Raw genomic sequence first — 67,220 nt, 5'->3', positions numbered from 1 at the left:
ATAAAGGGTGATGGAGAAAATTTGTTGGATCGCTCATTCTTGAGAAGAAAACCCACTTTGTGAAAGTGAGAGTACAATAAAAAGCCAAGAGAGAAAATACAATTGCAAGAAAAGTATTTCTTGTTCTTCTAACATTGAGTTGAGATTTTTGTAAAAAATTTCAACACAATATTTTGTTCAATTTGTTCGCGGATTTCATTGATCAAAGAGTTGATAGCAAGGATCAGTCTCGGTGTGGATACGCATAGAGTCTTCGCACTATCGAAGAAATTTTGAAACGAGACTCTTTTCACCAGGTATGTCTTAGATCTGATCTATTGACTTGTAAATAAATTTTAAACATAAAAAAATCTGCCTAGGATTGTTATTGTCTTCCGCTTCGTGTTACGGACACCTATAAGTAATCCTTCAGTGGTATCAGAGCCGTGGTTTATTGTGTCTAAAAGTTATTTACGAAATATTTTAATATTATATTTGAAGCGTTCAAACCATAATACATGTGTCTTGTGCTATAGTCAAATTGTTCGAATGCATATGGATTGATATTATTTTATTGTGAATAAAATACATATACATATAAGTTAAACTATTGAGATAGTTCGTAACTTACATTTAAAATTTTGTATTAGATACGATGGTAATCTATAATAGGTTATTGGATTCTACTGTTATTTTAATTGTTATTAATTCATGAGATGTTAATTATAATAATATTCTGACATGAATTCTTTTTATGTGATATATAAGATAAACATGTTAGAAGATGTTGAATTTCGTTTTTATGTCATGTGCTTGTTCATTACATAATTCTGAATTATTTATTACATGTGATGTAAATTAATTTAGGACTAAGCGTGTAGACAACTTGAACTAAATTCACACGCTATAAAAGATTTGATCTTCATGTTATTAAAAGTTATTTTAGTAACAATTCCCTCTTACTAAAATTTGAGTTCTTAAATAATAAAATATAAGATATTTTATTATGGAGCTATCCATCAAGGTAAACAATTTTACTTATTTCTTGTTTATAAGGAGCGGTCTGACTACCAGGAGACTTATAGTTTTAGAATATGTTAAAATTATTTATTGCATTAGATGTATGGATTGAAAGAATTATTCAATGTTACACTAGACGCCTGGACCACCCGAGGGAGTATAAAATTTAATAAGTTCTTTGTTATCATGATGGTTGAACTCAACTATGCCAATAGGATCAACCTGACTATCAGGGGACTATTTGACATAGAGCTATTTAAGGAAATTGTATGTGGATACAATTGGTAAGAGTATCTACCTTTAAAATATATGTGAGAAATGACTTGACTTCCAAGGGGCTCATACATATTGTTAAAGGATTCCTTTACTCCACTAATAGAAATAAAGATTTCGTAAACTATAATGAGGGCAAATAGTTTAAAATAATTAGTGTAAATATCATTTAGATAAAAGTCCATGTCTTTATGATATATGCAAATATGTTCTTATATTATTGCCTTTTCTTTTCTATATTTTAAATTTTTCAATATGTCTGTTATATCATTGCACGAAATACTTGAGACCAACAAGTTGGTAGGACCAAACTTTGATGACTGGTATAGAAATTTGAGAATTGTTCTCATGCATGAAAAGCTCATTGATGTGATGGATAAGCCTGCAAAGATAATCCCACCAGAGAATGATGTTCAAGGCACCAAGGTTTATCAGAAATACTTGGAAGAATGCCTTGCTATTAAACACATCATTCTCGCTTCTATGAGTTCTGAACTCCAGAGGAAACATCAGAATATGGATCCAACTGCAATCATTGAATATCTTAAAAAGATGATTGATACACAGTTGGACATTGAAAACTCTCCAGTTGGACCCCTTGTCAATCATATGATCGTTCTTACTGAAGAACATGAGAAGTTGGGGTACAAGCTTGGTAAAGAGCTTTCTGAAGATTTGATCTTGCAACCAGTATATGATGCTGAATATTTTCACTGTAAGAAGAAATGACATTGGAAGAGAAACTGCAAGGAGTATCTTGCAACACTAAAGGACAAGAAACAAGGTGAGACATTAATGAAAAATGTTTTCAAGGTTTCTTTAGCTACTACTAATTCTTCACTGTGGGTATTTGATACTGGCAGTGGTTATAACATCTGTAATATGTTGCAATGGTTCAAGGTAAGTAGGAGGCTAAAGAAAGGAGAAGTTAATCTACAAGTTAGAAATGGTGCAAAAGTTGCGGCCGTAACTGTAGGATCAATTTCTTTAATAATGCCTACGGGCAAAGTACTTATGTTGGATGATTGTTATTATGTTCCTAAATTTGTTTCGAACATAATTTCAGCTTCTATGTTAGACAAACGTGGTTTTCGCATAAATATAGGCAATGGTATTTGCTCTATTTATTATAGTGATAATTTATATGTGAATGACTATCTCCAACATGACGTTTATGTCTTACCTAATGTGAATGCTAATTCGATTATGCATGTTTCAAGTCTTAAGAGGAAAAGAGATGATCATGTAAATCAAACATACCTTTGGCATTGTAGGCTTGGTCATATTGGAGAGAAAAGAATTAACAAGTTGTACAAGGAAGGGTACCTTGACAAGTATGATTTTGAATCATATCCAACTTGTGAATCTTGTCTCAAAGGAAAAATGACCAAATCTTCATTTACTGGAAGTGGAGAAAGAGCTTCTGAATTATTGGGACCAATTCATACAGATGTTTGTGAGCCTATGAAAATTCAAGCTAGAGGTGGATATTCTTACTTCATCACCTTCACTGATGATATGTCAAGATATGGATTTGTGTATCTTATGAAACACAAGTTTGAATCTTTTGAAATGTTCAAAAGGTTCTGTAGTGAAGTTGAGAAGCAGACTGGTAAAAGTATCAAAGTACTAAGGTCTGATAGAGGTGGAGAATATCTTAGTGAAGATTTTACCAGATATCTCAAAGAGAATGGGATTCTCTCACAGTGGACACCTCCAGGAACACCACAACACAATGGTGTGTCTGAAAGGAGAAATCGAACCTTATTAGATATGGTGAGATTTATGATGGGGTTCACTGATCTTCCAATAAATTTATGGGGATATGCTTTGGAAGCAGCAACATACTTACTTAATAAAGTTCCCACTAAGTCAGTCTCTACAACACCATATGAGATATGGAAATGATGTAAGCCTAACCTTAAACATATTAAAGTTTGGGGTTGTCCAGCTTATGTTAAGAGACTATAGTCTGATAAACTTGACTCAAGATCAGATAAGTGTAGGTTCATTGGGTATCCCCAAGGAAACAATGGGATATTATTTCTATCACCCTTCTGACCATAAAGTGTTTGTGGCCAGATGAGCAACCTCTTTGGAAAGGGAATTTCTTTTAGAAGGAAATTATAATGGAGAAATAGAACTTGATAAAGTTCAAGAAACTAATGAATCAACACAATATAAAGATCATGTGACCCAAGTTGAAGAACCTTTATTGGATGTTTTGAAGTTGCCAAGGAAGTTACCATATTCAACGGTTGAAGTTCAAGAACTAACTGAAGTTCAAGAACAGGTTAATGAATCAGTTCTAAACCAAATTGAACAACAACCAAATCCAGCACAAGGTGAAGAGGTTGTACAAGTACCTCTTAGAAGGTCTACACGAGAACGGCATGTACCAACTAGATTAAATTTATTGGTACAAGATGATGTATCAAATGAGGTTGATCATAATGATGATGACCCTAAGACCTATGAAGAGGCTATACAAAGTTCTGATTATGAGAAATGGCAAAAGGCCATGGAATCCGAAATGGAATCTATGAAGGAAAATAAAGTATGGACTTTAGTTGAACCTTCAAAGGATATAAAACCTATAGGTTGTAAATGGGTTTTTAAGAAAAAGATTGGAGCAGACGGAAAGGTGGAGACCTATAAAGCCCGTCTTGTTGCCAAGGGATATCGTCAGAAAGAAGGAGTCGACTATGACGAGACTTTCTCTCCCGTGGCAATGCTCAAATCAATTCGGATTTTGCTTGCTATAGCAGCATACTATGATTATGAAATATGGCAAATGGATATGAAAACAGCTTTCCTTAATGGTGAGCTAGAAGAGGATGTGTACATGACACAACCTGAAGGTTTCACATCTCCATCTGAGCATAATAAAATTTGTAAGCTACAAAGAACCATTTATGGATTAAAGCAAGCTTCTCGAAGTTGGAATATTCGATTTAAAAAGACAATTGAAAAGTTCAATTTTGTTAGATGCGAAGAAGAACCTTGTGTGTACAAAAAGGTTAGTGGGAGCACAATTATATTCTTAGTGTTGTATGTTGATGATATATTGCTCATAGGGAATGATATACCGGCATTGCAAAGTACCAAGATTTGGCTATCTGAGCAGTTCTCCATGAAAGACTTGGGAGAAGCAGCTTATATATTAGGAATAAAGATCTATAGAGATAGATCTAAGAAGCTGCTTGGACTTTCCCAGTCTTTGTACATTGATCCCATCTTAAAGAGGTATAATATGAAAAATTCCAAAAGAGGTTATCTACCGATAGGCACTGGAATTACTCTCAGTAGGGAGGATTGTCCTAAAACACCTGAAGAGAGAGAACGCATGAGTAGGATCTCATACGCTAGTGTAGTGGGAGCTATCATGTATACCATGACATGTACACGTCGTGATGTGGCTTATGCACTTGGAGTGACTAGCCGCTATCAGGCAAATCCTGGTGAGGAACATTGGAAGGTGGTGAAGACCATTCTTAAGTACTTAAGAAGGACTAAAGACCAATTCCTCATCTATGGAGATTCTGAGTTGAAACTTGAAAGTTATACTGATGCAAGTTGCTCTTCAGATAGAGATGATAGCAAATCTATTTCTGGTTATGTATTCACCTTAAATGGTGGTGCAATGAGTTGGAAAAGTTCCACACAAGCTACAGTAGTTGATTCAGTGACTGAAGCAGAATATATAGCAGCTAGTGAAGCTGCTAAGGAAGCTGTATGGATGAAAAAGTTCTTAACTGAACTTGGTGTGGTTCCTTCAATAGAAGGTGTGGTTCCACTGTTGTGTGACAATACTGGAGCCATTGCTCAAGCAAAAGAACCAAGATCACACCAAAAGTCCAAACACGTTCTGCGAAGGTATCACTTGATAAGAGAGATCACTGAACGTGGAGACGTCGAGATTCAAAAGGTTGATAGAAAAGAAAATGTTGCAGACCCATTCACTAAAGCTCTTGGCACAAAGGAGTTTGACAAGCACAAGTGGAAATTGGGAATGAAGTACAAGAGCGATTGGCTCTAGTGCAAGTGGGAGATTGTTAGGGATATAGTATATATGCCCTAGATCCAATATCATATTTGATGATTTGAACATATTTTTGTGAACGTTATTTGATATAAAAATATATGGCATTCTTTTATCATAGTTATTATCAATTGTTTGATTAATTTGATAAGGTCCTTGATTAAATTTTGAGATTTGTCATCGTGATAGAGATCATGATAATGAGAGCAAAGTCTCTTATAATTTAATCCAAATTTGTTCTTGATCGTAGGATTATTAATTTGGACATTAGTAATCCGGTTAGATCAATATTTATGTAATCGTCTTTATGGGATAAAGATTAGTTGATCTCATTAACTAAATTACATAGATAGATGATGCATATAGAGATATGATCATTGAACCGACTCATTTGATAATTCCTAATGGTTAGAATTACCATAAACTGTCAATAGGATATTCTCTTGAAGGATGTGATGTAAAAGTTTCCTTTGACCTGAGATCGTCATAGTAATTGACAAGCTATTTATTGTGCTTTGATACCAGACACCTATGGCCCTAGGCGATAGTTGAAAGGATATTGGGTATGATTAAATGCTTGTAGAATTAGTGATTGATCAAGATGGAATCTGTCAACTCTTGGTAATGAGTTTAAGCTCCATGTTGTCAAGAATTCTAAACGACCAAATTAAGACCTTGGCCAGGGCAATTGAATGAAAAGAAGAAAAAAGTTTCTTAGGTCATTCAATGGTCGATTATATTTGACATGAACACATAGTTGGTCGCCTATTAGGATTTGACAGTTGAACCATATCCTAGGGTGATCCAGAGCTATAAGGACAGAAGGAATTACTACATTATTCTTCTACTGATTCTTGAGAGTAAATTGTATACTTCATGCTATCCGGTTGTTAAGGAGTGTTGCTAGACGCCACGCTTGATTAGTATATTGATGTGGTCAATTTACTACCGGTTTAGTATTGAACCTATGTGGTTGCACACTAACGAGTGTTCCGATCTTTGCTAAAGGACTAATTACTTTATTATTTGTTAATTAAATTAAAGAATTTAATTAGTCAAATAAATTTAGTTAATTAGTCCAAATGAAATATTAATTATACTTTTTGCTAGCACAGAAGATATAATTAATATTGTGAACAAGTTGAATTTTTTTATTTGGAATAGAAAATTAAATTATCTCTTGGTCAAAATATATATGTGATATATATAGTTACTATTTATTTATTTATATGGGATGTATATAATATATTAATGATGAAGACTTACTTGTAAAAACCAATTTAGGATTGGATTGCCAAAGAACGTTGTGAGCTCGCTTCAATCTCATTAAGAATGGGATTGATATTCCTTTTTAATATAATGCATTAAATGATACTTCAATTCCAATTGGAATTGGATTTGAAATCGGCAGTCATGATGCCAATTAGATGGAATTACGAATTTCCATATAAAATATTCCATGAAGTTTATTTTTGAAATAAACTTTTACTCTAAGTAAATCATTACCTCAACCAAATAGGAAAAGGGTTTGTAGGTGATGCTATATAAAGGGTGATGGAGAAAATTTGCTGGATCACTCATTCTTGAGAAGAAAATCCACTTTGTGAAAGTGAGAGTGCAATACAAAGCCAAGAGAGAAAATACAATTGCAAGAAAAGTGTTTCTTGTTCTTCTAACATTGAGTTGAGATTTTTCTGAAAAATTTCAACACAATATTTTGTTCAATTTGTTCGCGGGTTTCATTGATCAAAGAGTTGATAGCAAGGATCAGTCTCGGTGTGGATACGCATAGAGTCTTCGCACTATCGAAGAAATTTTGAAACAAGACTCTCTTCACCAGGTACGTCTTAGATCTGATCTATTGACTTGTAAATAAATTTTAAACATAAAAAGATCTGCCTAGGATTGTTATTGTCTTCCACTGCGTGTTACGAACACCTATAAGCAATCCTTCATCATCAGTATACTAAAGAAACCATTAGTCCCATTCCCATACTAAAAAAACCAGCAAGAGCAGTAACGTTCCAATCTCTAACATGTTGGTTGAGCACGATTAACAGTCCTAAAATGAATACCCAAACTAGCTTAACATTCTATATTACAAACAAATTTAGTGAGCAAGATCATCTGAATGATGACAATACTACAAAATCCTCAGCGAAAATCAGAAATATTGAGCTCGACGCTATAGCTCACCATTTAAGTGAAACAGGAAGAATGTTAATGGACGTAAAAACTCAATAGCCTGTACAGTAATCCAAACCTCAATCAATTGTACAACTTCAGCCAACTAGATTAGAGCATACTCAAAACAACTCAGAACTAACACTTCAGTGAAATTATTGTTCAGCAACTTGCCTAGATCAAGCAACATATATCGAAATGCAACAAGAACCTTAAACTAAAAATCTATCACACACTACTCTAAGCTCAAGTATATTTGACACTTCTCCATTTCATTCTTGTGGATAAAAAGTCTCATTCATCTCAGGTACGAAGATGAAGAAGATTGTTTCTTTAAACCCTAGCCTTTCTGCAAAAAATCTCTCAAAAATCTCAGACCCCCCCACCAAGAAAAGAAACCTTACCTTATATAGACCCTTAGATTTCTTGAACCTTCTCCCTAAAACTAAATTCGAAATTCCTTTTCAATCCCTTTTTGTGAACGATTTTGGGGACAAATGGAGGGCAAGGATTGATTTTCATCTATCCACGACCCCTATTCATCCAGCAAATCGATCGAGAGGCTAAAAACGCACAAAAATCTGGAAGGAATCTTCTTATTGTCAGAGGCCGTTACACCATGTGGCAAGAGGAGAGAAGTGGTGGAGCACGTGATGTGAGTTTCAGTTCATTCGCCTGAATTTTGGCGAGTTTGGGAATGATTTTGGGTGAAGAAGACAATGAATAGTACCGACGCCGTTTGAGTCTCTAGGTTTATGGTTGGGAAAGGTTATAGTTAGGATTTTATATGGTAGTGGAGAGGAATAGGGACCGTTGGATCTAATTGGATCAAGGGTTGAGATTTGAAAAGGGATTGGGGCGGGTTTTGGCTGGGGCGAGGGCAGGTAAGGGCTGGCCCAATGTGGAATTATGAGAGGGGTCTTGGGCTAAAGGCTGTCCGAAATTTGGGCCAAGTAGGGTGGGCTCAAAAATTGGGCTCCCTTTCTTTCTCTTCTTCTTGATCTTTAGCCTTACTAAATTTAATTAAAAATTCTCAAATAAAGTCTAATTTGTAGAATTACATTAATTGTTTATTTTTAATATAAGAATAACTAATTAACTTAAAGCTAATGAAAGGAAATTACTTAAAGATAAAATGTAATAATAACCAATATTTTGAATTTTTATTTAATAATGCAACGAATTAACAACTTAAATCTAAAATGCAAGTATCAACCTAAAAAAATGCAATGTATAAAATTTGACATTTTTAAGGTATTTCCAATGATTTATTTTAAATTTTAAATATGCCCTAAAATGTAACTAAATACAAACAATTACCAAATAATTACTATAAATTCATAAACACTCAAAAGAAAAGTCCATTTGTGACTTTTGTAGGAATATTATTATTCGGGTAAAAATCACGTGCTCACAGCTGCCCCTCTTTGCTCAGGAACACGAAGGGTTTTCGGACAAAGATAAAGTGAGCAAATATGAGCGATTTTTGCCCGTTTTGGATACTCCATGGGAAGCATTTTGAAAAGTTTGACCGAACCTTGCTTCTGAGGCTGCCTACATATACTTGGCTATAAGGAAATCAGGTCAGTGTAGTTCTGGATGTTTTGGGAGAATGAGTTGGAGAATCGAGTGAGATACCGTTCCGTCGAGGTTTCGGTCCGCGGTCCTGTTATTACCTCAAAAATGAAAAAGACTAACTAGGTCTGTCAACTATGAGTTACAAGATTCTTATCTATAAATCTTCTGAAGCTTGATCTTGAGTCTTGAATGGTTCTTCATGTAGACTTTAGATTTGAACCTTGGCGCTTGTTAGCTGCATGTGCTAGCTCATTCTTCTTCAGCTTTTCGGATCAAGACCGGACATGTAGTGCTTGTGACCTCAGCCATGTCTTGAGTAGCTCACATCTTTCATCTACTTCTGCATTTGGATTCACCCCTTGTTTTTCTCTTCTTCTTTTTTTTTTTAATTTTTTTTATATGATGGATTGTGACTAACTTCTGTTGATCATTTCAGACTGTTGACTCGCATTCTTGTCACGAACATCTGCTACTTCTAACTTAAATTGAATTCAGGAATGACTTCCCTTGTTCTCCAGATGGGCGCTTGATTGCCAAAACTCGAACTGTATTCCCTTGTTCTCCAGGTGGGCGCCTGATGCAAAACTTGAATTGTATTCCCTTGTTCTCCAGGTGGGCTCCTGATTGCCAAAACTTAAACTGTATTCCCTTGTTCTCCAGGTGGGCGCCTGATTACCAAAACTTGAACTGTATTCCCTTGTTCTCCAAGTGGGTGCCTGATTGCCAAAACTTGAACTGTATTCCCTTGTTCTCCAGGCGGGCGTCTGATTACCAAAATTTGAACTGTATTCCCTTGTTCTCCAGGTGGGCGCCTGATTGCTAAAACTTGAATTGTATTCCCTCGTTCTCCAAGTGGGAGCCTGATTACCAAAACTTGAATTGTATTCCCTTGTTCTCCAGGTGGGCGCCTGATTACCAAAACCTGAATTGTATTCCCTTATTCTCCAAGATGGCGCCTGATTGCCAAAACTTGAATTGTATTCTCTTGCTCTCCAAGCGGGTGCTTGATTGCAAAAACTTGAACTGTATTCCCTTGTTCTCCAGGTGGGCACCTGATTGCTAAAACTTGAACTGTATTCCCTTGTTCTTCAGGTGGACGCCTGATTGCCAAAACTTGAACTGTATTCCTTTGTTCTCCAGGCAGGCGCCTGATTGCAAAACTTGAATTTTATTCTCTTATCCAGGTGGATGCCTGATTGCTAAAACTTGAACTATATTCCCTTGTTCTCTAGGTGGGTGCTTGATTGCTGACAACCTGAATTGTATTCCCTTGTTCTCCAGGTGGGCGCCTGATTACAACAAAACAGACAAACAAAGAAACTTTTTCTGTCCCAGTTTGGTATCTAGGCACATCTGTGAATGTTAATCGAATCATGTTACCCAAAATCTCTAAGAATTTAAACTAAATCCCATTATCCAGGAGGGTCCTGTTCAAATTGAATCTTATCTTAAGAGTGAACTTTAAGGCCAACTTATATTTCCCCGAGGTAGAGCTTATGCTAGATCTTGTTACCCATGAATGTCTTGAAATTTAACCAAGCCCCATTGTCCAGGAGGGTCCTGAGAACTTTAAATTAAATCTCATTATCCAGGTGGTTCCTGAAGATTTACGGTCGAACCTGTCCGGTACATGCTTTCCTCACGGGGGGTTCCTCCGGAACAAATGAAATTTCCTGCCCCTGTTTCAATCAAAGAAAACTTTATCAGTTTGAAAAACGTGGTGGTTAGTCTACGGCATTCTTGCTGAAGGTGGCCTTTCCACTGTCGTGCTTCGTTCTAACTAACTGCTTTGAACTGGCCAAGAATTGTTTGACTTTCTAGCTAAATCTCACCCATGGGACCTTGAATGACCCGTGTGACCTGCACTCACCGGCTGTTTTACATTTCTGTCCTTCCCCTGTATTTCCCACAAAATTCACAAACCACTCGATCCCTTGAACTTTCACTAACACTTTATTTTCCATTTTTGCATCGCGCTATTTCTGGTATGTTTTGGCCACACATTGCTTTGTGCAATTTGAAAGTTGGTAATAAGCTTTGAAATCCTTTCTTTCTTGCTTAAACAAGGCTGATATGGGAAAAGCCTTAGATAAATAAACCCAAAAGAAATGAAATTCAATGACTTCGAGAGTTAGAAATAAAGAAAAAGACTTGAAACAGGATGACTGTTTGAGGGAGAAAAGGAAGGAGACGTATCTGAGTGAGGCAGCTGGCGCCACTGATCATGACATGCATTTCGGATTATTCAGCCCAGCCCGTTTAGCAAATCACCTTTCAGTTGTCACACTTTATGCCTCGGGATCTCCATAACTCAATCTCTTCGCCAAGTCATTGACCTTATTTGGCTTGCGGTGCCCTGAAGGGTTTTCACCAACAAACCTCTCTCATTTGTTCATCTCTCAACTCATTGTCGCCTTACGGTGCCCGTGAAGGTTTTTACCAATAAGACTCTCTCATTTTGATTTCTCTATTCTTTCCGTCGCCCTAGGGTGCCCGTAAAGGTTTTCACCAATAGGACTCTCTCATTTATTCATTTTCCCTTGTGCACCACGGAGTGTTGCCCCTGATGCGAATCATACCTCTATATCGCTCGACTTGGAACTCTCAAATATTGGTCGGAAGGTCTTTCTTTAGACCGTAATGTGGGCTTTTGGATGGGGTCAGAAAGAAAGGATAAAGGCTCAAAACAACTTGAGTGGGTTCACAATTACAACTTTTGGAATCAGATCTTTTACATAACCACAACTTCTACCCCAGTTTCTTTGCCTGGGGGCTTTTGAATTTTTATTTTGATGGGACCGAACCGTGAGGCTGCCTACGTATCCTTAAAAGGAATCAGGTCGAACGTAGTTCATGTCATATGAATTGCTTTGTTTTTGTTACTTTTCTCTTTTCTTTTTCTTTCTCTCTTTTTTTCTTTTCTTTTTCTTTCTCTCTTTTTTTCTTTTCTTTTCTTTTTTTTGTTCTTTTCCATTTTTTCTTTATCTTTTTCTCTTCTTTTTCCTCTTTTCTTGTTTATTTACCTTTTGGTGTCCGTATTTATGAACTTTGCTACTGATTCCAAAAGAGGGGTATGAAAGAAAATAAATAACGCTCAAAGGGTTAATTATAAATCCATATCTACACATTTGCCTTCTATATTTGTTAAATACAAAGCACCATTGGACAACACTCTCGTTACGATGAACGACCCCTGCCAATTTGGGGCGAACTTGCCTTTTGCTTCAGCTTGATATGAAAGGATGCGTTTCAATACTTGCTGACCCACTTCAAATTTTTGGGGACGCACTTTTTTGTTGTATGCTCTTGCCATTCTCTTTTGATACAACTGGCCATGACACACTGTTGCCAGTCTTTTCTCGTCAATCAGACTTAATTGCTCCAAACGGGTTTTGACCCACTCATCATCATCAATTTCGGCTTCAGTAACAATCCGAAGAGATGGAATTTCAACTTCTGCGGGTAACACTGCTTCAGTACCATATACCAACAAATAAGGAGTCGCACCTACTAAAGTGCGAACAGTAGTGCGATAACCTAGCAAAGCAAAAGGCAACTTCTCATGCCATTAACTGGAACCTTGTACCATTTTATGAAGTATCTTTTTTATGTTCTTGTTGGCCACCTCGACAGCTCCATTTGCCTTGGGGCGATACGGAGTGGACTTCCGATGCATAATCTTGAATTGTTGGCATACTTCTTTCATCAAATGTCTGTTAAGATTAGCACCATTATCTATAATGATTACCTTTGGGATTCCAAACTAACAAATGATATTTGAATGAACAAAATCGACCACTGCCTTCTTGGTCACAGATTTGAAAGTCTTAGCTTCAACCCACTCAGTGAAATAATCGATTGCCACCAGAATGAACCTATGCCCATTTGATGCCGCTGGCTCAATTGGTCCAATGATATCCATGCCCCAAGCAACAAAGGGCCAAAACGGACATTGTATACAACTCAGATGGCGGAGAATGGATCAAGTCTCCGTGTACCTAGCATTGATGACACTTGCGCACAAAGCTGATGCAATCTCATTCCATGGTGAGCCAGTAATACCCTGCTCGAAAAATTTTCTTTGCCAGAACATACCCACTCATATGTGGCCCGCAAACTCCGGAATGTACTTTGGTCATGATAGTCGTGGCTTGCTTAGCATCTATGCACCTCAACAGCCCAAGATTTGGAGTTCTTTTGTACAAATTCCCTTGCTCAAGAAAAATAGACTAGCCAAATGTCGAATTGTTCTCTTTTGATCACATGTGGCTTGTATCGGATATACCCCTATCCTGATGTACTCCCTGATATCATGGAACCCCGGTTCACCATCAAGTTCTTCCTCAACCACATTATAGTAGGCTTGCTGATCACGAACTTGAATATGTAGAGGGTCGACATAAGCTTTGTTCGCATGGTGCAACATTGACGCCAAGGTAGCCAAAGCATCGGCAACCTCATTATGGATCCTTGGAATGTACCTGAATTCTATTGATCGAAACCATTGACAAAGATCATGCAAACATTGTCGATACAGTATGAGCTTTAAATCCCGAGTCTCCCATTCTCCTTGAATCTGGTATACAAAAGATCCGAGTCTCCCAAGACCAAGACTTCATGAACTCTCATATCTACAGCCAACCTCAATTCCAAAATGCATGCCTCGTACTCAGCCATATTGTTGGTACAATAGAAACGAAGCTGGGCCATAACAGGGTAGTGATATCCTGTTTCAGAAATAAGCACGACCCCTATTCCGACACCTTTCATGTTAGCGACTCCATCAAAGAAAAGTTTCCAACCTGGTTTTTCAACCTGATCCACCTCGTCAATATGCATTACCTCTTCATCCGGAAAATATGTTCTTAACGGTTCATACTCTTCATCCACTGAATTCTTGGCCAAATGACCGGCCAATGCTTGGGCTTTCATCGCGGTCCGAGTCACATAGATAATGTCAAACTCTATGAGCAAAATCTTCCACTTTGCAAGTCTTCCTGTGGTCATAGTCTTCTAAAAAATATGCTTTAGATGGTCCAGACGAGAAATGAGGTAAGTAGTGTAGGACGACAGATAATGCTTCAACTTTTGTGCCACCTAAGTCAGGGCGCAACATGTCCTTTCAAGGGGAGTATACTTAATCTCATATGATGTGAACTTTTTGCTGAGATAATAGATGGCTTGCTCTTTTCTGCCGGTGATGTCATGTTGACCTAGTATGCAACCGAACAAATTGTCTAGGACTGTCAAATAAAGAATTAAAGGCCTCCTGGGTACCGGCGAGACCAACACAGGTGGGTTTGACAAGTACCCTTTGATCTTATCAAATGCCTCCTGGCACTCATCAGTCCATTTGACTGTAGCATCCTTCTTCAGCAACTTAAAGATGGGCTCACAAGTTGTCGTCAGTTGAGCAATAAACCTTCTGATGTAGTTCAATTGCCCGAGCAAGCTCATCACCTCAGTCTTGTTCCTTGGAGGTGGCAATTCTTGGATAGCTTTGATCTTTGACGAATCCAACTCAATGCCTCGACGACTAACTATGAATCCCAACAGTTTTCCAGATGGAACACCAAATGCACACTTGGCAAGGTTGAGCTTAAGATTATACCTACGGAGCCTTTGGAAAAACTTCCTCAAATCTTTGACATGGTCGGCCTATTGCTTTGACTTTATGATCACATCATCCACATAAACCTCAATCTCCTTGTGTATCATGTCATTGAACATAGTAGTCATTTCCCTCATATAAGTTGCCCCAGTGTTTTTCAAACCAAATGGCATTACCCGATAACAATAAGTTCCCCACGGTGTGATGAATATTGTCTTTTCTGCATCCTCCCCATCCATCAAACTCTGGTGGTATCCCGCATAGCAATCCACAAAAGGACCGATCTCATGTTTGGCACAGTTGTCAATCAAAATGTGGATATTTGGCAATGGAAAATTATCCTTTGGACTTGCTTTGTTGATATCACGATAATCAACGCACACCCTGGTCTTGTCGTCCTTCTTTGGCACATGCACAACATTAGCTAACCAAGTGGGGTATCGCGTGACTTGAATGACCTTTGCATTCAAATGCTTTGTGATTTCCTCTTTGATCTTCATACTCATATCAGTTTTTAACTTTCTTAACTTTTGCTTGATGGGAGGGAATGCCGAGTCAGTGGGCAATTTGTGAACCACCAAGTCAGTACTTAGACCCGGCATGTCGTCATATGACCATGCAAAAATGTCTTTATATTCAAACAGTTCTTTGAATATTTCCTCCCTGATTTGTGGTTCCAAGTGTACACTTATATTGGTTTTCCTGATATTATCTGGATCTCCTAAATTGATTGCTTCAGTTTCATTCAAATTAGGCTTGGGTTTCTCTTCAAAGTGACTTAGCTCTTTACTAATTTCCTCAAGTGCTTCCTCTTCATCATATTCTATCATCATCACACTCTATTTCTTGGATTATTATTTTAGAATTAGATTGGCTTTTAAGACTTGACTGAAGATTCCTCATGCATGTCATGTTATTGAAACCAGCATAAAAAGAATTGTACAAAGAAAGAAGAGAAAATGACACTATTATGAGTAATGGAAAAGGAAAATTGCATTTCATTAAAATAAAGGATAGAAAGGTTTGTACATCAAAATAGACAGAAAATAAAAATTTGAATTACAATCCTAGAATAATCTAGATAAATTGAAAGGAAAATAAAGCAAACTACCAAAACTCCTTTCGGGTAAGGAGAGGAGTGGCATCCCAATTGTTAATCTTCACTTTTGGCCCAACAAACTACACATCCATTTTGCTGGAACCTTCCCCAGTTTCTACCATGTTCACCTCATCAAATAGACTCTGGAACCTTTTAACAAATTCCTCATCAAAATCAACCACAGGCTTTGGCATTGTTGTCACTGGACGCTTCACGGCCCTTGCCTTGATGAAAGACCTGGAGAGACGTGGGAGTGGCTTAGGGAGTGACCATGCCTTCTTTTTCAGCTTTCGAGCCTTCTTCACATCATCCCTTGTAGGCTTGAACCCCAGACCAAATGTGCCCAGATTTTCATGCAAGGATACTGGCTGCACGATACCTTGCAGAGATGTACCCAGACCCTTGCCCGGCATAAAACCATTTTTCAACATCTCGATTGCTACCATGATGATTGCAGACGCTAACTTTGGACCCGAGATGTATTCCCCTTCCAGAACCTTTTCAACTGACATCGTCTCAGACACTTGATAGACCCACGGCCCCTTATCCTCTTTAGCCTCAATAAACGGGATGGAGGTATCATTGAAAGCACATAAATTCTCATAGCCATGCACGGCAATTTCTTGTCTATCCCATTTGAACTTCACCTTCTGGTGTAAAGAAGACGGGAACCGCCTTGGCAACATGTATCCAAGGCCTACCCAATAGCAAATTGTAAGAAACAGCCACATCCAGTACCTAGAACTCCATAGTGAATTCAACTGGCCCTATTGTCAACTCGAGCATGAAGTTGCCGATAGAGTCTTTTCTCCCTCCGTCAAAACCTCGAACGCATATGTTGTTCTTGCGAATCCTCTCATCATCAACTTTTAACTTTTTCAGAGTAGAGAGAGGGCAGATGTTTGCACTGGAACCATTGTCCACTAACACCCTTGTGACCATAGACTCTTCGCATTTCATTGTGAGATAGAGGGCTCGATTGTGTTCCGTACCCTCCAGAGGCAAATCATCATCAGAGAATGTGATCCGGTTAGACTCAAATATCTTATTGGCAATCTTCTCCAGATAGTTCACTGTGATTTTGTTGGGGACATGAGCTTCGTTCAGAATCTTCATCAGGGCCCGACGATGCTCATCTGAATGAATCAACAATGATAATAGGGAAATCTAAGCAGGAGTCTTTCTCAGTTGTTCTATGATGGAGTAATCTTGTACCTTCATTTTTCTCAAAAACTCATCCGCTTCTTCTTCAGTGACCGGTTTTTTCACTAGAATTGGATTGTCTCTGAGTGTTTTAGCTTTCCTTAACTCTTCCAGGGCAAAGCATCTCCTCGAACGAGTTAATCCCTGGGCCTTGTTAACTTCCTCTTTCTCTTCCTTCCCCTTATAGGTCACTATCACTCACTCATAGTTCTATAGGACAGTCTTAGTGTCAACTACCGGCAGCTGGGTCACAGGTTTGATAATGATAGGGTCCGTGCGAGCACCTTCCACAATTATGACTGGTTTACTTGCGACCCCCGGTACGATCACCTTTGGCTTTCATGCTTTGTTGCAACATCACTTGGGGACCTCTTAACTACCATAACTGGCTTATCATTTGGCATGCTCAACTTGTCCACCGATCCTTCAGCTATCAAAGATGTTGCTTTTGTGACAACCGGGTCTTTGACCAACTTACTTTCACTAAACTTGATCATCATGACAAATTGTGAGGGCTTCTTGGGCTTCCCATCTTTGTGCACTATCTCAATCATGTGTGTTTCAGCATGGGCCGACAATGGGTTCTGATTGATGTTGGGTGCTTCTGGGCTCTGGACGATAATCTAGTTCGTATCAATGAGTTCTTGGATGGCGTTCTTCAAGTGCCAACACTTTTCTGTGTCGTGCCCCAGAGTATCATAACAGCACGCATATCTAAGAGAATAATCTAGGCTCTTTGGAAGGGGTTTGGCAGTTTTGACTCAATTGGCCTCAGGACATCCAGCTGTCTCAACCTTTGAAATAGGCTGGTATAAGATTCCCCAAGTGGGGTGAAAGTTTTCTTCCGCTGCAACCTTTCATTCCTGAATTCTGGCTTGGCTCGAAAATTTGGACCAGTAGGGTTTTGGTATGTTTGTGGTGGTGGGTAAGGGTTTCGTAGAGCTGGTGCACACCATTGTGGGTGAGGAGGGGGTTGAGCATATGACTGTGCATGATGGACATGATATTGGGGTGGCCTGACTGAGTATTGAGGCTCTAGTGGTGGGAAGTAGTGTTGGGGTGGACTATATGGAGTTGGGGTATAGGCTTGAAACTGGGGTCGAGGTTGGGTGTAGTGGGTAGGAGAATCCCCTGGTCCGTGCCATGATCCTGAAACGACCATAGCGACATCCTCTTTCTTCTTTTTCCCAAGCACGCCTCCGGTGCCATTCTGGATTGCCTGCATAGTTGCTTTAATGGCAGAGTAGCTCATGATCTTGCTTGACTTGAGCCCTTCCTCTACCATCCCTCCCATTTTTACTACTTCATTGAAAGACTTACCTATGGCTGAGATTAGATGACCAAAGTAAGTAGGCTCCAAGGCCTGAAGAAAGTATTCCACCATTTTGTTTTCCTCCATTGGAGGGTTAACCCTTGCTGCCTGTTCTCTCCAGCGAAAATTGTGTTCCTTGAAACTTTCACTAGGCTTCTTCTCAATCTTAGTCAAAGACAAACGATCTGGAACAATCTTGATATTGTATTGAAAATGACGAGCGAATGCTTGGGACAAATCATCCTAGGTATACCATCTGCTGTGATCCTGGCGAGTGTACCACTCCAATGCCGCACAACTTAGACTCTAGCTAAAGTATGCCATTAACAACTCATCATTTCTACCAGCTCCTCTCATTTTACTGCAGAATCCCCTTAGGTGGGCCACGGGGTCTCCGTGCCCGTCATACAAATCAAATTTGGGCATTTTGAACTCACCAGGTAGCTGTACATCAGGGAAAAAACATAGATCTTTGTAGGCTACACTTACTTGACCTCCCAACCCTTGCATGTTTCTGAGCGATTGTTCCAAGCTTCTCACCTTCTTAAACATCTCCTCCTATTCTGGGTTTTAGGTGGTTTCTCAGTCTCAACAGGGAGGTCGAAACTAGGAGTGTATGAGTAATGGTCTGGGGCCTTGAAAGTAGGCTATGGGGGATAGTACTGATTATTTTAGCTCTGGAATAATGACTCACTGGAAGATCGATGGAGTGTAGCTGGTAGAGGTGCTACAAAAACAGGGGTAACTGGTGGAGGGGGGTATGGGGTTATTTTGGCTGGTGGAGCTTGTATGGTTTGGGAAGTGGTGCCATGATAGTGGTGGTAAGGGGTGAAGTTTGGTGCATGATGTGGGGATAAATCTGTAGTGGGAGGTTCTTGGGACTGAACTAGCGGTGGGATGAAATCAGGGTTGGCGGGGTATGATAGTTGGGGATGCCCTTTAATCCATGCCTGGACATCTCTGCCATCTGGTGTTTCAACTTATGTAACTCCTCTTTCAAACCAACCTCAGACTCTTCCATCTCTCTCGGTGGATCAATAATACTTGCGTCCAATTCTTGTCCAGCCATGATCAACTTATTTTTAGACCTGGTGTTGTACGGATGGGTTGCCACAATGCCAAACAAACTAACCACCTTCCTATACTCAATGACAACAACGAACTTGTTAGTTTTAAAGATTTAACAGATAGGCAACCGCACATTTGGGATGCAATGCACCTAGATAGTTAAAGTTTCTATCATATATTTGAACGGCTGCATGCTTCATCCGGGCTTTTAACTAACTCTTTGCATTTTGTGCTTTCTCTTCTCTCTCTTTTCTCTTTTCACTCCAAACCCTTTTAAATCACTATTGCCCTTTTTCCACGTGTTTTTGCTGCCTCCTTTTTATGTTGCACTAGTTTTTTCTCTCTTGTTTTGCCATTATTTCTTTCCACTCGATTTTCTTTCTCTCTTCTTTTTCCTTCTTTTTTTTTCTTTTTCATTTTATGGTTATGATCGAATCCTATGGGGATTGCCTACGTATCATGGCACTGCATGAATCAGATCATTACGTAGTTTAGGAGATAAATGCAAAATAAAAGAAGATACATTTTTTGGGTTTTCAAATTTTCATAAAATAAAACAAAAACATCCTGATTATGACGACTTCTCCTACAGAATTAAACATAAAAACTAGCAGACTCGAAAGGTGGACTAACAGACTCCAAAAGAAAAAATGAAATACAGACTCGAAAGTGGACTAACGAACTCCAAAAGAAACTGAAAATACAGACTCGAACAATAAAATCAGAAATACATGAGTGCCTCAACTGCTGCTCCAGGGTCCCGCGGGACATCAATCGGTCTCGCCGCGGGCCTATGCGCCATATCTTCTTAGAGGCGAAATAGGTCATCCATGATCTGCCAGACAAAAATCATAACTGAAGCGAAGAACATGGACCTGGTCATGTCCTCGCATTCGTTGCACTTTATCACAATGTAGTCCGCAATCCTCCTAACCCTCTCCCTGATAATACCCTTCTCTTGTAGCAACTATCTGATATGCTGAGATCTGGCCCCCAAAACTTGTTCGGTTGTCTGATTTTGCTCTTGAAGCTGCTGCAGGTCTTTCTCTAGCTGCGGCATCAGGGCATAGCAATGTTCTCTTTCTGCTTTGAAATCTCTTGCCTACTTGGTCATTTCGTTCTCAAGGACATTGACCCTTTTCTTCAGACCCATGATTCCTTTGTCGTACTTTTTCTTCAGCTGTCGAACAAAATTCGCCCGCCCATCTGCATTCTTAGCTAACTTTGCTCGAGCCTGTGCTAGTTCAGCTTCAGTCTTTCCCAAGTCAAATCCGTAGTCACCTACCTTCTGCCTAAGGTTGTCTATAAGTTTCTTATCTTTCTCACTCCTGGCGGGGTTCTCAGTGGCTATCTTTATCTCTTAGATTTGGGCTCGGAGGGCATCATTTTCTTTGGCTAGCCTTTTCTTTTCACCCTCATCCGCAGCGGCTTGCAAACCATTCTCAAATTGAAGATCTTTGACTTGCTTTTCCAGCTTGCTTATGGTGGCCCTATACTCATTTTCTTTGGCCAACCAGTCCCATTATTCTTGTGAAGCTTCGACAAATTCTTGAAGATGGGGTTTTTTGGCTGGTCTTCCAAACTCAACACTTCTTTTATACCAAGCAAGTTAACCAGACGAGACTTCACCCTTGGATAGATCAAGCACTCGGGTGTTTGTTGTCATGTACTGGCATTCACTCCAGATCTGGCGAACCGCCACTTCATGAAATTGGCCATCAAAATGGATCTTGACTGCATGAGTGCTAAGGTCTTCATCCTTTGGAATTATTTGGCATCTTCCCAGCTGTCTCAAAACCCGGTACGGGGCATAAGGATGGATACTTCTGAGACCCATCAGGAGGAAGTGGGGACTGGTGGCAGGCATGTATATAATTTCATCAACAGGAAGCCAACCCAACGTCCACTCTATTTTATCAGCATATATGGAACGGAGGTAGGATATCCAATCTGCGACCCCTTCCGGCATCTTGAACCTGTTGACCCTTGTATAAAACTCCTCTATGCAATTTTTCCTTGTCGACCCATAGTTCATGTACTGAGGGCGATGACATAAATGCTCAATCATCTATATTTGTAGCAACAGATTGCACCCTTCAAAATAATCTACTCCATCTTTGTAGGCTGTGAGGGCTCGAAATATTTCAGACACTATCATAGGTGCGAGGGTGCTTTTAGCGTTAGTAATCAAAGTGTTGACAACTCCGGCTACCCGCAAATCAATATTCTCGTCCTTCTTGGGAAACACTAGAAGACCCAGAATTGCTACCATAAAGGCGAAACATCTATGCTCTTCCCATTTTGATCGATTCCCTTTACTGCAGATTCTGCTTTCCAGATTTTCAAACCGTCCTACATGTCCGTACCGCTGGTATATGAAGCTTAGAGTGGAAAACCCCGCTGCCAAATCTGCATACTGGACCCCCATGCTTATTTTCAACAAATCCAGAAACTTGTGAGGGGTAACGACCCTTGAAGCGACCAAGTACTTGTGTCTTTGACCCTCGATACTCCCGGCATATCCCGCTATCTCCTACAAAGTGGATGTAAGTTCAAAGTCCGAAAAATGCAGAACATTGTGAGCTGGATCCCAGAATCTTACTAGTGCTTTGATTATATCTCCCATGGTCCTGGTCTTTAGTAAACCGGTGAGCCCCCCAAGTAATGGTTGACTGTATCTCGTCCTTGCCCACCTAAATATTCTTACCATATGTGTAGTTCCAACGGAATCTTGGTCATGACCTTCATTGGCAAATTTTAACTCGTGCTCATTCTGCACATTTAGATTAGGGTGATTGGTTTACACTCAAAGTGAATCTCATTTGAAAAACTGACAAAAAGGGTTATTTTTTGCAAAAATCAAGAAATCATGGCTACTTTTGCAAATACGGCCCTTAAGCTCTTTGAAATGGAAGTTTTTAGGGTTGTGTTCGCTAGGTGGCCAAATATTTGACAAAAACATAGTCAGCGGCTATTTTTGCAAAAACAGCCTTCCGGTGTCCCATTGGGACATTCAGCTATTTAGACAAGAACGGCGTCACCCACTTTATTTATGACAAAATGACGGCGCTTCATATCACGCCTCCTTTTACACCCCGAGAGGTATATAAAGGAGTTTTTTCACTTTAAGTGACATTATTCGAAATGGGATTATTTTATTTAATTTCTCAGAGTCGCCACTTGGAATATTTATTGGTGTCCCAAGTCACTGGTTTATTTTAAATCCCAAATCGAGGAAATTTCGACTTTCCTTTTGAAGTATGGGAACCAGAAATTCTGAATAAGGAATTTTGTTAACCCGAGGGAAGGTGTTAAGCACCCCCGGATTCCGTGTTCTAGCACGGTCGCTTAAACTATCACAATTGGCCTATTATCTGATTTTAATACATGTTTTAGCCTATGGTACATTTTTAACTTATTAGCCGCTTTTAATTAATTTTAGGAAGATTCAACGTTATTTAAAATACGCCTTGAACCACGCCACATGAAATGCACCCGCGGTCCACGATACATTCTACTTAACGTTGTTGAGAGCTGGAGTTGGGTCACATGAAATGCACACACGAGTTTAAGGAAATTAATTTAAATAGCGCGCCCAAAGCAACTACGCACTTTCAAGTTAATGACAAGATTTGCGAGGGCCATGAAAAATTCAACTAATGGCGCACCTCGATTTCTAAAGAGTTAAAATTAACTAAATGTGGGCCATGGGTCATTTAATGAAAATGGCACACCTCAAATTATTAAAGGAAAAGCATTTCAACTAAATGAACTACAGCTATTCATGTTTAAAACTAATTAGGTACCACAACTACGTCACGAGAACCGTATCCGTAATTGCGATGATCATATTGCATGCCTAAAGCAAAATACAAATGCTCATTAATATTAACAGCCTAGGCATACTCCGAACAATCGAAACAGTAGGATAATTACAACACAAATAAAAGAAAATTGAGTGACAATAAAATGCTGACTTCTTTAATTTACCCCATTTTTCCACAATCCAACAAACACACTTTAAGGCAGAAACAAACAAATGGCTTATAACTGGACATTCATCAAATGCTATCACGTTATAAATGAACCAAGCACCAATAAGTACATCAGGGGAGTTAATTAAACTAAGGAATACAGTAATACCAAATTAGGAAAGGAAAGAGAAATGGACCCCAATTCACTATAAATACAGCAAATGAATAAGTAAATAAGTAACAGAGAGGGGGGAAATGTACCTGTTCCAGCGAATATCTCCTTGATAGAAGTAGAAATAGTCAGCCACTACTTTACATTTGACTCCCAAAATTCCGATGAGAACCAGCGGATCTCACGCAGTGATTTCGGGTTCTTCAGCAAATGCATTTGACTACACAGCTCCAAATGCAGTACACAACTCCAGTCATTTCCTTTTTCCGGCAGAAATTAATCAAATAAAGTATGAAATTAAAAACAAATGAAGCTCCATAGCAATAGAACAGCAACGAGAAACTGTGTAATGACAACGCAAATCAACGGACAACGAGCGGCAATTCCACGGCTCCAAAACAGCTTTTTATATATGAAAATTTCTGGACAGCAGTAGTAAGACTTTAAAATAGTCAAATAAAGGCCGAAAATAACTTCAAATGGGTGTTCAGCTACTAATTGCAGGAGAAACAACCGCAAACAGCTCCGACTTCTATTTGTAAGGAAGATCAACAACAATAGCAACTAGAGCACAAATCCATAGCTCTGAACCAGATAACCTAGCAGATTCGACAACTTCAACAGTAATGAGACTTCAACAAGTCCGAAACATCGACGGGCAGAAACTCGAACCCCGATGACACAATATACTTTGGACTCGACCTTTTCGAATTCCTTTTTAAATTCAGCTGAAGGAAACAACCATTTACCGATTTTTTGTGACTGTTTGGGGTTAATTTTAATGGCTGCTTTGACTGGTTTTGAGGTGGAGACAAAGAAACAAGGGGGATTAGGGTGTGTAAGGGTTGAAGAAGATAAAGACGTGACTGGGGGGTCTCTCTGGTTGTTGATTTGTGAAGAAGAAGACGAACGGGAGGGTCTCTTTTTCAAAAAGCTGCGTTGATTCTCTCATCTCCCCTTTTTAGTGTATTAGGCGTTACCTAATATAGGTCTAGGTTTAATGTGTTTTTTTGTGTATTTTGACAATTAGTCCCTAGGTCTTTTTATGTTAAGTCCTTAGGGCCTTTTTATTTATTTTCTGTTCCAAAGAAGAGTCTAGAAAGGTTCCTAGGATTAACTTAATGGGTATTGGATATTAAGCTTAAGGAATGGGCTAGAAACTTGGGCATTTATGACTAGCTATGTTTAAAATTAGCTTAATTAACTAAAAGTCTATCCATATAGCAATATTATCAAAAATATTAATTAAGCCTTCTTAAGTAAAAATAATTATTAAAATAAAGACTAATCGTTAAAACAAAATCTATTTTTTGGTATTTTTAGAGATTAAAAAAGACTACAAAACATTAATGAAACTATTTTTTTGTAATTTTCATTTTCTTGTAATAAAATAAAGTGAGAGAGTTAAAATAACGCTATTAGGCCTAAATTAAATATTTACATACTAAAATATAAAAAATCTTGGGGAGGGTCAAAAATCACATGTCTATAGTTGCCCCTCTTTGACTGGAAACGCGAAGAGTTTTCAGACAAAGAACGACTAGACAGGTTTTTTGACCTGACCCTTATTTGGAGAGACTAAAGCTAAGAGAAAAGGGGAATGTGACCGAGCCCTGGTATCTGAATTGCCTACATATCCTTGGCTATAAAGGAATCAGGCCACGTGTAGTTCAGAAGTGAGTGAGATGATGGAGTGTGCCGAGGTTGAGAGCCAGTCGAGGTGCCGTTTCGCTGAGGTTCCGGTCTGCGGTCCCGTTATTACATCAAAATAAAAAATGAAAAAGACCAACTAAGCCTATCAGTTACGAGTTACAAGATTCATATCTATGAGTCTTCTGAAGCTTGATTTTGAGTATTGGTTGGTTCTTCATGCGGACCCTAATCTGAATTTTGATGCTTGTCAGCCGTAGGTATTGGTTCAATCTTCTTCAACTTTTCAAACCAAGACGGGACATGCAGAGCTTGTGACCTCAGCCTTGTCTTGAGCAGCTCACATCTTTCATTAACTTCTGCATTTGGATTCACTTCTTGTCTTTCTTTTTGTTGTTGTTGTTGTTGTTGTTGTTGTTGTTGTTTTTATTCTGGATTGTGACTAACTTCTGTTGATCATCTTGGAATGCTGACTCACATTCTTGATACGAGCTTCTTTTGTTGCTGACCTGAATTGCATTCTAAATTGAATTCCCCTTTTTTCCAGGTGGGCGCCTGATTGCTGAACTTGAACCGTCTTCTCTTGTTACTTGACACTGTTTTCCCTTGCACCTTGAACCATTTTCCCTTGAAACTTGAACTGTCTTCCTTCGAAACTGCTTTCCCTTAAAACTTGAGTTGTCTTCCCTTGTTCTCCAGGTGGGCGCCTGATTACAATAAAACAGACAAAACAAAAGAAATTTTTTCTGCCCTAGTTTGGACTAGGAAGATTTGTGAGTTGTTACAAAATTGTAAACCACGTGTACTATTGATGCAATGATGAGAGTAAACTAAAGAATAGACTATGAAAACTATAAACTAAGCTTGACTAAAGTAAAGACTAACCCTATTCTCCAGGCGGGGCCCCCTGATTTCAGGAAAACTAAACATTGATAATCTTAAGAAAACTAAAAATTGACCCTTTTTTTTCAAATCCAGATTTCCTTTTTTTCAAATTATCCTAGGAGAAAATTCGTCAGACTAGGTTTTCTATCTTAGGAGAAAGATTCATCAAACTAAGACGTTTATCCTAGGAGAAAATTCATCAGACTAGGTCTTTTTTTATCTCTTTTTTTCTTTATTTTTTTGGTATCTTAGGAGAAAGATTCATCAGACTAAGATTTCTTTCCTAGGAGAAAGTTCATCAGACTAGGTTCTCTATCTTAGGAGAAAGATTCATCAAACTAAGATTTTGATCCTAAGAGAAAATTCATCAGACTAGGTTTTCTATCTTAGGAGAAAGATTCATCAGACTAAGATTTAGATTGGGAGGAAAATCCATCAGACTAGGACTTTTTATCCTAGGAGGAAAAATGTGAAGATCAATGGCAAGAATTTATGCACAATAGTAAGTCAAATAAAGGCAAACATTTGAGAAACTTCCTTTTGTCGGCTCTTCTCGATTTTCCTTTTTCTTCTCTTTTTTTTTTGTTGTTTTTGTTTTTTTTCCATTTTTTTTCTTTTTGAATCACTTTCCTTGCACCGCTTTGTTCCCGTTTCATACAAAGAAAAATTTGTCAGTTTTGAAAATGGTGGTCGGTTTGTGGCCTTGAATCTTGGGCGGCTTGGCTTCTGCTCAATCAACTTCAGTCGGTCTCAAAAGACTTTTGTTCTACACCAACTTTGATTGTTTCACACCAGTACCATTTATATTTGCAGCTCCAACAGCCTTATCCCAATTGGAGATCTTTGTTTAGGTGACCTTTTCCGATATCTTGAATGACTTCCTGCTTTTGAGCAATTTGTCTGTCAGAGAGACTCACCATTTATCTTTGCTTGCACTAAGTAGGCTGACAAGAGTCTTCTGGGGAAGACTTTGCATGAAACCTCAAGTCATGTTGAAAGTAACAACTGAGTGTGCTGGCCAAATTTACTTTGTGCAACTGAAAAGCTGGTAGCAGATTTTGAAGTCTTTTCTTGCTTGTTTTGACAAGGACCGACTCAGAGTAAATGATACAATGATGCAAAGAAATAAGTATCAACAAGAAATGCCCATGTCGGAAGGACAGAAGGAGGAGTTCTTTTTTTTTCAATAACTAGCCTTAATGATCATGACATGCATTTTAGACTCAACGGCCTGATCTATCAAACTAATCCAATATTCCTTTTTAACATTCTTATGACCTTTAAAGTCGGCCTTGTTTATGTCAATTCTTTGCATCAGCTTCACGACTCGCTTTTGAGTAGTGGTGCCCCGAGGGATTTTCACTAACAAGTCTCTCTCATTTATTTATCTCTTCTTACCATTGTCTTACAATGCCCGTAAAGGTTTTCACTAGTAAGACTCTCTCATTCATTTTTTCGTTTTCTTTTTTTTTCACTTTTCTTGTGTGAGCATCTTGATAGTGTTCTATGTCGCGTGACAACCGTTGCTCATTGCATGCTCCTCTTGGCATTTTTGAAGGCATATCAGGAGGTCTTTATTTGAAAGTTTTTGGATAGTTGGACAGAAGGGTCGGCATGAAGGCTTAAAGTAGACTCAAAATGTGGTATATAAAGGAGTTTTTTCACTTTAAGTGACATTATTCAAAATGAGATTATTTTATTTAATTTCTCAGAGTTGCCACTTGGAATATTTATTAGTGTCCCAAGTCACCAGTTTATTTTAAATCCCAAATCGAGGAAATTTCGACTTTCCTTTTGAAGTATGTGAACCAGAAATTTTGAATAAGGAATTCTGTTAACCCGAGGGAAGGTATTAGGCACCCCTAGATTTCGTATTCTAGCGCGGTCGCTTAAACTATCACAATTGGCCTATTATCTGATTTTAATACATGTTTTAGCCTATGGTACATTTTTAACTTATTAGCCGCTTTTAATTAATTTTAGGAAGATTCAACGTTATTTAAAACACGCCTTGAACCACGCCACATGGAATGCACCTGCGGTCCATGACACATTCTATTTAACGTTGTTGAGAACTGGAGTTGGGTCACATGAAATGCACACCCGAGTTTAAGGAAATTAATTTAAATAGCGCGCCCAAAGCAACTACGCACTTTCAAGTTAATGACAAGATTTGCGAGGGCCATGGAAAATTCAATTAATGGCGCACCTCGATTTCTAAAGAGTTAAAATTAACTAAATGAGGGCCATGAGTTATTTAATGAAATGGCACACCTCAAATTATTAAAGAAAAAGCATTTCAACTAAATGAACTACAGAACAATCGAAACAGTAGGATAATTACAACACAAATAAAAGGAAATTGAGTGACAATAAAATGCTGACTTCTTTAATTTACCCCATTTTTCCATAATCCAACAAACACACTTTATGGCTGAAACAAACAAATGGCTTATAACTGGACATTCATCAAATTCTATCACATAATAAACGAACCAAGCACCAATAAGTACATCAGGTAAATTAATTAAACTAAGGAATACAATAGTACCAAATTAGGAAAGGAAAGAGAAATGGACCCCAATTCATCATAAATACAGAAAATGAATAAGTAAATAAGTAACAGAGAGGGGGAAATGTACCTGTTCCAGCGAATATCTCCTTGATAGCAGTAGAAATAGTCAGCCACTACTCTATATTTGACTCCAAAAATTTCGATGAGAACCAGCAAATCTCACGCAGTGATTTCGGGTTCTTCAGCAAATACATTTGACTACACAGCTCCAAATGCAGTACACAACTCCAGTCATTTCCTTTTTCCGGCAGAAATTAATCAAATAAAGTATGGAATTAAAAACAAATGAAGCTCCATAGCAATAGAACAACAACGAGAAACTGTGTAATGACAACGCAAATCAACGGACAACGAGCGGCAATTCCACGGCTCCAAAACAACTTTTTATATATGAAAATTTCTGGACAGCAGTAGTAAGACTTTAAAATAGCCAAATAAAGGCCGAAAATAACTTCAAATGGGTGTTCAGCTACTAATTGAAGGAGAAACAACCACAAACAACTCCGAGTTCTATTTATAAGGAAGATCAACAGCAATAGCAACTAGAGCACAAATCCACAGCTCTGAACCAGATAACCCAGCAGATTCGACAACTTCAACAGTAATGAGACTTCAACACGTCCGAAACATCTACGGGTAGAAACTCGAACCCCGACGACACAATAGACTTTGGACTCGACCTTTTCGAATTCCTTTTTAAATTCAGCTGAAGGAAACAACCATTTACCGATTTTTGGTGACTGTTTGGGGTTAATTTTAATGGCTGATTTGACTGATTTTGGGGTGGAGACGAAAAACAAGGGGGATTAGGGTATGTAAGGGTTGAAGAAGATGAAGACATGACCCGGGGGCTCTAGTTGTTGATTTGTGAAGAAGAAGAAGACGAACGGGAGGGTCTCTTTTTCAAAAAGTTGCGCTGATTCTCTCATCTGCCCTTTTTAGTGTATTAGGCATTACCTAATATAGGCCTAGGTCTATGTTATTTCTTGTATTTTTGCTAATTAGTCCCTAGGTCTTTTTGTGTTAAGTCCTTGGGGTCTTTTTATTTATTTTTTTGTTCCAAAGAAGAGTCTAGAAGGGTCCCTAGGTTTGGCTTAATGGGTATTGGGTATTGGGACAAGAATTGAGCTCTAAACTTGGGCCTTTATGACTAGCTATGTTTAAAATTAGCCTAATTTAACTAAAAGTCTATCCATATAGCAATATTATCAAAAATATTAATTAGTCCTACTTAAGTAAAAATAATTATTAAAATAAAGACTGACCGTTAAAACAAAACTATTTTTTGGTATTTTTAGAGATTAAAATACTATTTTTTGTAGGGCTTTTGAAAGCCGATACACAAACTTTGAATTTTCTCATTTGAACACTGTGAGCACGTGATTTTTGTTTTCGCGACATTCACCCCAAAAGAAACAAAAATAATAGCAATTGGTCTTGCTGTATAATTTTTGGATTTTTACATGGCATGTTGTTAATTATTTATGATTTTTGCCCATTTTTTATTAAAACAAAATACAAAAAATGTGTGTCATGTGTAGTTTGAACCGTAACCCGGTTATTAAATGGAAAATCATAAATATGCATTTTTTGTCCTGATTGTTGCCTTGTTTGATTTTACCTACTTTTAATATTTTAATATGCGTGTAATAATTACATTAAGTGTTAATGGTGTTTAATTTTTATTTAATTAGGTTTTGTGTTTAAGAAAAATTAGAAATAAAAGGAAAGGGAGCAATTTGTTTTAAATAAATTTGGGCTGGTTCCCCATTTCAAAATGTGAGGCCCAAACGAGCAGCCCAAGCCACCAGTCCAAACAGCCAATCTCCAGGCCACAAAACGACGTAGTTTGACACCAAAACTACGTCGTTTCAATGCCAATCCATCTCGACCATCAAACCAAACTGATCCAACGGTCCAGATCTCTCACCCATAACCCCATTACCCAACCCGTTACCCGAACCAACCCTGACCCTTACTAAGCCAAACGACACTGTTTCATTTAAGCCTTCAGATCCAAGTTGTTGATCTCGATTGATCCAACGGCTGAGATCAAGCCATCCACCCCATATATAAGCTTTCCACTCATACCCCACCCCCTTTCCGAATACCCCTCCTTCGTCCTCATCCTTTCCAACAAACCCAAAACCCCGGAACCCTAGCCGCCCCTTTTCCCCTCACCATTAATCCCGGCGGCATGGACGCCGGTGACCCCCACTTTAACACCATAGATGCACCTCACCACCCTGAACCCAAATCCATCAACCATTTAGCTCGAATCCCCTCCCACCTTCTCGAATCTTCATTTGAAGATTCGAGTCGGACCTCGACTTACCCCGATCTACCCCAGTTTCACACCAGACAGTCCCCGGACCTCCCTCGTGACCAAACCATGCTTGGTTTGGTCCGAATCTAACCAGGGAAACTTAGATCCCAAATCTACCCTTAGGAACCCTAGAAGTCCTGATGCTTGGTCTGTGGCCGTTTGAACTAAATGATTAGGGTCTAATGGACCTTAATCGAAGTGTTCTCAGTAGAGAACACTTCGATTAAAGTCCATTCAGCCCCAAGAAGGATCGATTCAAATCCGAACTAGGGTTTGCTGATTTTTCAAGATTTCAGGTATTTGTGTCTTCCCTTTTATCAGTTCATGAGTTTTGCTGTAGTTAAACGTTTGTTTATTGCCCCAAAATGTTTAGTTGATTTTATTTTTGAATTGTTTGTCGACTGTGTCCTGCCCACCTTGCCTGAACCTCTGTATATGGTCAAAGTCTTTCTTCATTCACTGATAATGTGTGTGTTTTGTAAACTGCATATTTGTTTGAATTTGTAATTGGTCATTTAATTAGTTCCCAAGGTCATTTCTGTATTGACATTACAACCCGAACCCCTTGTTCAATACTGTTAGATTTCTGATCATGGTCTTTGATTGTATAATTAGCATAGTCGATTCGATATGTGTCGTCGAATAGTTTTAGCTGTTTAAATGATAACAATTTGATCTGTTCTTGCTGAATATTGTTTGAATCAAAATTGAGAATCGACTATAGCTACTTATTAAGGATTTGGTTTGCAACCACAGTCCGAATTGGTGGCATGTGCATTTGTGCACAACATGTGTATAAAGGCCCTTTTTAGATTAAAATAGTTTTACAGCATATGCTGTCAGATTATATTCTTGCTGCCCCTGTCTGCTTTTAGTTTAATAAAATGTTAAAGGGGACTGTCAGGGAATATCATGGGAGGAGTTTGTTAATTTTAAAAGATGAGTGGAAAAACCACAGACCACATGGGAGGGGACCTGAATGTGTTTAACAGACTGTAAAGGGTTGATTGCTAGGCTATAAAAAACAGGCAGAACTTCCATTAGAAGGACGGGGAATTTTGGAAAAGAAAAACACAGACAGATTTTAGACTAGAAAATTTAGACTGTGCCAGGAGATTGATTTTTAGAAGGCATAGATACAGAGAGATATCACAGAATAGGCATATACAGATATATACACAATAGAGAAAAACATACAAAAAATCAGAAACTGTTTCTTCCTACTGTTGTTTGGGTTTCATTTGTTCAATCTGTTCAATCAATCCTGATTTCTTCCAAGTCTCGACTAAGTCTATTGTTTGGTTTGCATTATTTGTTCTCCTGGACTTGGTTTTGTCTTGGAGCATTGTTTCTACTGCACTGTGTGCTGCTGTTGTGTTGTTACTACTTATTCTATCGGCTATAGTTGCACCTTGCTCTGGGATTTGTCCTGTTGTTATCTGCTATTACTGCTGCTGCATTTGTTGCCATTGTTACTCTGCTGACTTCCCTTCTTCTTCAACTGTAAACACTTCCAGGTACACACTTCTGAAACCATGTGTCGTTAAAAGCTTGAAGTTTTGAAGCAGAAATAAAGAAATGAATGTTGTTTACTTCACAATGCTTGTGTTCAAAATATAGCCATAGTTTGAATAATAAGTTGGCCTGCATTTGTTTAACTTCAAACTGCAATTGCTCTGTATGAATTAACATACATTCTGATTGAGATGAACTATTAGATAGCATTGTTTGTTAGATCAGACGTATTTTAATGCATATAACCATTGGGTCTTGATTTAGTTATGACATTATAACATAGAATCATGACAAACATCTGTATGTATTTTGTCTAGACCTCTGAACTGTCAAATCTGTTGTATTTGGTTCCATTTGACTTCAGGATAAATGTATCCCAAACAAATTCTCATGTGGTTACGTTAACAGTTTGGCCATGTACGCCAACTCTCTTGTTAGACTACTTGTTCCGATATAGGTTCGATATGGGCTTCGATATAGATTCACTGTTTCGAAATAATGTGATGACTTTTGAGGAAAACTAATAGGTATTTTTGAGTTCAATTAGTAGTAAGTTTTCCTAATAAACAGCCGATTTCATTAATCAAGCCCAAATAAGCAAGTTTTAAAATTCAAAATTGAAGGTCGTTTAATGTAAGTTTAGTATATGTTATTAGTTTGCTTGCAATCTCCCTTAGCAAATTAACAAGCGTATCCACTCGTTGAAGACAAGGCATGAGGTAACTCTCACCTCGCAAACAACCAATCAGGTAATCAAACAAAATTCGGATTCGGCAAACATAGTAAAGATTTAGCATGTAGTTGCTTAAAAAAGTAAATTTGGTATCTTCTTTCTTTTATTTTTTAGAGACAAACGTAATAGAAATGTAGTCACTTTAGGACGTCCTTTTCTTTAAAGTAATGAGACGAGCCTCGTCAAATAAAGATACACATTGCGGAGCCCTCAATAATTGATCCTAATAAACACATAGGTTTTGGGATGGACTGTCTAGAAAAGTTCACTCCTTCCCCAAAGATAATAACGCGTTAGGCTCTTTAGGCGCGACTTAATTAAATTACATTCTTAAATTCGGGTGCACATTGATGTGACCCAAATCAAAATCTCAACAGGAGTCAAGATGTGTTAACAACTACGGGTGCATTGATTGCGACGTGGTTCAAGATGCATTTTCACGACATTGATATTCTATAAAAAATGGTAATAATGAAAGCGGTCTAAACTTAATAAAAACACATAAGTCACAACATGTATTTAAATCAGATATTTAGCCATTATAACAATTTAAGCGACCGTGCTAGAACCACGGGATTCGAGGGTGCCTAACACCTTCCCTCGGGTCAAAAGAATTCCTTACTTAGAATTTCTGGTTCGCAGACTTCATTTGGAAAAGTCGAAAATTTCCTTGATTTGGGATTCAAGATAAACCAGTGACTTGGGACACCAAAAATCAAACCTTTCCCAAGTGGCGACTCTGAATTAAATAAATAATCTCATTTCGAATATTGTCACTTAAATTGGAAAAACTCCCTCGCGCATTTTTACCCTTCGGGGCCGGGCGCGGAAAAAGGTGGTGTGACAGCTCTGGCGACTCTGCTGGGGAAATTAGCGAACCCAGAACGTTGTTGAGGGTTCAGAATTCGAGCTTAGAATAATTGTTATATTTTGGCTTTATTATCTGATCTTTACTACATGTTTGGGCATAACGTGCTAAATGTTGTCTTTTACCGCTTTGATATTATCTGAACTGTATATAAATTGTGTCGAAACCCTTCTCTTCTTACCTCCGGGGAGAAGCTCGCTGGTCGAGACTCCCTATTCTGTTAGTGTCAATACCTGAAATAAGAAAGAGGCCGGACAAGTTACAAAGCCGGACGATCTCGCGGGTCCCCGGTACGTAGCCCCCTCCTCGACTCGAGTTGTCCGCTCGGGTACACAGTCTAGAACATATACCCAGGTTATAAACCTAGTATGACGAAACTTCATGCCGGATCCCTAGTAGGAACATTTATTTGCATCATGTTGCATTTGACATAGGGGACTCAACACAGGGGTTGGGTCCGTCTAGGACAGGCAACCTGAAATGAAAAGACCATCCTGCTGCATCCCGTTTGTTTTGCGCATTTATTTGCTTCGGACCTGCATGTTGACCGGTTTCTAAAAAGGGAAAAATAGCAGCGTAGGGAGATAATTACTTATTTTGGAAAAATAAAACCAATGTCCAAGTAGTGTCAAAACCTCGCCGGAATTTTTTCTAAAAAAAAACACAAAAAGAATAAAAACAAAATTTGTCTTCTAGTTTGATTTATTTAAAAATATATATAAAAAATCCTTTTAATCACTTTCAAAATAAAAAAAAAGAAAGAATTTATTTAAGAGTAAAAAGAAAAAAATGGAAAATTCATAATTCAAAAAAATGTGTTGTTTCCTTCGTAGTATCTCTTTTATAAGTTCAGACTAATAGTCCAAGTGCTTCCTTAAAAGATTTTCGAAATTTCAAAAAAAATGAAAAGAAGTTAAAATTCAAAGAAAAAATATTTTTAGTCATCGTCTCTTTTCAAAAATAATAAAAAACATATATAAAAAAAAGAAAAAATCTAGATTAAAAAAATAATAATATATTTTCTCCTTTCCTTTGTAAGTAGTTTATTAGAAAAAAGGGTTAGTTTATTACCTCTACGCCCGATCGACCGAACTACGCCGGTTTGATTCTCACACGGTGTGAGATACGTAGGCAACTCTCATCGGGTCCAACCTCCCATTTTGCAAAAAAATCTCTTAAAAAAAAGATCTAGATAATTTTTAAATTTTGAGTCTAATAAAGGTTTTTTTTTAATAATCACCCTAAATAAATGTGCAGGATGAGCACAATGCAAAATGAACACTTTTCGATAATGACTAAAATCCCTGTCAAGTTGCGGCTATGGTGGAATGATCTAGGTGTTGAAGGACAAGATGAAGTCAAGAAATATCTGAAAGGTCTCGTGGGTTTATTGGAAATCCAGCCTCGGGGAGATATCATAAGAGCTTTGGTTACCTACTGGGACCCGGCACACAATGTTTTCCACTTCTCCGATTTCGAACTCACCCCGACTCTGGAAGAAATGGCTGGGTACATCGGAAATGCTGAACTTCCTTTAAGGCAAAAATACCTGGTCGCCCTAAGAGCTGTCACGGTACATCGATTTCTGGACTCACTGAAAATACCCAGGATGGTCCGCAATTCAGATTTGGCCACCGGTTTTTGTAATCCATGCTTTATATACGACAGGTATGGTCATATAGGAGGATTCAACAATCCGATTAACAAGCTATGCAGCAAAGGTAGTCGTCAGAAGTGGGACAAGCACAGACGGGTGGCTTTCATGATAACATTCTTAGGCCTCCTAGTATTTCCAAGGAAAGATGGGAATATTGATCTGAAAATATCCGGGGTAGTCAGCACTTTGCTCACTCAAAACGATAGCACTCTCGCGCCTATGGTAGTATCTAATATTTTTCGAGCTCTCACAACTTGCAAATCAGGGGGGAATTTCTTCGAAGGTTGTAACTTGCTGCTACAAATGTGGATGACTAAACATCTCTGCCATCGCTCCGAGCTCTTGAGCCATGGTTCTTCAGAGAAAACTTGCATAGAAGAATTTTACACAAGAACCAAAGAGATCAGTCTGCCCAAAGGAGTTATGGCATGGACCTCATTCTTTCAAGCTCTTACCGCCAGCCAAATACAGTGGACACTGGGATGGCTGCCTGTTGATGAGGTCATATATATGCCAGCAACTGAAACTCATTTCCTGCTGATGGGACTTAAGAGAATTCAACCTTACGCGCCCTGCCGAGTCTTGAGACAGTTCGGAAGATACCAGATGATACCATACGAGGAGGATCTTAGTGTTCAAACGATTGAGATAAGTCCTAACGGACAATTTCCGGAAGCAAAAATCCGCCAGATATGGAATGAATGTCAATATTTGAAATCAGATACTTGTGTGCGGGATCGAGCCAAAGGTGAAACAGCGCCAGGTTACCTTGCGTGGTATATAAGGGAACTCGAGCATGAAAGGCTGGCTAAGAGACCCCACATCCAGAATTTTGCCGAATCGTCACAAAGGCAGTGGGATTGGTTAGCAAAAGAAAGAAGCTATGCGCCGAAATCAGCAGTTTAAAGCAACAAGTGGAAAGCCTGAAATATGAGCACAACGTGCAAGTTGCTACCGATATGGGAGGGCGGAACAGGTTGATTCAGGAAAATGCTCAGAGCCCAGATCAAATAGATAAGGATGGATGCGGATAAACAACCAAGGAGTCAATCCGACGGGCAGTTGATAAAAAGGCTAAAAAGTGAAGTCAGGTATTGGCAAGAGGGTTTAGAGAAATCTGAAACTGTCATAGCAGAGCTCAGGGCATAGTGGGATACAAGAGCAGATAAACATCGCCGATACTTGAATCAATTGAAAGGCGACCACGAGAAAACTGTTGCTAAAATGAAGAGAGAAATGGCTATACTTGAGATCAAAGCAGTTAATCAGGCCGAGGATTTCAGAGTTGAGAGCAGATACTGGTATGACTTGTTAGCCCAGATGAAGTTAGAAGTACGACGATTGAAGAATCAGCATATACATGATTCCCAGGTATTCAAGATGTGTAGCGATCAGGTAAAATGCCTACTCGTAGAGAAGAAGCAAACCAGAGATAGGATCAAGGCCATTGCCCATGCCATCACTAGGCGATGTCTACGATGTGAGAACATGACCAGCGTTACCGTCCTCTCGGCAGTGATGGGTTATGTCAAGCAGACCATGCATGAGCTGGAGCAACTTAAGAGGGATCTCACACCTAGGACCGCGACAAGGCCGAACGATGCCCCGCGGGCACCAATTTTCAAAACCATAATGTACTCATAAGTCGAGTCTGTATCTTAGCATCTTTTGCCTGTTTTTTCCATCATGGTGTTTTAGTCTATTTGAGTCTAGGTTTATATTTTTTTCAAAGTTTGCTTTTTCTTTTGCAAAATGTAGTTTGATAGACCGTTTCAACAATAAAGGGTGTGTTTCTTTTACACTCATTTGTGTATTTGAACTATGTAATGATCTGATTCACGTGGCATCGTGATACGTAGGCAATCCTCATCGGATCCGGTCGCAGTTTAACCAAAGAGAAAAATTGAAAAAAAAGGGAAAATAATAAAAGGAAAGCCTAAAAGAATGCCGGAATGACACATGCTTTCGTCGCAAACATGTAGGAATCCATTTAACTGTATAGGTGCATCATGCCCCAACATGAGATTGCCTATCCGTTATTTGATTCGAATTAACCGTTCGTTTGTCGTTGAGTTCCTTCCAGGCTTTTGGAAAGGTGGTTGGTTTGGTGAAAGTCTGGCCTCGCACTCATATTTCACGAGATCGAAAGGGAGTGTTCAATTACCTATTGTTAAGGCAGGAGGCAGTGCTCACACTTACTTCACAAGGTCAAAAGGAAGTGTAGAAATGTCTTCAGAGATTCCGTTGCCAACAATCCCTGTTTCCGAGGAAAGTTCTATCTCGGGCCGTCCTCACGCCCGAATCCGCAACTGCGGAGGAAAATAGAATCTTGCGGCTCCGCATGCTGGAAATGCTTGATGACTGGAATAATGGAAAAGAGCCACCAAGCATCGTCCCTGGATTTCCTGAGTTATTCTCCAGGACAAGCGGGACTTCTAATGTCCCCATAAGTTATCCTGCTACCCCATTCGAATACCCAGCCATTTCAGCCTTCTCTGCTGGATCGCCCTCTGAGTCTCATCCTCGAGTGTCAACGACGGATGTAAACACAAATATCTTTATTGCATCACCTTGCCCAATCACGGCACAACCTGCTGCATACAAGCCGACTTTTGACTCGTCCTCGTTTACATTCCAAGCCCCATCTTTCTCAATGGAACCAACTAGGTTTGCCACCAGCACTAATCCTCCACAGCCTCAGTGCGAGCTTGCACCTGGGCAGGATCAGAACCCCAGAATTGCTGAACAAAATGAGATGGCCAAAAGAATGAGAAGCCTTGAACAGAGTTTGAAGAACATGCAAGGTTTGAGCGGACAAAAAAGCGTCTCTTACGCCGACCTATGCATGTTCCCTCACGTGCACCTACCAGTGGGTTTCAAGACCCCAAAGTTTGAGAAGTACGACGGGCACGGTGACCCCATTGCTCACCTCAAGAAATATTGCAACCAATTAAGGGGAGCCGGCGGAAAAGAGGAATTGCTAATGGCATATTTCGGGGAAAGTCTGGTAGGAATAGCCTCGGAATGGTACATGGACCAGTACATGTCCCGATGGCATGTCTGGGATGATCTCGCTAGAGATTTTGTCCCAGTATAACATCGACATCGCACCAGACCGAAATTCTCTGTCGAACTTGAAGAAGAAACCTTCAGAAAGCTTCAGAGAGTATGCTATTAAGTGGCGCGAGCAGGCTTCGAGGGTGAAGCCTCCCATGGATGAGGTGGAAATGGTCACTACTTTTCTCCAGGCTCAAGAGTCTGACTATTTCCAAAACATGATGTCAGCCATGGGAAAGCCGTTCGTAGAAGCGATTAAGATTGGAGAGATGGTGGAGAATGGGCTAAAAATGGGTAGGATTTTGAGTCAAGAAGCCATAAGGGCAACCTCCCAAGCCGTCCAAAGCGGGTCTGGAGGAATGGCAAGAGGGAAGAAAAAAGAGGAAACGGTTATGGCAGCATCGGAAGCAAGGGAATATCGTAATCCCAGGCCCCGTTTTCCAGAGAGGACTCCACAACACTACTACCCCCACCAAAACATGACATATGCTCCTCAACCATACATGGTTATGAACACTCAGCCTTATGTCCATCCGCCACAACAAGCCAACCGAGGCCAAGCTCCACCTCCCAGAAATCAGCCTCCATACCGCAACCACTATAACCCACAGCCTCCGCAAAATAATTTCCGTCCTCAGGAACCACCTAGAAGGCGGACTTTCACGCCTATAGGTGAGCCATACTCTACTTTGTTCCCAAAGCTAGTCCAGTGGGGTTTCCTGCAGCCAGTCCCTCAGACAAGGCACAACCCGACATCACCTTCTTACAAAGCCGGTGTCAGATGCGCCTATCATTCAGGGGCCTAGGGGCACGATACAAATGACTACTGGTCATTGAGAAGAGTGGTCGAGAATTTAATAGAGCAAGGGAAAATAGTGCTGAGGGACGAGGATGTCCCAAATATGACTAACAATCCATTACATGCTCACAATAATGGGCCGTTGATCGGAATGATTTGCGAAGACAAAGAATTTGACCCTGCTTTGAAAGCTATAATCGCCATTGTCGACGCAGGGAAAAAGCCTGAAACAACCCAGAAACCAGAAAAAGGGGAAAAGGCCAGTACTGTAAAGTGCGAGCCCGAAAAGAAGGTAGAGAAGAAGGCGGTGCCTGTGAAGAATGGAGTTCTTTACATCCCACGAGGTCGAGCAGAGAAGCAGCAGAGCTTCGAGGTCAAAAGGGCAAAATCTATGTACGTACCGAAAGGCGCCTATGTGGTCCGGGGGACGATTCAATCACCTCGGCTGAATGAGCCAGTGGTTATCGGACGCGTGCCACAAAAGCCGATGACCAACCCGTCCACTGTGCCGTGGAATTATCAAAGGACGTTGGTAACGTACAAAGGTAAAGAAGTCACAGGGGAACTTCCGGAAAGTACTTTCATTGGAAGGTATTCAAGCACCCAAGAGCTGAACAACGCCACACGGAGACGCTTCCCGCCAAAGAAGCCCATAAGCATCGAAGAAGCAGAATTTTTCTTCCAACAAATGAAAATGCCAGACTATGAAGTAATAGATCAACTGCGCAAGTGCCCTGAGCAAGTGTCCATGTTATCTCTGCTAATGAGGTCAACCGAGCATCAAAAGATCTTACTCAAGACCCTGAATGAAGCATACGTCCCAGCTGAAACCTCGGTTGAACAACTGGAACAGATGACGGAGAGGTTCTTTGCCATCAACCAAGTCTCTTTCAGCAAGAACGATTTACCCCCAGAGGGAGCGGCACACAACAAAGCCTTGCATCTAACAGTTAAATGCGAAGGCTACTACGTCAAACGGGTGATGTTGGATGAGGGTTCAGGTGTTGACATTTGTCCGCTCTCCACACTACAGAGAATGGAAATTGGGTCCGGAAGAATCTGCCCCAATAATGTCTGCGTGAGGGCTTTTGACGGCATCAAGAGAGACACCCTTGGAGAAATAGACTTGATATTGACCATAGGGCCAGTGGAGTTTGAGGTAACTTTCCAAGTGCTTGACATGGACACGTCCTACAATTTCCTCCTCGGCAGGCCCTGGATTCATGTGGCGGGAGCTGTGCCTTCCACTCTTCATCAGATGGTGAAGTTTGAGTACGAAGACCGAGAGATCGTGGTCCATGGAGAAGACGAGAATGCTATTTATCGGGACCCATCCATCCCATATCTCGAACCAAGAGAAGGGAGCGAACACACGGTCTATCAAGCTTTCGATATTGTGTTAGCAGAGCAGCATGAAGAGGGAAAACCTTGCCCCCAACCTTTCTTGTCTAACGCATCGGTTATGGTGGCTAAAGAGATGATCCGGCACAGATTCAGGCCAGGAAAAGGGCTCAGACGAACATTGCAGGGAATAACGGAACCCATCACCCTGCCTTCCGCCAAAAAACTTTTTGGGATAGGTTTTCAACTGACCCCAGAAGATGAAGAATGGGCAAGGAAAAGGAAGAATAAGGGGTGGAAATTGCCTCGTCCACTGCCGACTTTATATGAAACTTTCGTCGGACCAAGATATACTGAAGAAGAAGACGACGAGGTTTTCACGGCTGAGGAAATCGAGGAGATATGTGGGGCAATGAGAGAAATGCTCTACGAGGCTCACATGGTTCAACTAGGAGAAGGCACCAGCACCGCCGAAATACTATATATGGGGCAAAACGCCAAACTCCGAAACTGGGAGGCCACGCCATTCTCGACTAGACGGAAGTCCGGGTAGACTTGTCCTGCCACCTTTCCTACATCACAAGTTATCTCCAGGATATAACTTGGATGTTTTCTTCTTTTAATTGTTGTTTTGAATTCCTGAGTTTGTAAACATTGTTGTCTTCCAAATTTCAAGAAGAAAAAAATAAAAAAATAAAAAAAAATCATCATGGTTTTCCCATTTTTCCTTTGTTCTGATTTTGTTATTTTTCCTTTATCTTTTCTTTCAGTTATAATAATGCGGCTTTAAATATGACATGCTCGCGGACTTCATGCCCAGATCACAGTGAGTTATTTAATTGTGAAATAATGAACCAAGAACCAGAATATGATGAAGAAGAGGCTTTTAGGGAAATAAACCGAGAGTTGGAACATTTTGAGAATAAACCTAAGCCAAATCTGAATGACACCGAACCGGTTAATTTAGGAACTCTTGAAGAAATCTGGGAAACCAAAATAAGCATTCACACGGACAAGAAAACGCGAGACGCGATAATTCAACTTCTTTTTGAATTCAAAGATGTGTTTGCTTGGTCATACGATGACATGCCGGGATTAGGTGTTGATCTAGTGGTTCATAAATTGCCAATTCACCCTGATTGTCCTCCAGTTCAACAAAAGCAGCGAAAGTTCAAAACTGAGGTCAGTGACAAGATCAAAGAGGAGATCACCAAACAACTGAAAACGGGAGTGATTCGGGTAGTCCAGTATACAACATGGTTGGAAAATGTGGTTCCAGTACCGAAAAAAGACGGGAAGACTCGGGTATGTGTAGATTACCGAGATTTGAATATAGCAAGTCCCAAAGATAATTTCCCACTGCCCAACATCCACATCCTTGTTGATAATTGCGCCAAACACGAGATACAGTGTTTCGTAGATTGTTACGCTGGGTATCATCAGGTATTGATGGATGAAGAAGACGCTGAGAAAATTGCCTTTACCACGCCTTGGGGCACCTATTGTTATCGGGTCATGCCATTTGGTCTGAAGAATGCTGGGGCTACTTACATGAGGGCCATGACTGCCATTTTTCATGACATGATGCATCAGGAAATAGAGGTGTACGTGGACGACGTGATAGTCAAGTCTAGGACGCAGGAAAATCACATCCAAGTCTTGAGGAAGTTCTTCGAGAGACTTAGGAAGTACGACTTGTAGCTAAACCCAGCCAAATGTGCTTTCGGAGTCCCATCGGGAAAGCTTTTGGGCTTCATAGTAAGCGGGAGAGGTATCGAATTAGATCCAACGAAGATAAAATCTATCAGAGATCTACCTCCTCCAAGAACGAAGAAAGACGTGATGAGTTTGTTGGGCAGGTTAAACTATATCAGTCGATTCATTGCCCAGCTGACGAGCACGTGTGAGCCCATATTCAAGCTTTTGAGGAAAGACGCGGCGATCGAATGGACGGCCGAATGTCAAGAAGCTTTTGACAAAATTAAAGAGTATCTTTCAAATCCCCTGATTTTGGTCCCACCAGAGCCAGAGACACCACTGTTCTTGTACCTAACGGTCTTGGAGAATTCTTTCGGTTGCGTCCTCGGACGACATGACATAACCGGAAAGAAAGAGCAAGCAATCTACTACTTGAGCAAGAAGTTCACCGGATACGAGGCCAAGTATACTCTGTTGGAAAGAACGTGTTGCGCTTTAACGTGGGTGGCTCAGAAACTGAGACATTATCTCCAAGCTCACACTACTTTCCTCATAAGCAGGCTGGATCCTTTGAAGTATATATTTCAGAAACCAATGCCTACTGGAAGACTGGCCAAGTGGCAAATCTTATTTACTGAATTCGACATAGTCTATGTCACTCGCACGGCAATGAAAACCCAGGCGCTAGCAGATCATTTGGCTGAAAATCCGGTCGATGAGGAATACCAGCCATTGAGCACCTACTTTCCAGATGAAGAAATAAATACTGTAGAAGTGGTCTCGGAGAATGCTCATATTTGGAAGATGTTCTTTGATGGAGCCGTAAACGCCAAAGGTGTAGGGATTGGGGCAATTTTGATCTCGCCCTCCGGTTAGCATTATCCAGCCACAGCTAGACTACGTTTCTTTTGCACAAATAATACAGCTGAGTATGAAGCCTGCATCATGGGCATGCATATGGCGATCGATCAGGATGTCGAAGACTTACTAATCATGGGAGATTCTGACCTGATTATCCGGCAAGCCTAAGGTGAATGGGAAACTCGGGATGTCAAGCTTATTCCTTACCGACAGCACGTGGAGGACCTCAGCCAGCATTTTAAATCAATAGAGTTCAAGTATGTCCCGCGGTGTCACAATGAACTAGCAGATGCACTTGCTACTTTGGCTTCAATGCTACCTTACCCAGGCAACGCCCACGTCGATCCCTTGGAAATCCAAATCAGGGAGAGGCACGGTTACTGTAACGTAATCGAGGCAGAATCAAGTATACAGCCATGGTACCATGATATCAAGAGGTTCTTGAAGACACAAGAATACCCCGAGCATGCTACTGGAGATCAAAAGAGAACCATTAGGCGGCATGCAAGTGGTTTCTTTTTGAGCGGTGAATTGTTGTACAAAAGGACCCCGGACCTCAACCTACTAAGATGTGTTGACGCCGAGGAGGCAAGAAAGATCATGCACGAAGTACACGCAGGAGTGTGCGGACCCCACATTAACGGGTACGTCTTGGCAAAGAAAATCCTTCGAGCAGGTTATTATTGGATAACCATGGAAAAGGACTGCTTTAGTTTTGTTCGGAAGTGTCACCAGTGTCAGGTGCACGGTGATTTGATTTATGCACCTTGGCCATTTGTCGCCTGGGGCATGGACGTCATTGGTCCGATCAAGCCGAAAGCCTCAAATGGACATAGATTTATACTGGTTGCCATCGACTACTTCACAAAATGGGTAGAGTCTGTAACTCTCAAGTCGGTCACCAAAAAAGCTGTAGTGGATTTTGTACATTCAAATCTTATTTGTTGTTTCGGTATTCCTGCAACTATCATCACAGATAACTCAGCAAACCTGAACAGTCACTTGATGGGAGATGTATGCGAGCAATTCAAAATAACGCATAGGAATTCTACTCTTTATTGGCCAAAGGCCAATGGCGCTATAGAAGCAGCAAACAAAAACATTAAGAAGATTTTGAGGAAAACGATCCAAAGTTCCCGACAGTGGCATGAGCAGTTGCCATTTGCATTGTTGGGGTATCGCACTACGGTACGCACGTCAGTAGGAGCAACTCCTTATCTTTTGGTTTATGGGACCAAGGCTGTAATACCGGCAGAGGTAGAAATTCCTTCACTTCGAACCATTGTCGAAGCAGAAATCGAAGACAGCGAGTGGGTCAAGACTCGATTAGAGCAATTGACTTTGATCGATGAGAAGCGAATGGCCGCGGTTTGTCACGGACAGTTGTACCAACGAAGAATGGCCCGTGCTTACAACAAGAAAGTCCGACCCAGGAATTTCGAAGTAGGTCAGCTGGTACTGAGGCGTATTCTGCCACATCACCAGGAAGCAAAAGGGAAATTTGCTCCAAATTGGAAAGGCCCATACATCATAAGGAAGATATTGCCGAGAGGAGCATTGTATCTAGGTGATATCGAAGGAATTGACCCCGAAACAGCAGTAAATGCAGATGCAGTCAAGAGATACTACGTCTGAATGACACCCCATCGGTCCTGACACATTTGAAATGCTGAAGATTTTATTCCCACTATCAACTCTCTCTACAAGCCTTTGAGCCGGTTACATTTAAAAAAAACAAATAAAACAAAACATTGATTGAGGCCTGAACTACGTTTGACTTGATTCCGAAAGGATACGTAGGCAGCCTCTCCCTGAGGTTCAGTCACACCAACAATAAAATCTCATTTACCCTGAAATTGAAACCGGGGCACGTCAAGCGGTTTAGAAGTTAGTATTATTTACTTTTCTTTGCCAAGCACAAGCCTTTCAGATCAATTACCAAAGGTAACGGGATGCCAAAAAGCGCCACGAATGAAGACGGGTACACTGTAAATAGAGAGAAATAAAATGAGAGCGTCTCGTCGGTGAAAACCTCCGGGCACCGCGAGGCGACGAGAGTAGAGAAATCAAAAAGAGAGAGCTTGTGTAGTAAAAACTCGTAAAGAGTGCTATCAAGCGACAGCAAGGAGGGAAACGAGAGAGGTCAACTAGCGAAAACCCGCAAAGGGCGCTGTTGGCCGAAAAGATGACTCCACCCCAGGAAGTCTCGGCAAAGTTCCACCGGTTTGAAACACAAACCCATTTTGGTTCGAGAGGAAATGCAAGTTCATTGAAGGTCAGGCGTCCAGTCCAAAGAGCATGTCATGTCCATTTAAAGTCAGCATTGTTTTCCTCAGATAAGTCTTTTCGTCCCGAAAGGGACACTTCTTTTCTGAAGTTTGCTTTCTCCTTTCTTTGCTTTTCTTCGAATCCCTTTCATTTTTAACCTTGAGTTCCAGATATACCGGAAAGGATAGGTGGCAGGTTTGGTTTCACGAAATTCCATTTTGAAGGAAAATACCTCATTTCGGTTGCACGTTTGTCCGAACCTGATGAATCCTGATGTTCGACTACATTTTTAAAAAAAAAGGAGAAAAATTTCCCCAGCAAGTCCGCCTTGTAAAAATCCCCACAGAACTTCCCTTGTACAAATCCCCACAGAACTTCCCTTTGTACAATTCCCCCACAGCGCCATCCTTTTGTAAAATTCCCCAGCGAGCTTTCCCAACAAATCCCGGCAAGTCCGCTTTGCAACAAATCCCCGGCAAGACCGCCTTGTACAAATCCCCACAGAGTCTACCCATTAAAATCCCCATTGAAAATCCCCGAGCAAAACGGGACCAAAAAGAGCCTTACGAGGCAAATCATCCCAGAATCTGGAAATACAAGCCTGAGCAGTCTAAAGGGTTTCGCCGTTTGAATCCAATCAATGGTAGGACTCCTCAACAGAAATAAGGACGCGACAAGGCAACTGGAACAATCAAGGTCACCGAACCAACCGCCATTTCCGAACTAACAATTGTTCTTTGTTTGAGAAGTTGAAACATGTATAATCCAAGACAACCGTGCAAGAAGCAGGTGTCACCCAAAGAAGAAGGTACATGGATACAAGAAACAGTTTAGCAATAAGGAATCCACTCGAAAGGTAAGTTTCCACAAGATTCCCTTTTATCTTCTACTAAACTGAGAAAATTCAAAAAAAAAGAGGTCAGTTAGTATCCTCGAACTTTGTCCCCAGCCAGTCAGCATTAGGGTTTTAAACCCTAAACTGAACTTTTTTCCTTTAGTCAGCATTAGGGTTCTAAACCCTAAACTGAACTTTTTCCTTTAGTCAGCATTAGGGTTTTAAACCCTAAACTGAACACTCTTTCCTTTAGTCAGCATTAGGGTTTTAAACCCTAAACTGAACTTTTTCCTTTAGTCAGCATTAGGGTTTTAAACCCTAAACTGAACTCTTTTCCTTTAGTCAGTATTAGGGTTTTAAACCCTAAACTGAATTTTTCCATTCAGTCAGCATTAGGGTTTTAAACCCTAAACTGAACTTTTTCCTTTATTCAGCATTAGGGTTTTAAACCCTAAACTAAATTTTTCCATTCAGTCAGTACTAGGGTTTTAAACCCTAAACTGAACTTTTTCCTTTAATCAGCATTAGGGTTTTAAACCCTAAACTGAACTCTTTCCTTTAGTTAGCATTAGGGTTTTAAACCCTAAACTGAACTTTTTCCATTCAGTCAGCATTAGGGTTTTAAACCCTAAACTGAATTTTTCCATTCAGTCAGCATTAGGGTTTTAAACCCTAAACTGAACTTTTTCCTTTAATCAGCATTAGGGTTTTAAACCATAAACTGAACTTTTCCATTCAGTCAGCATTAGGGTTTTAAACCCTAAACTGAACTTTTTCCATTCAGTCAGCATTAGGGTTTTAAACCCTAAACTGAACTTTTTCCTTTAGTCAGCATTAGGGTTTTAAACCCTAAACTGAACTTTTTCCATTCAGTCAGCATAAGGGTTTAAACCCTAAACTAAACTTTTTCCATTCAGTCAGCATTAGGGTTTTAAACCCTAAACTGAACTTTTTCCTTTAGTCAACATTAGGGTTTTAAACCCTAAACTGAACTTCTTCCATTTAGTCAGCATTAGGGTTTTAAACCCTAAACTGAACTCTTTCCTTCAGCCAACATTAGGGTTTTAAACCCTAAACTGAACTTTTCCTTTAGTCAGCATTAGGGTTTTAAACACTAAACTGAACTCTTTCCTTTAGTCAGCAATAAGGATTTTAAACCCTAAACTGAACTTTTCCTTTAGTCAACATTAGGGTTTTAAACCCTAAACTGAACTTTTCCCTTTAGTCAGCATTAGGGTTTTAAACCCTAAACTGAACTTCTTCCATTTAGTCAGCATTAGGGTTTTTAAACCCTAAACTGAACTTTTCTAATTAGTCAGCATTAGAGTTTTAAACCCTATACTGAACTTTTCCTTTAGTCAGCATTAGGGTTTTAAACCCTAAACTGAACTTTTCCCTTCAGTCAGCATTAGGGTTTTAAACCCTAAACTGAACTTCTTCCATTTAGTCAGCATTAGGGTTTTAAACCCTAAACTGAACTTTTTCCTTTAGTCAGCATTAGGGTTTTAAACCCTAAACTGAACTTCTTCCATTTAGTCAGCATTAGGGTTTTAAACCCTAAACTGAACTCTTTCCTTCAGTCAGCATTAGGGTTTTAAACCCTAAACTGAACTTTTTCTTTAGTCAGCATTAGGGTTTTAAACCCTAAACTTAACTTTTTCTTTTAGTCAGCATTAGGGTTTTAAACCCTAAACTGAACTTCTTCCATTTAGTCAGCATTAGGGTTTTAAACCCTAAACTGAACTCTTTCCTTCAGTCATCATTAGGGTTTTAAACCCTTAAACTGAACTCTTTTCCTTTAGTCAGTATTAGGGTTTTAAACCTTAAACTGAGCTCTTTTCCTTTAGTCAGCATTAGGGTTTTAAACCCTAAACTGAACTTTTTCCTTTAGTTAGCATTAGGGTTTTAAACCCTAAACTGAACTTTTCCTTTAGTCAGCATTAGGGTTTTAAACCCTAAACTGAAATCTTTTCCATTTCAGTCAGCATTAGGGTTTTAAACCCTAAACTGAACTTTTCCATTCAGTCAGCATTAGGGTTTTAAACCCTAAACTGAACTTTTTCCATTCAGTCAGCATTAGGGTTTTAAACCCTAAACTGAACTTTTTCCTTTAGTCAGCATTAGGGATTTAAACCCTAAACTGAACTTTTTCCATTCAGTCAGCATTAGAGTTTTAAACCCTAAACTGAACTTTTTCCTTTAATCAGCATTAGGGTTTTAAACCCTAAACTAAACTTTTTTCGTTCATTCAGCATTAGGGTTTTAAACCCTAAACTGAACTCTTTTCCTTTAGTCAGCATTAGGGTTTTAAACCCTAAACTGAACTCTTTTCTTCAGTCAGCATTAGGGTTTTAAACCCTAAACTGAACTCTTTTCCTTTAGTCAGCATTAGGGTTTTAAACCCTAAACTGAACTCTTTTCCTTTAGTCAGCATTAGGGTTTTAAACCCTAAACTGAACTTTTCCTTTAGTCAGCATTAGGGTTTTAAACCCTAAACTGAACTCTTTTCCTTTAGTCAGCATTAGGGTTTTAAACCCTAAACTGAACTCTTCCATTTAGTCAGCATTAGGGTTTTAAACCTTAAACTGAACTTTTTCCTTCAGTCAGCATTAAGGTTTTAAACCCCAAACTGAACTTTTCCTTTAGTCAGCATTAGAGTTTTAAACCCTAAACTGAAATTTTCCCTTCAGTCAGCATTAGGGTTTTAAACCCTAAACTGAACTTCTTCCATTTAATCAGCATTAGGGTTTTAAACCCTAAACTGAACTCTTTCCTTTAGTCATCATTAGGGTTTTAAACCCTAAACTGAACTCTTTCCTTCAGTCAGCATTAGGGTTTTAAACCCTAAACTGAACTTTTCCTTTAGTCAGCATTTGGGTTTTAAACCCTAAACTGAATTTTTTCTTTTAGTCAGCATTAGGGTTTTAAACCCTAAACTGAACTTCTTCTATTCAGTCAGCATTAGGGTTTTAAACCCTAAACTGAACTCTTTCCTTCAGTCAGCATTAGGGTTTTAAACCCTAAACTGAACCTTTTCCTTTAATCAGTATTAGGGTTTTAAACCCTAAACTGAACCTTTTCCATTCAGTCAGCATTAGGGTTTTAAACCCTAAACTGAACTCTTTCCTTCAGTCAGCATTAGGGTTTTAAACCCTAAACTGAACTTTTCCTTTAGTCAGCATTAGGGTTTTAAACCCTAAACTGAACTCTTTCCTTCAGTCAGCATTAGGGTTTTAAACCCTAAACTGAACCTTTTCCTTTAATCAGTATTAGGGTTTTAAACCCTAAACTGAACTTTTCCCTTTAATCAGGATTAGGGTTTTAAACCCTAAACTGAACTTTTTCTTAATCGGCATTAGGGCCCCGACCCTAAACTGAACTTTTCCCCAGTTGGTCGGCATTAGGGTTTCAACTCTAAACTGAACTTCTCCCCAGCTAGTCAACATTAGTGCTCCAACCCTGAACTGAACTATTTCCATTCCGCCAGCATTAGGGCTCCAACCCTTAACTGAGCATTTGTCTGTCAGCCAGCATTAGGGCTCCAACCCTGAACTGAACATTTTTACCTTATGGCAATATTAGGGATCCAATTCCGGAGTTGCATTTTGTAGTTCAATCCTTTCATCAACTCTATAAACTTCCTAGCAACTAACTCACGAAATTTTCCTAGTAGAACTGGGGCAGAAAATTTCGCTCGTTTGTTTTTCCTCGCAGGTCTGACCTATAGCCACACGGGTCGAAACGACCCACGAGATGAGTCTCAACTCAGAATCAAAGAAGAAAAAGATGAAAAGAAGATGAGTCGAGTTATTCGGAAAGGCGAGGGACGGATCGTTCAAAGGTTTGATCAAGGTCGCGAATTCTACCAACCCCGTCTTACCCAGTACCGGAAATAAATAGGCACCTACAACTTGCAAGCATCAAGAGTCCGATCGAAGTCTTCAAGCAGAATCGGCTAAGACCCAGGATCAAGTCGCAAAAGAATCATAGATAGGAATCTTGTAACTAGCGGTTGGTATGCATACGTAGTTAGTTCAGTTTCAATTTTCCTTTATTTGTAATAAGGGAGTCAGTAAGCAGCAATGGCAACAGCAGTAACGGCAAGCATTGCAGTCCTATGGTAGTCCCAGCTACCCAAAGTTTCTCGAACTACATTGACCTGATTCCTGTTTAGCCCAGGATATGTAGGAAATCTTCGAAGCAAAGATTCGGTCAAATTGTTCAAATCTTTCAAAAAAAAATGTGCTTCACACAGAATAGTCCAATAGGCAAAAAAAAATCGCTCATATCCACTCACTTTTCTTTGCACGAAAACTCTTCGTGTTTCCGAACAAAGAGGGGCAGCTGTGAGCACGTGATTTTTGTTTTCGCGACATTCACCCCAAAAGAAACAAAAATAATAGCAATTGGTCTTGCTGTACAATTTTTGGATTTTTACATGGCATGTTGTTAATTATTTATGATTTTTGCCCATTTTTTATTAAAACAAAATACAAAAAATGTGTGTCATGTGTAGTTTGAACCGTAACCCGGTTATTAAATGGAAAATCATAAAATATGCATTTTTTGTCCTGATTGTTGCCTTGTTTGATTTTACCTACTTTTAATATTTTAATATGCATGTAATAATTACATTAAGTGTTAATGGTGTTTAATTTTTATTTAATTAGGTTTTGTGTTTAAGAAAAATTAGAAATAAAAGGAAAGGGTGCAATTTATTTTAAATAAATTTGGGCTGGTTCCCCATTTCAAAATCTGAGGCCCAAACGAGCAGCCCAAGCTACCAGTCCAAACAGCCAATCTCCAGGCCACAAAACGACGTAGTTTGACACCAAAACTACGTCGTTTCAATGCCAATCCATCTCGACCATCAAACCAAACTGATCCAACGGTCCAGATCTCTCACCCGTAACCCCATTACCCGACCCGTTACCCGAACCAACCCTGACCCTTACTAAGCCAAACGACACCGTTTCATTTAAGCCTTCAGATCCAAGTCGTTGATCTCGATTGATCCAACGGCTGAGATCAAGCCATCCACCCCATATATAAGCTTTCCACTCATACCCCACCCCCTATCCGAATACCCCTCCTTCGTCCTCATCCTTTCCAACAAACCCAAAACCCCGGAACCCTAGCCGCCCCCTTTCCGCTCACCATTAATCCCGGCGGCATGGACGCCGGTGACCCCCACTTTAACACCATAGATGCACCTCACCACCCTGAACCCAATCCATCAACCATTTAGCTCGAATCCCCTCCCACCTTCTCGAATCTTCATTTGAAGATTTGAGTCGGACCTCGACTTACCCCGATCTACCCCAGTTTCACACCAGACAGTCCTCGGACCTCCCTCGTGACCAAACCATGCTTGGTTTGGTCCGAATCTAACCAGGGAAACTTAGATCCCAAATCTACCCTTAGGAACCCTAGAAGTCCTGATGCTTGGTCTGTGGCCGTTTGAACTAAATGATTAGGGTCTAATGGACCTTAATCGAAGTGTTCTCAGTAGAGAACACTTCGATTAAAGTCCATTCAGCCCCAAGAAGGATCGATTCAAATCCGAACTAGGGTTTGCTGATTTTTCAAGATTTCAGGTATTTGTGTCTTCCCTTTTATCAGTTCATGAGTTTTGCTGTAGTTAAACGTTTGTTTATTGCCCCAAAATGTTTAGTTGATTTTATTTTTGAATTGTTTGTCGACTGTGTCCTGTCCGCCTTGCCTGAACCTCTGTATATGGTCAAAGTCTTTCTTCATTCACTGATAATGTGTGTGTTTTGTAAACTGCATATTTGTTTGAATTTGTAATTGGTCATTTAATTAGTTCCCAAGGTCATTTCTGTATTGACATTACAACCTGAACCCCTTGTTCAATACTGTTAGATTTCTGATCATGGTCTTTGATTGTATAATTAGTATAGTCGATTCGATACGTGTCGTCGAATAGTTTCAGCTGTTTAAATGATAACAATTTGATCTGTTCTTGCTGAACATTGTTTGAATCAAAATTGAGAATCGACTATAACTACTTATATTTGTTGATTTGAATCAGAAACTTAAGGATTTGGTTTGCAACCACAGTCTGAATTGGTGGCATGTGCATTTGTGCACAACATGTGCATAAAGGCCCTTTTTAGATTAAAATAGTTTTACAGCATATGCTGTCAGATTATATTCTTGCTGCCCCTGTCTGCTTTTAGTTTAATAAAATGTTAAAGGGGACTGTCAGGGAATATCATGGGAGGAGTTTGTTAATTTTAAAAGATGAGTGGAAAAACCACAGACCACATGGGAGGGGACCTGAATGTGTTTAACAGACTGTAAAGGGTTGATTGCTAGGCTATAAAAAACAGGCAGAACTTCCATTAGAAGGACGGGGAATTTTGGAACAGAAAAACACAGACAGATTTTAGACTAGAAAATTTAGACTGTGCCAGGAGATTGATTTTTAGAAGGCATAGATACAGAGAGATATCACAGAATAGGCATATACAGGTACATACACAATAGAGAAAAACATACAAAAAATCAGAAACTGTTTCTTCCTACTGTTGTTTGGGTTTCATTTGTTCAATCTGTTCAATCAATCCTGATTTCTTCCAAGTCTCGACTAAGTCTATTGTTTGGTTTGCATTGTTTGTTCTCCTGGACTTGGTTTTGTCTTGGAGCATTGTTTCTACTGCACTGTGTGCTGCTGTTGTGTTGTTACTACTTATTCTATCGGCTATAGTTGCACCTTGCTCTGGGATTTGTCCTGTTGTTATCTGCTATTACTGCTGCTGCATTTGTTGCCATTGTTACTCTGCTGACTTCCCTTCTTCTTCAACTGTAAACACTTCCAGGTACACACTTCTGAAACCATGTGTTGTTGAAAGCTTGAAGTTTTGAAGCAGAAATAAAGAAATGAATGTTGTTTACTTCACAATGCTTTGTGTTCAAAATATAGCCATAGTTTGAATAATAAGTTGGCCTGCATTTGTTTAACTTCAAACTGCAATTGCTCTGTATGAATTAACATACATTCTGATTGAGATGAACTATTAGATAGCATTGTTTGTTAGATCAGACGTATTTTAATGCATATAACCATTGGGTCTTGATTTAGTTATGACATTATAACATAGAATCATGACAAACATCTGTATGTATTTTGTCTAGACCTCTGAACTGTCAAATCTGTTGTATTTGGTTCCATTTGACTTCAGGATAAATGTATCCCAAACAAATTCTCATGTGGTTACGTTAACAATTTGGCCATGTACGCCAACTCTCTTGTTAGACTACTTGTTCCGATATAGGTTCGATATGGGCTTCGATATAGATTCACTGTTTCGAAATAATGCGATGACTTTTGAGGTAAACTAATAGGCATTTTTGAGTTCAATTAGTAGTAAGTTTTCCTAATAAACAGCCGATTTCATTAATCAAGCCCAAATAAGCTAGTTTTAAAATTCAAATTTGAAGGTCGTTTAATGTAAGTTTAGTATATGTTATTAGTTTGCTTGCAATCTCCCTTAGCAAATTAACAAGCGTATTCACTCGTTGAAGACAAGGCATGAGGTAACTCTCACCTCGCAAACAACCAATCAGGTAATCAAACAAAATTCGGATTCGGCAAACATAGTAAAGATTTAGCATGTAGTTGCTTAAACAAGTAAATTTGGTATCTTCTTTCTTTTATTTTTTAGAGACAAACGTAATAGAAATGTAGTCACTTTAGGACGTCTTTTTTTTTTAAAGTAATGAGACGAGCCTCGTCAAATAAAGATACACATTGCGGAGCCCTCAATAATTGATCCTAATAAACACATAGGTTTTGGGATGGACTGTCTAGAAAAGTTCACTCCTTCCCCAAAGATAATAACGCGTTAGGCTCTTTAGGCGCGACTTAATTAAATTACATTCTTAAATTCGGGTGCACATTGATGTGACCCAAATCAAAATCTCAACAGGAGTCAAGATGTGTTAACAACTACGGGTGCATTGATTGCGACGTGGTTCAAGATGCATTTTCACGACATTGCAATTCTATAAAAAATGGTAATAATGAAAGCGGTCTAAACTTAATAAAAGCACATAAGTCACAACATGCATTTAAATCAGATATTTAGCCATTATAACAATTTAAGCGACCGTGCTAGAACCACGGGATTCGAGGGTGCCTAACACCTTCCCTCGGGTCAACAGAATTCCTTACTTAGAATTTCTGGTTCGCAGACTTCATTTGGAAAAGTCGAAAATTTCCTCGATTTGGGATTCAAGATAAACCGGTGACTTGGGACACCCAAAACCAAACCTTTCCCAAGTGGCGACTCTAAATTAAATAAATAATCCCATTTCGAATATTGTCACTTAAATTGGAAAAACTCCCTCGCGCATTTTTACCCTTCGGGGCCGGGCGCGCAAAAAGGTGGTGTGACAAACACTCAAACTCATGATTCCCATAACTAATAAACACATTTGACCCTTGAGCCTATGCGCGTGTATTACACATACACATACGTGCCTATCCAGTTAGCAAATGACCAATCCAAAAGTAAGACCCTACCCAACTAATGATATGTGTAATTTTTAAATAAAAATTGTCACCTATATTTATATTTTAAAAATAAAATAAATACAATAAGAAAGAAAAAACTTAAACCCTTCGAGCTTCCTTTTCCCCGTTCCTTCCCATTATCTCCCCTCCCCACGCCTGCAACTCATTCGTCTACTTCCATATCAACACTTCCTTCCTAAGTTCTTCTTCGTCTCTCCAAATTTTTCTTATTCTTTTCTAGCTAGGTAGATTGCCGGAAATTTCTTTCGATCAGTACTGTCGCAGAATTGGTTTTCTTTAAAGTTGTGACAATTAATTCGTTGTAGTGGCCAATCGGCGTGACCTCCTCAGCAGCTTGCTCTTGGGCGATTTGGACCATTAGAACGCCATCTCCGACCAACTGGAGCCCGCCGGAGAGTTGCAAGTCATCAAAAGTGGCGATTCCTACAGTGAAATCTCCTGATTTTTGGTGGAGAGGTAGTTCTTAGTGTGGAGAACAATCTCTACGGCTTGGAATTGCAAGATTGAATGGTTAAAAATTGAAGAATTGTCCGACCCGATGGATTGAAGTGGCTTTTCTCTAAATTTGACCCGATGAATTTTTCTATTTTTTTAAATTAATTATTTTAATTTTTCTATTTTTGTAAATTAAATATTTATCATATTCGCGTGCTTAATACCGGTGATTAACACGCAATTGGCCACATCAGCTATAATATTGCCACCTAAGCATAATCAACGGTCAAAGATGTTTATTAGTAGACATTTTCTCAAGTAGAGGTGTTCAAATGGGAAAATCCAAAGTTCGTGTGTCGGCTTTCAAAAGTCCTACAAGTTTAAGTGGTCAGGAAGTCATTTTGCCTACAAAATATTAATGAAACTATTTTTTTGTAATTTTTATTTTCTTGTAATAAAATAAAGTGAGAGAGTCAAAATTAGTTAAAATAATGTTATTAGGCCTAAATTAAATATTTACATGCTAAAATATAAAAAATCTTGGGGAGGGTCAAAAATCACATGTCTACACTTCATATATATTTTTACCCAAAATTTTCAAAAAACGGGGCTGGACCCGATGAGGGTTGCCTACGTATCCCACATCCGGTGAGAATCAAACCTGCGTAGTTCGGCCAGTTTTGACACAACTGAAAAATATAAACACTTTGAAATGATTTTTCTACTGTTTTTCTCTCTTTTTTCAAAAATTTTTCTTCGGGACGTATTGGATACCGGATCTTGGGCAACGGATAAAATTTTCTCTTATTCTCTGCACTTGGTCTCTTTTTTTCTTTTCTCTAAAGCTTTGTTGGTTTTCTCTCCTAATCTAGAAGTCGGTCAGCATGCAGTCTGAAACAAATTAAATGCATAGGTAGCACATAAAAATGCATCAGGTTGGTCTTTTATTTTCGGGTACGCCTGTCCTAGACGGACTCAACCCCTGTGTTGAGTCCCCAAAGTCAAATGCATATGATGCAAACAAGCGTTACTACAAGGGATCCGGCATGAGGCTGAGTTATTCTAAGTTCAAAACCTGGGTATGTTGTTCTAGACTTGTGCACCCGAGCGGACAACTCGAGCCAAGGGGGGCTACGTACCGGGAACCAAAAGGCCATCCGGCTTTGTAACTTGTCCGAGCCTCTTTCTAATTTAAGGTATGACACTAACAGAAGAGGAGTCACGCCAGCGTGCACATCCCCAAATATGAGAAGAGAAGGGTTTCGTAGCAGCTTATATACAGTTCAAATAGTATCAAAGCGGTAAAAAGCAGTATTTAGCACATTAGGCCCAAACATATAATAAAACCAGACAATAAATAAAAGCCAAATATAACAATTATTCTAAGCTTGAATTCTTGAACCCTGAACCAGAGATTCTGGGTTCTTATCCCCAGCAGAGTTGCCAGAGCTATCGCACCTCCTTTTTCTACTATCGGAAGGGGTATGGAGGAGTTTTTCCAATTAAAGTGACAATCGAAACAAGATTATTTATTTAAGATTCAGAGTCGTCACTTGGGATAATTTATGGTGTCCCAAGTAACCAATTTGAATCCCGAATCAAGGAAGTTTGACTCTGTTTTACAGTACGCGAAACACAAAAATCAGGGTAAGAAATTTTGTTAACCCGGAAGAAGGTGTTAGGCATTCCCAAGTTCCGTGACTTTAGCGCGGTCGCTCAACTATTATTATTAGCCTGTTTATCTGATTTTAAAACATTTTTTGAAACCTATGTGCATTTGATCCCTTTTAAACCGCTTTTAATAATCCAATTGTCATACAAAAAATTATCTAGTTACACATTGCAAATCATATAACGGGAACCGTACCCACAATTTACAAAGTGTTTATTTATTTAACAAGATTAAATTGTGACCAGGTCACATAAATGTACCCCGAATTTTTATAAATTAAGCGTCACAACTACGTCACGGAAACCGTACACGTAGCTATGACAATTTATTTAATTAACGCACCTAAAGCAAACTACGAGAGTTCAAGCTATTTCTCTACGCTAATTAAGATCTCGATGTCAGGGCCATAGGCTAAGTGATTGGAGGGAGGGTCCTCAATTTTATTGAAGGAAAAGCATTCGACTAAGTCCGATTCTTAAACAAGTGAGAAATTAAATTACGAAACACCTAATCTAAACACCTCTAATGCTTGAGCACAACACTAAAAAATCTGAGATTTAAAGAACTCTTAGGGAGTGTCAATTTCGACTCGTTCTGTTTTACTCATCATCATGAAGAGACGTTTTATGCCATCAAATGGAGTAGGAAATCATAAAGGACTCAATCTAGTAATGCATAAGGAATCCGACGGAACTCATGAAATTCCCAAAGTAAAACGATAGCTTCATCAGTATACTAAAGAAACCATTAGTCCCATTCCCATACTAAAAAAACCAGCAAGAGCAGTAACGTTCCAATCTCTAACATGTTGGTTGAGTACGATTAACAGTCCTAAAATGAATACCCAAACTAGCTTAACATTCTATATTATAAACAAATTTAGTAAGCAAGATCATCTCAATGATGACAACACTACAGAATCCCCGGCGAAAATTAGCAATATTGAGCTCGACGCTATAGCTCGCCATTTAAGTGAAACAGGAAGAATGGTAAATGGACATAAACACTCAATAGCCTGTACAGTAATCCAAACCTCAATCAATTGTACAACTTCAGCCAACTAGATTAGAGCATACTCAAAACAACTCAGAACTAACACTTTAGTGAAATTATTGTTCAGCAACTTGCCTAGATCAAGCAACATATAACAAAATGCAACAAGAACCTTAAACTGAAAATCTACCACACACTACTCTAAGCTCAAGTACATTTGACACTTCTCCATTTCATTCTTGTGTAAAAAGACTCATTCATCTACCCATAAGTTAAGTTATCAAGTGTCTTGCAATACGTATAATTTTTAATAAGAAAAACAGTACTACTCTGCCAAATGTTGTTATTAACAGATAAAAGATATAATTTTCAGGTTATGCAACCAATCAACTAGCCTTCAATCCAAAAAAAAACAGAGCTTCATGCACTCTTTCTAACTTAAGCTCAAATATTAAAAGACAAATTCAAGAACAAACATATTAAGCTTATTCGATAGCCTAGCGATGAAATAGAAGAGACCGAATCACATCCAAACATTCATGATCATGAAAATTAATTGTCAGGGAATCCATAAACTTATAACTATCATCACTGACTTGTATTAATGTTTTTTTAGACAATAACAGAAGAAGAAGATGAATCTGTTGAAGCAAGATTCCTTTGATAAGAACCGAAATAATAGATGATTATGAAATTTTTGATTCCAAACTCCGAATGAGAAAATCGCAACAGGAACCGAGCGGAATCGAGACTTTGGACAACAACAAACTCAGCAACTCTCAATCGAGCCCCATTTTATCAAACAACATCCACACCAGAAAGAAAGGACGGAATATATATTTTTCTGATTTTTTTTTGAAAAGTAATCGAAAATGAAAAAGATTCAAAGAACAATGAACATTTTTTTATATGTTTTTCTTGTTCTGGAACTAAACTAAAAATTAGAAAACGAAGATGAAGAAGAATGTTTCTTTAAACCCTAGCCTTTCTGCAAAAAATCTCTCAAAAATCTCAGACCCCCCACCAAGAAAAGAAACCTTATCTTATATAGACCCTTAGATTTCTCGAACCTTCTCCCCAAAAGTAAATCCGAAATTCCTTTTCAATCCCTTTCTGTGAACGATTTTAGGGACAAATGGAGGTTCACTCGCCTGAATTTTGGCGAGATTGGGAATGATTTTGGGTGAAGAAGACAATGAATAGTCCCTGCGCCATTTGAGTCTCTAGGTTTAGGGTTGGAAAAGGTTATAGTTAGAGTTTTATATGGTAGTGAGAGGAATAGGGACCGTTGGATCCAATTGGATCAAGGGCTAAGATTTGAAGAGGGATTGGGGCGGGTCAGGTTGGGTTTTGGCTGGGGCGATGGCGGGTAAGGGCTGGCCCAATGTGGAATTGTGAGAGGGGTCTTGGGCTAAAGGCTGTCCGAAATTTGGGCCAAGTAGGGTGGACTCAATAATTGGGCTCCCTTTCCTTCTCTTCTTCTTGATTTTTAGCCTTACTAAATTTAATTAAAAATGCTCAAATAAAGTCTAATTTGTAGAATTACATTAATTGTTTATTTTTAATATAAGAATAACTAATTAATTTAAAGCTAATGAAAAGAAATTACTAAAAGCTAAAATGTAATAATAACCAATATTTTAAATTTTTATTTAATAATGCAATGAAGTAACAACTTAAATCTAAAATGCAAGTATCAACCTAAAAAAATGCAATGAATGAAATTTGACATTTTTAAGGTATTTCCCATGATTTTTTTAAAATTTTAAATATTCCCTAAAATGTAACTAAATGCAAACAATTACCAAACAATTACTGCAAATTCCTACAATAATAAACACTCAAAAGAAAAGTCCATTTGTGACTTTTGTAGGAATATTATTATTCGGGCAAAAATCACGTGCTCACACTAACTATACAATATACACTTATTTACAACTAATCTATAATTTATCTACAACTTTCATACATTATTTCTATCTAATTAAATACAACTACAATATCATACAACTTAAATATAATTATTATATAAACTTTATACAATATAACTTTTGTATGTTTTGTATCTGATTTGTATATATTTTATATGTGGTATGTGCTTCTTCCTCTCTAAAATTCCAATCAAAACTTACTCTCTTAATACAATTTTGATACATATCAACAATTTTATGTAAAAACATAGTATTGATAACTTAAATACAAATTTTATACAACGATTCATACATAATATAACTATTTTTCAACTTTCCAACAACATTTAAATTATATATATCTTCTTCTATTTTTCAACTTTCCAACAACATTTAAATTATATATATCTTCTTCTTCTTCTTCTTCTTCTTCTTCTTCTTATCGAGTCTAATCTTCACCAAAACACCCTCAAAATTGAGATATAAACTTCAAACAATATTCTCAATTGTTTGCAATAACACCCAATCCAAACAAATAATGAGTTTTCAAAACCCAAATGCAATTTTAAAGCTTCAAATTTTTTTAATGGCTGTCAGTGATGGAGAGTCAAACACATTCAAAATTTATTGATTGACAATTTTAATTTGAACACCAATTGTGCAACATGAAAAGAAATTACTAAGTTAAAACGATTGAAATCCATTGATAAATTCCATTAAAACCCCACACAACAAGAAATCCATTGATTAATTACTACAATATCTTCGTCTTGAATTTAGTAATTCTTTTCAATGTTTGTAATCCTCACTTTTGAGTTACAATCTTTGTTCTGTGAACTCTAAATTTTATAATAACCAATTAAGTGTGAAAGTTTCACTGCTAAAAATTATATTCTTTTATTAAGATCACACTACTAGAAAGAAAGCTAGACGATGGGTACACTAGCACATAGAGATACGGAGAGAGAACAAGTATAAAGGAATAAGAAAATAAATGATATTTCTTATTCAATTTCTAATATATAATTGGTAAATTGTATAAGATTGAAACCAAACTTGAGCAAAGGGTTAATAAAATTTCAAATAGTGCCGATTAATACAAAAGACCTTTGGCGTTATCGCCTAGCCCTAAAATCACATTCACCGAGCTCACCTGCAGTGCAGCAGCAACAGAGAAGCCGATAAGAAGTCCGAAATTCCCTCCCGTCATATTCATCGGATTCTCTACCGTATCAAACTGAAATCAAAGGTAATATCATTAGATTATTCTTCACATTCTGTTAATTTTTCCATCCACTTTGTCTCCTGAGAAAGGTAAATGGGGAAAACCCTAGTTACCCGAATCAGTGTGTCTGCAGTTCAAGAAAAAAAAGAACTTTGTACAGGTCTATTCTTTGCTTAGTTCATTTATGCCGTGAATTATTTGTGTATGGTTCATTTCGTTGGGTCCTAGGGTTTTCTACTGAGCGTTGTTATTCTACATTTATGGGCTATGAGGTGTGTCCCATTTTTTTTTTCACTAAACATCTTTTACATTGACCAATCATTTTCTGAACCATTTTTCTAGTGTATGGAGAAAAGGCCCAAAATAGTCCAGTATCTTTGGATTTTAACTCAAATTAATCCTATTTCTTTCACATGGAGCACTAATAGTCCACATTCTTTAATAAAGTGGTACACTTATAGTCTCCATTCAAACTTCTACTATTAGTTTTTTTAACGGAAAGAACTTCACCTGCCATCATATGAGATTTAATTTCTTAGAAAACAAAAGTTACTCATTTTGTTGAGCAAGAACCCGATCAAACACATTCTTTCAAATAGTCAAAACCCTGTTGCATAAGTCAGGCTCAATCAATTTGTCTAATGCAATTTGGTAATGTGTGTAGTTGAAGTTCTGCACTTTTTCTTCCGCTCATGATAATAAATAAAGGTAGGGAACTTCCAGTGGTCTCAATGGATCCAGTAAGTATGGAATTGCATTTTATCTGATTCTTGTTATCTTTTGAAGTTGATAATTAAGAAGAAAATTTCCCAATAACTAAAAAGAATAACGAGGATTTTAGACACAATACCTGTAATAAACATAAAATCAAAACTGGACAGATAGCAGTTCCCAGCTTGCAAGTTGCAAAGCTCTCACGTGAAAGGGAAGGGGTATGATAGTGCATTCAAGGTAGCTTCTGATTACCATCTCCAAGATTTACCACGGTGTCTAACCATGATAAGGATTTATGGTTGTTAAAAGGCTACATACGTTAATGGAATTCTTGATAAAACAATTTAGGATTTTTACAGTTAAATGCCAGTTCAATAACATGGCATCTCATAATTATTAACGAGCAAAATAAGAGGAAGAGCACGAGACTCAAGAATGCAACACCCACTGAATTATCACTTGAAATCTCTTCGATCTGCTGCTACTGTACACTTTTTCAAACTAAAGAGTACCTCGATAAGATTAATAGTGTAGAAGTATTTGTTTTCTAAGGAAATAAATCTCGTATGCTGGCATGTGAGGTTCTTTCCATTAAAAAACTAACAGAAGTTTTGACGGAGACTAAAAGTGCACCAATTTTTTAAAGAATGTGGACTATTAGTGCTCCATGTGAAAGAAACACGATTATTTTGAGCCGAAGCCAAAGAAACTGGACTAGTTTGGGCCTTTCCTCGTAGAGTATGAAAGCAGGTGTTATAATGTAACATTCAGTATGTACGTTGTTAAGATGATACAGTGTTAAGATGATGCTTTGTTAAGATGATGCTTTGGTGATATTTTTGAGCATTAAAGGATAACAAATATATCTAATTCTTGATTGAAGCAAAAATTATGTGGTAAGAGTTGGGATATTAGCAAACGAAGAAGCCATTTTGCCCCTTTTGGTGGGAAGTTATCTCCTTCAAGATAGCATATTCCACAATTCAAGCTAACAGACTATGGTAAAAAATGATTTAATCAAGGAAAACAATTTCTCATGCCAAACATACGTATATGAAAACTAGAATATGTGTAGGTCTTAAGGGTTATGCTTCTTTGACGTGCACTTTACTTCCATGCCTTCTCCACAGAGCAAACCCATTATTCCTCTTGATTTAGGTATGCATCGTATTCACCTTCGCTACAGTAGTGATGTTAGTTTCTCTAAAAAAATGAACTGGTGGAATAGAGTTGATATGGAGCGAAAATGTAACATTACTCCTTTTTGTGTATGTTGGCTGTAGCAGACTACGTGGCAGATAGTTGAGGTGGGCACAAGTTGGATTGGGCACCACCGTCATAAAGAATATCTCTCTTTTTTCTTTCTCGGGATAATTAAATTATGTTTGACTGTTAATGGTTGACTAGGGGTTACTTAAAGGCATGTTAGTCTTATGTCAGGGTTGAGAGAAAATGACATCATTTGTAATAAAATGGCATTATGCTACTTTAAATGGCTATGGACACATTGCATATCTTTTGGGATTAATTTTCTCAGTTTTGTTAAAAAGAAATCTGAGTATGATACTAACAAAAAATTAATGAAGGAAAGAAAGAAAAGAGATATGGGTAAGGTAAATGCATAAGTATATGGCTGTGTTACCTTATTGCATGACACAAATACTTTATTTATGATAGATTTCAAGCACTTGGGACAAAAATGAGCTATGGAACAATACATAGGGATGTATATGGGGAGTGGGAGAAGTCAGGGTGGCATTTTGTATTTATATATAGTGGGAGGTTGTTGCTCACTTTCAGGAGAGCTATCATCTGCAAAACTTATAAAGATGAGGAGACCCAAATATTAATTTCAAATAAATTATAGCTTTTGGAGCATCTTGGAGCATATGAGAAATGGAGCTTGTGGAGTACCACTCAACTCGAGGATTGCTCTCTTGGTTTGCTTCAAAGTTTTTCTACTTGAATCTGTTACTGTCGAATCAAATACAACATAATCAAAATGTATATCCAATTTATTTTTATAAGTATTGCTCAACAATGTTAATTGGAAGTTCTTGCACTGTTTATAAGTTACACTGACGTGCAACATTGCAGTGAATAATACCTCCATAGTTCAGAATGAGTGGCCGTTTTTCTCGCACAATCTATGTTGGCAACCTTCCCGCAGATATAAAAGAATGGGAAGTTGAAGATGTATTCTACAAGGTTTGTCTTCTCTTGCTTTAGCTTACCAATGTTGGCCAGATAAATTAAGGCCAGGATTGAAGACTTGATATATGGAATCTATTGCAAATACTCTAAAACAATTCACTTATTTATCTTTAACAAAAAGTACCATCAAGTGCATGTAGTAGTTGAGAACCTGAATTTGAAGTTCACATTTTGCTTTAGATAGTATTGCAGATAGTTATATACTTATTTGTTTCATTTTTAGCCTGTATTTCTGTAGTTTCTCATGTACATATACAAATACTAGTTGATTGTAATTTGGAAAATTATGTATCAGTGTTGGGGCGAGGACGAAGAGAAGCAAAGCAAAGAGACAAGGCCTCAATTCGCTTTAAGCGTGAAGTATGAAGCTAAGCGAAGCGAGCACTTCATATAAGTAAAACGAGATTTTCAAAAAAAGACCAAAACAAACCTTGCACAAATACAATATATATCAACACATATTCAATTTAACAAAATCCTCCATAAGACAAGCCCCCAGACCTCACTGTGTGGCATAATACTTGGTATGTTGTTGTTGCCCCCGTAAGACAAACAAAATCAACACTAAATGTAAATGGATCAAAGAAATAAAAGTTAGCTACTTCAATTGAAAATAATTCACTAAAAATGGACTGAAATGAAAACTAAAAAAATGGTAATGCTATACTTTTATAATTAGAAAATTCTACTGAAAAGAGCAAATTAAAAACTAATTGAAGAAGAAGAAAAAAAGAGAAGAATAAAAAACGATGCATCAACAGTTTGGGGATTTTTAGCAGATAAATAAGAAGAAAAAGGAAAGAAGGAAAAAAATTGACAGCCCTACTTCAATAAAGAAACGAAAAAGAAGGGAAGAAGAATGAGAAGAAGAGCAAGAAGAAATTGGCAGCATTTACATGCTTCAGCCGAGAAACGAAAAAGAAGACGAGGAATAAAATCATAGATGAGCCTTGAAGAAGTCTTCAAGCTTCTAAAACCTTAGTTTTGTCGAGTCATGCAACTTCTGTTGAGTCCCAGGTTCAATGGATAAAATTAATTTTGCAAGTTTTTTCCTTTAAATTTAAACCTGTTCAAACTTAAAAATTAATAAAGCGCATGATTCGCGTGCTTCTCGCTTTACCTTCGCTCACGCTTCATCGAAGCTGCATTGCTTCACCCCATCTGAAGCGCCAACGCTATCGTTTCGCTTCGCTTCTTGCTTTAAACGCAGAAGCGAGCGCCTCCCCAACCTTGGTATGGATAAGAAGCCAAACTCTTGCTAGCAAAGAAAATTTCAGTATTGATGCGAACTTATAATTGGAAAAGAAAGGGTGATAGTGATATAGGCTTTACAATGGTAACCATAAAAGAAGATGTAGGCTAGTTAACTTGTCTCCCTTCTAGGTTTTACTGAGATCAAAAGCAAGGTGGGGGAACGGTCACTTGTGCAGTTAAAGCGAGAAGCGAAGCGGTAAGGTTAGCGCTTCAGATGGGGTGAAACGATGCGGCTTCGATGAAGCATATGCTTCTGTCAGTGAAGCGTGAAACAAAGGTAAAGCTAGAATTGTGCGCCTTACTAAATTTTTAGTTTGGAAGGGTTTAATTTAAATAAAAAACTTTACAAAATGTTTAATTTTGTCGACTGAACCCGGGGCTGGATATTCAGAAGTTGTGTGGCTCAACAAAGTTAGGGTTTTCAGAAGCTTGAAGACTTGATCAAGGCGCAAGTATAAATTTTTTCCTTGTCCTTCTTTTTCTTCCCTTCTTTCGTTTCTCTGCAGAAGCAGGTAAAAGTTGCCATTTTTTTTCTTTCTTCTTCCCTTCTATTTTGTTTCTCTGCTGAAGCAGGTAAATGTTTCCAATTTTTTCCCTTCTTCTTCGTCGTCGTTGATTTCCTCAAAAAAATCCCCAATTATTGCTGCTTCAATTTTTTATTTCTCTTTTTTTTTCCTTTTCTGTTTCTTCGGTTGGTCTTTAATTATCTCTTTTCAGTAGATTTTTCTAATTATAATGGCTGATTATTTCCATTTTTAAAATTTTTTGTTCTGGTGTATTTTTTAAATTAAGGTTGCTAATTTTTTATTTCTTTGATCTATTTATATTTACTGTTGATTTTGCTTGTTTATTGTGCTATCTACAATTTAGTTTTATAATTGAATATGTGCTTATGTATATTGTCTTTGTGCAATGTTTATTTTGGTCTTTAAAAAAAATGAAGCGCTCGCTTTGCTTCACGCTTTAAGCAAATTGGGGCCTTGTCGCGTCGCTTCACGCTCGCCCCAACACTGGTCAAAAGGTTCCCTCCCATGCGATCATGAACTAAACAATCTGAAGACAGAGATAACCAGGGTCAGGAGTTCAGGACTACTTGTAACCAAATGAAGGGTTAAAGATGTTTGTTCTAAGAGTTTCTTCTATTCATGTCAATGGTTTTATTGTTGGTAAGAGATTGTCAAGAAAGGTGACAATGATTCTAGCTGAGTTTCAGTAAGTGTGTGAAAATCTTAATCATTTTAGATCCTGATGTATGAGCGTTTGAAGTAATGGCCATAAAATCTTGTTTTTGAGAAGTGTAGCTCATTTTTACTTATCTCTTGTTTACTCTTAATTCAAAACTAAATAGCTGCTTACTGATCTTTAGATCTCTCTTATTTTTGCAGTATGGGCGTATACTGGATATTGAGTTGAAGATTCCCCCGCGTCCTCCTTGCTATTGCTTTGTAGAGGTTGGTTATGTGAACATATGTTTACTTGAACCTTCACTTTGTCCTTCTTTATTCGTTTCCTGATTGTCAATCAATCATTTTGAGTTATATTGTATACAGTTTGAAAATGCTCGTGATGCTGAAGATGCTATCAGGGGTAGAGACGGCTACAACTTTGATGGCTGTCGTCTGAGGGTAAGAAGAGCTCAGCTAAATTTCCTTGTATTATG

At 38.7% G+C, this 67,220-nt stretch overlaps 2 protein-coding genes across 6 annotated transcripts in view; one reads left to right on the top strand and one right to left on the bottom strand.

Moving 5' to 3' along the window:
- Positions 1–6,545: 6,545 nt before the first annotated feature.
- On the bottom strand, positions 6,546–29,559 carry LOC107826856 (uncharacterized). Of its 2 annotated transcripts, XR_001657370.2 has the most exons (3): positions 23,605–29,559; positions 21,972–22,142; positions 19,880–21,902 (listed from the first exon to the last, which is right to left on the bottom strand). XR_001657370.2 is itself a non-coding variant. In XM_075240964.1 (2 exons), the coding sequence occupies exon 2, from the start codon at positions 16,515–16,517 to the stop codon at positions 15,867–15,869; it is 651 nt and encodes a 216-aa protein (XP_075097065.1). In that variant the 5' UTR covers positions 16,518–22,142; positions 23,605–29,559; the 3' UTR covers positions 6,546–15,866. The 2 variants fall into 2 exon arrangements, 1 of the variants encoding a protein (XP_075097065.1); XM_075240964.1 differs by having other exon boundaries at positions 6,546–22,142.
- A 31,660-nt stretch (positions 29,560–61,219) lies between these two features.
- Positions 61,220–67,220, top strand: part of LOC107792828 (serine/arginine-rich splicing factor SR34A) — an 8,215-nt gene continuing 2,214 nt past the window's right edge. Inside the window, exons 1-5 of one of the 4 annotated variants that reach the window (XM_016615069.2) lie at positions 61,221–61,402; positions 63,960–64,096; positions 64,190–64,300; positions 66,946–67,011; positions 67,111–67,185. In XM_016615069.2, the coding sequence (XP_016470555.1) occupies positions 64,214–64,300; positions 66,946–67,011; positions 67,111–67,185 (228 nt within the window). In that variant the 5' untranslated portion in view covers positions 61,221–61,402; positions 63,960–64,096; positions 64,190–64,213. Of the gene's footprint in view, positions 61,722–62,810; positions 64,097–64,189; positions 64,301–66,945; positions 67,012–67,110; positions 67,186–67,220 lie in introns of all 4 variants that reach the window. The other 3 variants (XM_075240624.1, XM_016615071.2, XM_016615068.2) reach the window with 3 other exon arrangements.

Source organism: Nicotiana tabacum, chromosome 20, assembly GCF_000715075.1.
Source record: "Nicotiana tabacum cultivar K326 chromosome 20, ASM71507v2, whole genome shotgun sequence".
Classification (NCBI taxonomy): domain Eukaryota; kingdom Viridiplantae; phylum Streptophyta; class Magnoliopsida; order Solanales; family Solanaceae; genus Nicotiana; species Nicotiana tabacum.
Note: the sequence above shows the minus strand (reverse complement) of the source record. Positions and strands in the feature narration are given on the sequence as shown.

Excerpts from the sequence above, each read along its gene's own strand:
- LOC107826856 (XM_075240964.1), bottom strand. The coding sequence starts at position 16,517 with ATGTGGCTGTTTCTTACAATTTGCTATTGGGTAGGCCTTGGATACATG.